The sequence below is a fragment of the Ambystoma mexicanum genome, chromosome 8, assembly GCF_040938575.1.
Source record: "Ambystoma mexicanum isolate Mex_15411 chromosome 8, UKY_AmexF1_1, whole genome shotgun sequence".
Lineage (NCBI taxonomy): Eukaryota > Metazoa > Chordata > Amphibia > Caudata > Ambystomatidae > Ambystoma > Ambystoma mexicanum.
In genome coordinates, this window is record NC_090929.1 from 224216597 (window position 1) to 224288685 (window position 72089).

Sequence of the window (72089 nt, forward strand, 5' to 3'; positions counted from 1 at the left end):
CTGGAAGGTTGTGGAGGCATTAGATACAGAGGTGTATAGGCAGATGATACAGGATTGGCATATGTTTTGGACACAAGCACTTTGTTATATGTATGTTGGGGCATGTATGCCCATGTTTATAATGGATACCATCACCAACCAAATGTGTTCCGGATGTTTTCGGGTCTTTTGAGTATCTTCTATAGCATTTGAGAACGTGCTCTAACAGGGAAGGAATCTCAGAGTCTCAGTGATTAGGGGCCAAATCTGCCTCAAATCTGTTGGGGTGATCTGATCCATGATTACCCACTATGTGGCCCTCTAGATGTGTTGAACTACAACTCCCATGATCTTACTCCACTGGCTACGTGGCTTAGGGCTGACGGGAAGCACAAAACCTCTGGTGGGCCATTTAATGAGTACACAGGCCAAGTTCAAGGAAGACTCTCATTGCCGGTTTAGAAATAGTTTAGAAATAGTGATACCTTTTGCTGAGGAGTTGAGTAAGCAGAAAGTTATGCAGAAGTATAATTTACTACAGGGCAGTAATGGGGTTACGGTATTGAACTTGAAGGGGATGTGTCCTGTACTTCATTAGTAAACCCGATCTTCAATAAGGAACTAAAATATTGCAGATAATCAGAGCCTTTGACATTGAAGGTCACCAATTTCAATGCAAGTAATGGAGCCACGGATTAGCACCGCACCTTCAACTCTATGTCAAGTGTATCCGTCATTGGCATCCCTTTGCATGGTAATCGGTACTGTGGGCTACCTGTTAGGCAGAATCCGGTGCAGTTTCCTTAGGGAGCACTACAGAAGATTAGGACTACAGGTGAGAGCAGTAAATCCCCTTCGGTATCAGTCTGTACCACAAAGATTTAGTTGGTAGCTGTGGCTGAGCAGTCAGACTTATCTCAAGAGGGAGATGAGCAATATTCAGGGTTTACACAATAGGCCTTCAGTACTATGGAACAAGGAAATACCGACCAAAGCTTTTTAGTAAAAAGAATATATATATTTACTTTATACACTTCTAGTTAAACACATCCATCACAGTTCTTAAGCAAGTTAAATTCGGTCAAAGAAAGTATACACAACTCCCTAGTTAAATTGTAGGCAAGTTTGAGCAAGAGTGAAAACTGAGCAAAACGGCACAGTGAAAACCAAACACAAATGGCACTGTAGCAATTTCTCAAAAGGGATGGAAAGCACAAGTTATACATAAATATCTTCTTATACAACCTAGCAACACTTCCCATAAGTTTGTGAACCAGTTTAAGAAAGGCAGCACATCAGTATAGAAAATACTTAAATGAAAACTGAGCAAAACGGCACTTCACAAGGTTTAAAAGTGGGGAGAAAAGGGTGGTTATAAGAAGTAGGTGCACCAACACAGTTCTAGTTGAGAAGCAATCTAGAGAAGGCAGTTCTAACAAATTTAGCCAGAGTCAGTAGGCCTGTGCCAGAGTCAGTGGTACAGGGCAAGGGCCCAGGAGCAAAGTGTTCTTGTAGCTGCAGTCAAGTCTTCGGTTAACGATTTTGAAAAGGTGGATGCAGAAGGTGAAAGACAATGTTAAGAGAGAGGGGCGGCCAACCCAACAGATAGGTAAAGGATTTAAAACACCTTTAGCTCTGCCAAAGGAATAATTGGGTTTTTTGATGCGGAGAAAGTGTTTGATCGAGTTAATTGGAGGTTTTTGGAATGCGCTTTATTAAAAATGGGATTTGCACCAACCTTTATGAAAATGATTAAGTGTATTTATTATGAGGTTAGAGCAAGGGTGACTATAAATGGTTTAACATTGGAGTATTTTTCTTTGTCCAAGGGCACGAGGCAAAGGTGCCCTTTATCGCCTTTTTTGTTTGATTTAGCACTTGAGCCTTTGGTGGCTTATATTAGGCAATGTGGAGAAATTAAAGGTTTGTGTGTTGGAAGTGTGGAAGTTAAGGTACTGTCGTATGCGGATGATATGTTGGTCCTATTGTCTAATCCTGAGCAATGTGGATTGGTTCTGAAACGGATGTTTGAAAAGTGGGTGAGATTTCGGGACATAAGATAAACTGGGATAAGACTGAGATATTCCCGTTGTCTAATGAATGTAGTAGGGATATTTTGAAGGTATGGAAATGCAAATGGTCCCCTCAGTATGTTAAATATCTTGGTGTATATATCATTGGTGATTTGAGGAAAATTATGCAATATAATATTGATAAAGTCGTGGATAAAATTATATATCCAATAAGACGATGGAAAAGACTACATTTATCATTATGGGCAAAGATAAATGCGATAAAGATGATTTTATTACCAAAAGTGTTATATATAATTCAGTCGATTCCGTTATTGATTTCCAAAAAACAGATTTTGCAAATTGAAAAGATTTTTCAATGTTTCTTTTGGGGGTTGGGTAAGAAGCCGCAGATCCCTAGATTTATGTTGATGCAAAGTGTGGATGAAGGAGGTTTTGGATACCCTGACTTGTATAAGTACTGTAAGGCGTTCCTGCTCAAGAAGGGTACTTATTTTTATACGAATGATGATTTTGCAGGTGCTATATGGCTATGCATGGAGAGAGGGGTTTGCAATCTGTATCGTTTAAATAGCCTTTATACCATGTCCAATATGTTGGTTAATAGATTAAAGTTGAAGTCTATAGTGGTAACCAGGCAAACCTTGCAGGAGTGGTTTGGAGAGAATGGCCAGTCGTATGATTTTAGTGAAGATGCTTCTCTTTGGCAGAATGAGGTTTTACAATTAAACGATAGATGTTTGATTTGGCACAATTGGGTTCGGAAGGGGGTTTTGACAATAGGTGATATATTGGATGGTGATGATCTTTTGGCATTTGGGGACATACAGAGGAAGTACGGGTTGCATGAAAGAGACAGATGAAAATATGAAGACCTAACCTCCCTGATTTATTTTAGGAAAAGAATGCTAGGTAATTCATTGGGAATCAAACCCGCACTGTGTCAATTGCTTACAGGACAGGAATATTCTGTGCGTACATGTATGGCCTTTGTGCCATTGGAAGATAAATATGGTGCGGCGTGGGATAAATTGAGAATGGTGTGGTCGGATGATCTGAATATGCATTTTACGGACAGGGAATGGAAGGATATTCTTAAGAAGAGTGCCAATGTGGGTATGGATTTCAACTTGCGTCTGATTAGACAGAAGGTGGTGGGTAAGGTGTACTGGACACCAGTTAAAATGTATAAACTGGGGTTACAATCTGATAATCTATGTTGGGGATGTGGAAATGATGTTGGTACCCGTATGCACCTTCTATGGGATTGCTCTAGAGTTCGGACTTTCTGGACTGATGTGATTGATAGAATTGATTCAATATTGGATGTAGCTTTACAGAGATCGGGTGGGAACATTATCTAATTTCTACATCGAGATAGGTGTATGTGTTCTTTGAAATATAGTGGTTGGATACATAAGGCTTTATTGTTGGCCATAAGACTGATCCTTCGAGTTTGGAAACTAGGAAGAAGCCTACAGTTGAAGATCACCTTATTGAATTTTGAAAAGTTCTCATTTAGAGTGAAAGACAAGGAAGAGGTGTACAATTTGTTTTGGCGTCCATTCAATACCTTGTATGATTGACTTTATAGGCTGTGGATTAGTATAAGAAGTGGATAGAAATGATAAAGTGGAAAAAGGAAGAGGAAAGGAAAAGAGATAGGGAAGGGGAAAAGAGGAAGGGAAAGATATATATATATATATATATATATATATATTTTTTTTTTTCTTTCTCACTATTATACTTTTTGGGGGATTTGGTTTGGTGTATGTGTGTTGTTGGTGTTTGTGTGTATGTTATATGTTAAATGTTTTTATTGACTGTTGTATTTTGCTCTTTTATTGTTTACATAAAAGAACATTTTCTTAGTATGTCAGAGGGATCATTTGATTATGCTGTTTGTTTTGTTGATATGTTCTTTGATTGAATAATTTTGATTTGTGTTCTCTGGTTAACTATTCCTTTCTGTATTTGATTCTTCTGTGATTTCATTTAATGACATACTAATAAAGAGATTTGAAAAAAAAAAATGTAGACAAGTTTGAGCAAGAGTGAAAACTGAGCAAAACGGCACAGTGAAAACCAAACACAAATGGCACTCTAGCAATGTCTCACAAGGGAGGGAAAGCACAAGTTATACATAAATATCTTCTTACACACCCTAGCAACACTTCCCATAAGTTTGTGAACCAGTTTAAGCAAGGCAGTACATCAGTATAGAAAATACTTAAATGAAAACTGAGCAAAACGGCACTTCACAAGGTTTAAAAGTGGGGAGAAAAGGGTGGTTATAAGAAGTAGGTGCACCAACACAGTTCTAGTTGAGAAGCAATCTAGAGAAGGCAGTTCTAACAAATTTAGCCAGAGTCAGTAGGCCTGTGCCAGAATCAGTGGTACAGGGCAAGGGCCCAGGAGCAAAATGTTCTTGTAGCTGAAGTCAAGTCTTTGGTTAACGATTAAAAGGTACGCTCCTTTAAATCGCAGTCCGGGTGGGCTGGTGCCTGGCTATCCGGCCTCCGAGTACAGGGTACTGGTGATTCGACCAAGGCAGGTCCGGGAAGGCGATTGGCAAATTGGTTGGCCCCAGTAGCTCAAGGGAAAAAGCTCTTTCAGATGAAGATCTTCTCTCGTCGTGTGGAGAAAAGTGGTGAGACTCTGCAGCAGGGCTTCACCGGTGGTTCAGTTGTTGCAGATGTCTTTGGCTTCTCTCCTCTTCGGCTTCTTAGTTCCTGTGGCGACATCTTGCTCTTCCAGTCCTCAGGACCCTGCTTTTATGCAAAAAGATCCCCATTCATACAGCCTAGCTGTCACTCACACAGTGGTGTGGTCATCTTGGCGGGAGACCCTCCAGCCTATCAGGATAGAGTGCGATGGGTTGACGAGGCAACCCTGTCCAGGGGTCCTACTCCCCCTCCCACACAATGGACCCACCCCAGACTCAGTGGCGCCGAAAGGAGGGCTTCTTGGCAGAAGCCCGCCAAAAGGACGAACAAAGGATCCCCGACCTGGGTTAGGAGTTTAGAGAAAGACACGAGAAAGAAGTTATATTAAAGTTCTGGCAAATAAAACCTACCAGAAGTTACTATTAAAATACACCGGCGGTATGTTAGAGGCTGTCAGAAAATGTGGTAGCCTCGAACAATGGGAACATCCCATAAGAAAATATTTGCGGTCGAATATTTACGTTATTAACCACTGCCACCAGCCAGAAACTTTTGAGAGAGGGACTGTACGCTACCCTCTCGAAAATGAACATAAGGGAAAATCTATTAACCCTTTCCAGTAACTCCATAGTAAGATGGGTTGTACTGGTTTAGTTCATAAAAATTGACTAGTAAAGTCAATTGGGACTTTACATGCCCTGGGAGACAGTAGTCAGTCCCAGGGTATGGAGTCTATGTTTGGGGGTCGCTACGACACCCCTTTGTCACTGCACGGAGGGTGCTGTGTAACACATGTGAATAAAGATGGTTCCTATGGAGGTGAGAAAAACCCCATAGACATTAAACACAAAAATAGCCTAGAACACAAATAGCAAAAATGCCTAAGAGTGGGAGAAAGCGTCTCACTCTTAGCAGGTGAAAAAAACAAACCCTTCAAATCCAGCAAAGCTGCTGGGGGACTCTATAGGTAAGGGAAATTAGCCATAGAATGAGAATTCTCCCTAACACTCCCCGACGGCCCCTACTTGCTCAACCTTTTATAAGCACTCAACGCTGAATATGCCCCTACAATCATTTCTATGTTACACTATGTAAATCAACTGCTATGCCCCACAATGGCCTTCAACGGCTCATTATGCCCTGAAGATCACAAAGAAATATGTATGGAAAAATAAATACATGATTATCTGCACGCCATGCTATTGCCTTCAATACTCAATTTCAGACAAGAATACATTTTAGAGAATGTGATAGCTCTTAATCTGGGATTGGATCCGCTTGACATGTTTGTTTTGTTTTTGTTTTACTTTTGGTTATTGACAAAGCTGGACCGTAGGTTTGGAAAGCAGTGAAGCCCTGTGCAGGATAGCGAGAAGAGAGAAGAGGTAAGATATGCATACACTGCATTTAGCAAGGAGGACCACTATCCAGGGATTATTGACGAGGATATCTGCGAGGAATGAATTCCAGGAGGGAGGAGGGGCAGGTGGGAGCTCGTGTGCAATGCTCATTGTGTTGTCATATAGGGTCTATGATAGAGTAGTTTCTTCTCATAGTGCTTATGAGGACTCCTGAAGCAGAAGGGTCTTGAGCTTCGTACAGAATTCCGGGATACCGGAAGCAAGACTGATATTGCAACAGATGAAGTTACACTGTGTGCGTGTCAAGAATGAGAATTTTTATCTCCCAGTTATTTCTCTTTTGCAGTTGTGGAGCCCCATCGTGGGAAGTGAGTTGGCTTTTGCATTAACGACTCTACTTTGAATTGCAAACAACTTTGACTGGTGTATTGAGGTTTTAGTCATCACTGCATCATATGCATTGTCGAATATATTGAAAATGAACTGAGCTTACAGCCGAAGCCAATGCAGGTTAATTGGGTCAAGTTGATATAGTTCAATTATTGTTTCCATTGATGGGGTAAGCAATGTCACAGAGGATGTTTACATGTGTACCAGAAATGGCAGTGTGGCACCTATGGGGAGGGCATTACCACCATTTAGGTGGGATAGGAAAAGGGCATGGGCAGTTTAACAAAAGCTCAAATCCACCAGATGTGTTTTTATCTTGTGCAATATAGATAGTTGGTGCTTGGCTGTTTGTGGTTTCTTAAAAATGTTGCATTTTTAGTAAGGTGACTCAAAGATGAATCCATCGTGGGAAATTGCTGACAGCCAAATCTGGATATGATATGACATGGCATTTATAATGTGCCTGTACACAAGTGTTTCTGTGCATGACAAAGTCAGAGACCCAACTACCTACCAAGGCATGGATGGGACTCTGCAGTGAAGTGAAGTGAATTGAAGGGCAGACAAAGAAAAGGGCAATTCCTGTTTTCTCCTGTTAAGGCCTGGAAAGAGAAGGAGCCCCTGCTCATCCAGCAGCATGTGCATGGCACTGCACTAATCCATTCCCATTCCCATCCTTGCATCCAAGCACTCAGCCCCCAACCTTCTTCCATGCACTTCCAGCCCATAGAACCTCATCCATATCCCTCTCTCTGATCAGCACCCACACACCACCCCACTAACACACACACAACCTTATGCTCATCAATGTTCCTTCCACAGTATACATGCAGCAGACATTGCTAACCTCATCATCGCTCACAACCTAGATGCACTCTGTATAACAGAGATATTGTTCACCACAACCTCCGCATACATCGTAGATGTCCTCATCCCCAGAGGCTAAAGCATCCAACACATGGACCACCAAGGGAAGACTGGTGGAGGGCTCACTATTATTCACAAGACCTGAAGGTCATGCATCCTCCAGGCACTTACTACACATGCATCCATGAAACACCTCACTTACCACTTACCACTCACCCACACTGAGACACCTATCTTCCACTTGAATTACCAACCATGCCAAACTAACAAGGCCTTTCTCAATAAATAACAGACCACATCACAAAATCATCCATCAACAACCCAACTAACAGCTTCCTCATATACCTCAACCAGACAAGGTCCCACAAAGACAACTACAGATACTCTAATCAAACCTTTAAACACCATGTACATTTACCAATTTGTCACAGAATAATCCCACAAAAAATACAACACACTGAACCTTGTATTCATCACCTCTCCAGCCATTGTATGCTTTCCTTCTAATTTCTGGACTGGACAGATCAGACAGCCGCAACCATACTAGTCCACCAAACACCTCTTACCCATCAGGTCCAACCCAAACCAAACAGGACATGCCAGCAATCTTTCGCATGGATGTACAACTGGAAGAAAACCTACTTGTACTATAAATCCAAACACTTAGAGAACATCAAAGCCCATCTCAGTGTACTCAACGACACCAAAACTGAGACTACCAACACCCATGCACCTATGACAGTACAATGGAATAAACATAATCCCTCCACACCTTGGTAAAAAAAAGAACTAATTGACAACAAGCATGCCATCTGCAGAAACAGAATGCTCTGGAGAAAATCCGACCAACAATAATAACTCTTGGACCCTTCGATCAGCATGTAGCGCACTCATAACCACCTCCAAAGCAAACTACTACACAACAACCATCAAGGAAGCATCCAACACGAGCAGAGCTATCTTCCAAGCCATGAAGCACTGCATCAATCCACTGCCAGACCCTGCAATACCACAATCCACTAACAAATGCTTGATTTTGATTTAATTTGATTTTTTTTTGTATTTGTAGCGTGCACATGACGAACTTAATCGTATTCCGGCGCAGATGACAGCACCAAGGTAGAAGATATAAGTCGAAATGAGGCTCCCCATAAACAGGGCTATCTACCTAAAGAGAAAGGTTTTCAATGCTCGGCGGAATTGCAGGAGAGAGCTCATGGTCCTAAGTTGCAAAGGTAAAGAGTTCCACAACCTGGGACCAAAGACAGAGAATCTTCTGTCACCCCGAGATGTATAGGCTGAATGAGGAATGATCAGAAGGTGACTATCACTAGAGTGTAATTGTCTTAATGGATGATATGGCTGAATTAGCTCTCTTAGATACAGAGGGGCAATACCATTTATGCATTTAAAAATAATGCAGGCTGTCTTGAATTTGATGCGGTCGGCAATTGAGAGCCAGTGTAGCTCTCGATGGTATGGCGATACATGAGTGAATTTACTTAATTTAAATATCAGTCTGATGGCCGCATTCTGGGCTCTCTGGAGTCGCTGAAGTTGTTTGGAAGGGATGACCAACAGTTGGCTGTTACAGTAGCCAAGGTGGGCACTGGTTAGCGCCCCTACCACAGTGGCATGCGCCTCTTTGGGAATGTAGGGAAGTGCTTGACGTAACATTCTCAGGACAAAATAGACAGCTTTAGTCTTTGTTCCCACCTGTGTTTCACTGGCCAGATGTTCTTGCCACATGCATCCCAGATTTTAAATTTTTGATACGAATTTTAAACTTTTACCCAATAATGTTGGAACAGGCAATTTCTTGGCAGCTGTCAGCAGGTGCTTAGGACCGAATAATATGAGTTTGGTCATAGCAGCGTTAAGCTGTAAGTAGTTCTTTGACATCCAGCTGCTTACCTCTGTCAAGCATTGCTCCAATTTGCTAAATGCTTCCTGAAAATTGGTGATTCGTACAAATATCTGGGTATCATCGGCATATGAATGGAAATCCAACCCATAGCGTTTTAGGATTTCCAGGAGAGGTTGAATATTCAAATTAAACAGCAGTGGGGACAGAGAGGATCCCTGTGGGACTCCACAACTTAAACAAATGAGATTTGACAGGAACTCCCCCAGTATCACACGCTGCTGACGGTTAGCCAGAAAAGACTTAAACCATTTCAATGCTGAGTCCAAGACTCTTCCTACCTCCTGTAGTAGTTCCAGTTCCAGGAGGATTTCATGATTTACTGTATCAAAGGCCGCGGACAGGTCCAGCATCACCAAAAGTGTAAGCTCCCCTTGGTCCGCGGCCTTCAGTAGTTCATCCTGTACTACTAGGAGGGCAGTCTCAGTTCTGAATTTTAGTCGGAATCCTGATTGGAATTTGTCTAATAATAGTTTGTGTTCAACAAACTCCTGGAGCTGATTAGTAACCACCTTCTCAAGAATTTTTGCTGGCCATGGCAGTCTTGTAATAGGACGATAATTTTGCAGAACCTCTGCGTCCAGTGATGGTTTTTTCAATAGGGGTGAGACTATGGATAGCTTTAGGTTCTCCGGAACAGTCCCTGTTAATAGAGACTTATTAACAAAAGTGGTGATAAATGGCGTGAGTTCATGCGCCCATTTTTTGGCTACATAGGCTGGTAGGGGAGAAAGGGAATCAATTGTGAGTTTAAGAGTGGTAATGAGTTGATAGATATCTTCTTCGGCGACTGAGTGAAAGTCAAAACAGATAAAGGAATCTGATTTAGGGGACTGTCAAGTTTAGACACCGCAGAATTTATTATGCATATCGGTGGGCTTACACAGATTGTCTGTCCAATATCTATCCTTATTCGTTCGATCTTATCTATAAATAAAGAGTTGAACAGATTAGCTCGTGCTTCTGTGAAGTCATGCACTGAATTTGAAAAAGTCTGGATTACAAAACTTAGATATGATAGAAAACAATTCTCTCAGTTGATTACTAGAAAATCTTTCTTGGCCGAAAAAATGGCCAGCTTATATCCCAAAAGGGCATTTTTAGCTTTGATTTGATTTTCTAAAGTAGGCTTTTTAAACCAAGTCTGGCTAGACCTACCAACTAGCTTGAGTAATTCTTGCAAATTGACTGAAAACCAAGGTTGAGAGACTTTCTTGGCTTGGCTTTTGGTTTTTGCAGAGCTATTTTATTACATATGGCGCTCAAAACCGAGAATCCCATAATAAAAAACTCTTCACATGAAACTGTAGGATCAATAGAGTCAAGGGACCCAGAGATTTCAATGCCAGCGATTTTATCTAGGTCTCTGGCTTTCCAGGAACAGGAAGCCTGTCTAATCTTGGTGTTAGGTTTGGCCTGATTAGACACATTCAATACAAAATATTTAACAAAATGATCCGACCAATATCCTGGCATAACATCCTTCATAGTCGTGCGTCCATCACGTGTAATGACCATGTCTAGACAGTGGCCCTTTAAATGTGAGGAGTTAATGCCCAAAGGATAAAGGTCATGAGCATTGAGCAGATCCCAGAGTTCTTTAGAGTCTGGTTTTGTTTGATCATCTCGCCACATATTCCAGTCACCCACCAAGAGCAGCCCAATATATTTACTTCCTTCACCACTAAGAAAATGCAACGCCATCAACAGCTCCTCACAGACAAGCTAGACAAGATAAGACAGCACACTGCCAGCCCCAAACACACCACAGATTTCCCACCCATACTGCACACAACATATCCAGATGGACCAAATTCATGGCAGTTACACAATGGCCCTCAAACTGACTAACTACAAAGATGACATTCTCTCCTCTTCCATTATGAAGCTTATCAAAGGTGAAGAACTCACACCACTTCTCAATGTCAAAATGCATCCACCTTCTGAGATGCACTGAAAATTGGACAGACCCTACCCTTGCTGAAAAAATCCACACTCGTCTCAAATGACCAGGCCAACCACTGGCCCATTACGCATACTCTTCCTTGCCAAAGGGATTCACAAAAGGATTACACAGTACAAGCTCCTACAATACTACCAATCCAGTTTCTGACCACAATGCAGCAAAGTGACCACCACCATCCATGTTATCGATGATGCTCTATGCATCCTGCAAAAAAGGGACCCATACTTAATCATCCACCTCTACCACTGTGCTGCCTTTGATACCAAGGATCATGCAACCCTCCTCAACTTCCTCCCCACATGCATGGACTTTGAAGGAACATTCCAAGAGACGTTCATCTGGTACCTCTCCAATAGAGACAAACTCTTCCAGATGTGCCCAAACAGATCTCAGCACTGGCCAGTAACCTGTAAAGTTTCACAAGTCTTCGTCGTTTTCCCAGTAATCTTCAACTTCTACACAGAATATCTTGGGGAACTTCACGCCAAAACACTGACATTAAGGTACACCAATATGCAAATGACACACAGCTTTACCCTAAGGTTGAACTGTATCAATGATATCGATTGACTCAAGGACTGTCTTTCCTCAGCCAAGCCTAGACGTCACGCACCTATATGAAGCTTAATCCTACAAACACCAAATTCTCCTAGGAAACCCCATGACAAATGCCATAGTCCAGAATTGGTTGAATGGCCTTATGCTCATCAAATTCATGCTTCAGTTTCCACCTAGTACATTTCTCATCTTTACTTCCTACTGTGACCTTTCATTCAAAATGCTCATTGCCAATTACGCCCAAGCAACATAGCAGAGACACTAGAGGCTGGATAAGCAAGGAGCATTTACAGTCCTGTACAACCATGGCAGGTTAGTCAAGCTGATGTTACTAAAAATGCTGAGAACCCTAAAGAACTGGTTGTCTGAAAAACATGGGAAACCTGAAGGGGGCTGTCACTGCTTACAAACAGTACAATATCACTTTTGTTGAAAGGGCGCCATATCTTCATTACTAATCTGGGCTCAGTATAACCATTTTAGGTTAGCAGGGCACTTTAACCTTTGGAGGTGGGAGGGGAATTACATTCCTAGAGAGTAAAATGGGTAACTAACTTCCTGGACAGAGTAGAACTAGTGGCCTGGGTGCTTTATCTCTGTGACAGTGAATTGAGCTAAGCAGTGGGTAGGTGTGACGACTCAACTTCCGGGGTTCCCGTGGTCCAGGAGTGAATATTGTTTTCAAAACCATCAATCAGTCCCACACCTCTAGTACAACAGAAGGGATCCAAACAGATTGGAATAACAAGCACATTATAAACCTTCTTGTCCAATGTTGGTAAGTGGATGGAATGACAGGCTTATCTCCAAAAGGTCCTGGATCGTTGATTAGTTGCAACACAAGAAAAATACAATTATTACCCAATGATAAAAGGAACTGTCCAGTCAAGGTTGTATCAAAAATATCTACTTTATTTATATCACAACAGACAGTCTAACAACACTACGAAATACAACCCACTCAGTAAAATAATGCAAAGGACAGACAGTTTCAAAGAAAGAAAAGGGATGCATTAAGGATTCTGATAGGAGGGAAGTCGGTATCTGACGTACAGAGTAACAACAACGGAGCAGCAAGTGCAGCAAAACACCACAGATGTGGCGGTCACGCAAACACAAATGTCAAAGGTGATACAAAAGGTCAAGATCCTCGAACAAAGGGCGGAAGACGCAGAAGTCAGAGCACGAAGGAACAATATTTGCATAGTTGGGCTTCCGGAGGGCGAAGAAGGCAGAGATCCCACCGAATATATTGAAAACATGCTGCTCCAAGAGATTGGAGCAGGAACTCTGTCCCAGGGCTTCACGGTGGAGAGAGCGCACAGAGCACTGACCAAAAGACCTCAGCCAGGCGACCCTCCGAGAGCAATGATCACCAGGATCGTGAATTTCAAGGATAGGGAGAAGATACTATCATTCTCAAGAGAAGGGGAGTGATTACAAGGAACACCTCCAAAATTACCATCTATCCAGATTATACAGTCATGGTCCAAAAACAGAGAGCAAAATTCGGTCTGACGAAAGAGCGCCTCGGGACGGCAGGAGTGCGATACATGCTCCTATACCCCGCCAAACTTAAGGTACTCCATCAAGGGAAATCATGGTTCTTTGACTCAACTGAAGATGTTCATGCATAGATGGACCAGCAGGGCATCCCCCAGCAGAGACAAAGGAACCGGAATAACAACAAGAACAAGCTCCGTTGAGTTGAAACGTCGACTTTAGAAACAAGACGTCAACATAAAGTAAGGCCACTAAGCCAGATGCAGAGCATGAAGGAGCGACCTGCTTCAAACCAGCTGTGATGGCTAAGGAAAACCACAACCCCAAAATGAATGTTTCACAAGTTTGGATGCCAGTTTGGAGACATTACGCTGCGGCGAGCCTGTTCCACTTAGGCGGACAGAGCAAGAGAAGAGGCGAGGCCCGAGCAGGGGGGAGGGTGGCTGGGCGTTAGTTTGGAAGTTTTGGTTTATGTGTTGGTTAGCAATAAGTTTGGCCGGCTGGCACAAGGCACTAACGGTGGAAAGGACAACTTAAGCACTCACAGAACAGCTTGAGTGAGAGGAGACTGGGAAAGCACACTGAAACCAATCGAGGGGAAACACCCCAGACGAAAAGGCAGAGAAGATCAAGAAGAGAGGGGCATGCCCCAAGAACCAGACAAACGGCAGATAAAAGGAGAGGAAACTGGGTGAGAAACAAGAGGAAGGCTATGGGACAGCAGAGCCTGAGTAAACAATACATAGATGGACCCTGATGAGATAACGTTAGCAACCTGGAATGTGCGAGGACTCAGAAAAGCAGGCCAAGGTGGGCAAGAAATTGGGGGGGGGGGCAAGTATACAGCACTACATACTCGAACTACGCAAGGGGGGCGCTAATTTGGATAGCGCCGGGAGTACCGTTCCAATTAATAAAGCAGGAAAGGAAGGAGGGAAGACTAGTGTTGGTACACGGAATGCTGGAAAACAGGGAAATATGTCTGATTAACACCTACAGGGAGGCCACGTTCACCTGGGCAGGAGATTTTAATTGCACCCTGGACCCGCTTCTGGACAGGTCGGATGACAAACATAGGAAGCCAGCAGCCCCCGCTTAGGAACTCCAAAGGACCCTCGCACAACTGTAGCTGGTGGACATCCGGAGGCAGGTACACGGAACTGGGAGAGTGTGTACACATTATAGCGCACCTCACGGCACATTCACACAAATAGATTACCTATTTACGGGGACTGAATCTTTGACAGAATTCACAGGAATTGACATAAAAGCACGCACATTCTCAGACCATGCTCCAATATTGGCAACATGGGCACACACCCATAGGAAAACACCAATGCCAATGTGGCGCCTCCAAGCTGAGGCCCTAGGGGAGGGGGAACTGGAAGAACATCTGCAAGAGGTGATAGAAGATTACTTTGAACATAATGAAGGTAGCGTAGAAAGTAATGCTACGCTCTGGGATGCATTCAAGGTAGTGATTAGAGGGGCGGCAATTGGGAAAACGGAGGGCTAAAAGTAACAATCATGGAAGAACTGGACGAACTAGAAAGGCAGATAAAAATGGAGGAACGGAGGGCAGAGAGTGCGGGAGAGGAACCCATGAACTGCTGGAGTTAAGAACAAGATGCATAGAACTCTGGGATAAACTAGGGAAGCTGAATTATGGGAAATATTTACAGAGACTCCACGCAGAAGGAGATAAACCCAGCACACTTTTAGCATGGCTCACCAAACAGTAAAACAAGAGGGACCCCATAGTCGTACTAAAAGATGAAACAGGGGCAGAGATCAGGAACCAGGAAGATTTAAACAATCTATTCGCCGACTTTTATGAACGGCTCTACGCTCCCAACCCAGAGGTGGAGCCGGAGGACAATGTAGACGCCCTAGCAGAGATAAGACTTCCGAAACTAACAGCTGAACAGGCCCAACTATTAGATGCCCCTATTACTGTAGAAGAAATCGAGACAGTGATCTCTGAGCTCCCCTCGGGCAAATCTCCGGGCTCAGATGGACTTCCAGGGGAGTTTTATAAGACATATAAGAGCACTAGAGCCCCAGAATTGTTAGGAACATACCAGGAGGCATACGAAACAACACAACTACCAAACAGCATGCCGGAAACAATAATTCTACCGATCCTTAAACCAGGGAAATCCCCAGTAGAGTGCGCCTCTTATAGGCCGATCTCCCTCATTAATCAAGACGCTAAGATACTTACTGAGGTCCTGGCTAACTGTCTGAAGGTAGTAATATCCATGCTGATCCACTTAGACCAGACGGGCTATGTTCCAGGACGCAACACTTTGTGGAACCTCCGCAGATTGGCTCATGTCATAGATCAGACGAATCAGAGACGGGGAAAATGCACAGCAGTGTCACTAGACGCTGTTAAAGCCTTCAACTCCTTCAGCTGGAAAAGGTTGCTGAGTGTCCTGACCCACTTTGGTATGGTGTAAGGGCTCCTTAGATGGATTAAGCAGCTGTATAGAGATCCCAGAGCAAGGGTGAAAACGGGAAAACACATTTCAAAACCCTGGAGAATATACAGAGGAACCAAACAGGGCTGCCCACTGTCACCAATGTTATACATATTGGCTCGTGGGCGGTCTTTCTCAGGGCAGAATACGGGGACACAGGGATAGAAATAGATGGAGTGGTACACCTGATCTCGTTGTATGCAGACGACATCCTCCTCTTCGTGGAGAACCCGCAGGCTAACCTACCTTGCCTCCTAGAAGCAGCGGACGCATACACCAGGCTCTCAGGAATAGCCGTTAATGAAGAAAAGTCTGTCCTCCTTCCTCTGACGGACTTAAAGGGGTCCCTCGGGACAAACTTCAAGACATGGGTCTAGCGTGGGCGCTAAGATCCTTCCGGTACTCGGGATAGAGATACACCACAACACTGCAGATTCGCACAACGCAACACACAGGTAGCCCTAGAGAAAACACAAAAAGGCATGCACTTCTGGGGGACACTCCCATTGGTGATGATGGGAAGAGTGGCCATTCTGAAGATGGTAGTACTCCCACAACTGCTATACTACTTTACAAACCTCCCGCACGCCATACCCAGAGCTTTCTTCAAGAAGATGACCACAATAATACGAAGGTTCCTGTGGAGAGGAGGGAGGTGCAGGATCGCAATGACAACCCTACAGATGGAGTATGAAGAAGGAGGCATCAGACTGCCGGATTTTCGAAAAATGCTATTTAGCAGGGCAACTGCAATTTGTGGTCAAATGGCTGGGCGAGGACGAGTCAATAGACAAAACACTCTTCCAGCCAGCACTAACATCATACTACCTACGAGAATTACCATGGATCCACAAATCCCTGCTCAGGACCCTGCCAAACATGCCTAAGCTTGCATTGGATCTGTGGGCAAGGGCGTGGAGACTCCAGGGGGCAAAAGATCCCTGCTCAACTCAGATCCCATTAGCGGGATTACTAGGCACAAACACAAGTACACTCGCAACATACAGATCCCATTGGGAAACCAAAGGAGTAGCGCAAATAGGTGATCTGAGAGTGGACGAACAATGGATGGAGTTCCGAGACTTGGTGGAAGAATACGACATACATGAAGGTCAATTCCTCCTACATAACAGAATAATACTGGCAATTAAGAAGAGGTGGCCGGAATGGCCAGAACAAGAGGATACAGGAGGAGAACTAGATGCCTGGTATGATATATCGGAAGGGGGACACACAACCTCAAGGCTATATGACCAATTGCTACGATCCAATAACTCACAAGAGCTACATATAAGAGGATGCTGGGAAGAAGAACTTGGGAGACCCCTTAGCGATCAGGAATGGACCAGAGCACTGAAGTATCGAGGAACGCAAGGTTCAGACAAGCACAATTATACACCACGCACAGGGCATACCTCACGCCCAAAAGGATGAACAGAATGAACCTGGGAGACCTCCGCACAGGCTCCCGCTGCTCTAACGAAGAAGCGGACATGATACACATATTCTGCACCTGCCCAGTGATACGGGTCTTTTGGGATAAAATCAGACATAAAGTGGCCAGAAGTGTACTTCAAATACAAGTAGAAAATCCTGTTGGGCCTATTCCCAAGAGGAGGCAGACACAGGATGCATCTAGCAAAAATGAAAGATATAATATGCATACTAGCCAAATGACGGATAGCAATGGCGTGGAATACAAAGGAGGGGCCGACAATAGACTCATGGTGGGCAGACCTCAGGAAAAGGGCAACGGGAGAAACGACGGTGTGGATACGAGCGGTGCAGAAAGGAGAAGGGGAAGCAGGACTAAAAATAACAGCATGGAACTCCCTGATGCAGGACCTGTTTGAACACATAGAGGAAAGTGAAGGGGATGACCCTATAGAGGAAGAGGAACAATGATGAAAAGACACTCAAGAAGTCCCCAAGAATAGGTGGACATAAATTGGAAAACCTATAAGACTGCCACGGACACAGAGTTAGCCCACAACAACACGATCGCCCGATCACTCCGAGATGGAAGATAAGAAAAGATACCCATGCAGAGTGCCGAACAGCTGGTTATGTTTTATGTTATCTGTTTTGTTTGTTTTGTTATGTTACTATAAAATCAATAAAGAGTATTAAAAAAAAAGTTAAGATAACAAAATAGTGATCTCGGATTCCTAAGGGGGTTGGAAGCCACCTTATTCCATTGGTCATTTTAACCCTGTGTTACCCCCTCTTCTTTTATTTCTCAGATTCAAGATCTGTCTACACGGATCAACCAATGTTGTGCTTGCTTAGTCTGATGGTGCTCACCCATCGAATCAGTAAACGCTGATGTTTAGGAGGGCCACAATAAGACTGTATGCTAAATAATGTGCATACAAAAATGTCAGTGGAGATTATTTACATATTTATTTGGGTTTTTCACAAAGCTGACTGAGCGTAACTACCACGTGGGCAGATGAGCCCTATCCACGAACATATGGAAGCAACCACATGGCAGCCAGCTCAGGCTTTACATTTGCCATCTTAATTTCTGATACGCTCTTCTTAATGAAGTCTGTTTTATCTGTTTCGCCTGCATGCACATTGAGGCTTCCATCCCAGCAATCTGCACAGGCTCAGCTTGGGCATCACTTTGAGCTAATGTCATTGGCCCTCATTACGACCCAGGCGGTAAGGGGTTTACGCCAGCGTAAACATCGCCGACCCTTACCGCCTGAGTACGAGTTCCCTTTGCGCCATGGTGATTTTAACGCCTGCTTTTTGCAGGCGTTAAAATCCATGGCGCTAAGGGACCTTGATGTTAATTACGCCACCGTAATTTACGGTGGCATAATTAACGCCTTCCCCACTCCCATTATGCCCTATGGGGCAAGAATGGGAATGGGGAAGGGCAAAATGGGGATTGGGGACTTACCGCCCCGCCAAGGTCGGAATGGGGCGGTAAGTCCACCAACCACCATGGCGGAATTGCACCCTTAGCGCCATGTCCCATGGTGCTAATAGCACCATGGTCCTCCGCCAAGGTCGTAATGAGGGCCATTGTGTCTGCGGCACTGTAGAGAGCTTTTCACATTCCATGGGTGGACTCAAACTGCTAGGGCCAGTTGAAGGCCCTATCTAGTGAAGAGCCTGCTCCGACGCCAGTTTGTCTGCAGGCGCTTCCAAGTATCAAGCAGAAACACCCACCATGAATGTGAGGTCTCTAAGCACTGCACTTGCCAGGGCAGAATACTTTCCATTATGAAGGATGACACTTAAATGGTTACATGCATGGAAATGGTTGGACGGTGGAACAGTGGAATATTTGAAAGCAACAGTTTGAAGGCAATTTCCAGCTGACAGTCTATTGTTAAATACTGATATTTTTCTAAACTATGTATTCTTCTTTGATGATGGTGATCTCGCTCTCTCTCTCTCTTTTGCTCTTCCCTTCTCCAAATCCTACTATTTTTCTTTCTGGCTCTTTGGGCTGGGGCTCTGTCTATTCCCTGCTCCGTCTGTCTCTCCCGCTCTATCAGTCCTTTTCCATATCTGTACATTCCCCTTTGTTAAAACTGTCTTATCCAATGAGAAGATTACAATGAGCACATATTCCCATGAACAGAAGGACAGTCCCAATCATCTTTTCCAATACTTTTCTCCCCCTCCCATGTCTCAGGCTGGACACTGGACTGAGTTCTTTCTTCTGTGGATTCAACCATGTCTATCTTTCCAGTCTATCATTGCGACCAGTCACTACTTTTTCCCTCCTCTACTCTCCCTTTTGCTAATGCCCATCCCTCTTCTACTTCTACTTTTTCCTGGTGTGGTCTTGGGTCATTTGTTGCTTTTGCCTTTTTCTCTTCACTACTTACAACCATCCATTCTGTCTCTAAATCCCCCTGACCTTTGGCTCATTCTGTCCTATCCTACATCATCACTCGACATCTTTTTCGCCTTCTCGAAAGTCCCCTAAACCTTTGCTAACCGCCACTATTCTTTCTCTCCATGCCTTACTCAATCGTGCTGAAGGCCCTGGGGAAAAACCCATTTGCCTGTTGACCTCCACTTGCTCTCCGCTGTGCGTACAAAATATGACTCTCCATTACTGGACGCTCACATTTTCAATCTCACTCTCACCTTTCACAAATCCAAGAGGTCTATTTCAACTTTTAAATCACATTTGTGAGCCCTCTACTTCATCTTCTGTCCCTCCTTCTAATTTTGCTCAATATTTCACTTCAAAGATTTCTAATTAACACTTGCCGCCCCCCACACCCTCCTCTGGCTATCGTCCCAACCTTGTTTTTCTACCATGGTTTCTTCCTCTCTCTCCTCTTTCTGAATCCGATTTGACTCCTTCCCTGTCTCGAGCCAATCCCACCACTTACCTTTGTGATCCTTTGCCCTCCACTCTCATTCCTCATATCAGTCCTCAACTCGTCCCTTCAATTACACACCTTTTCAGCGTGTCCCTCTCCACTTCTACTTTCCCTGCACACTCTAATCATTTCATTTTCATTCCTGTTGTAAGAAGGTCCTCCTTAGGCCATCTCTGCATGCTAGTGTGTCCCTAACTTCCTTTTTGGTTTTCTCTCTAAAGTGCTAAAGCAAGTGGCCTATGCTCAAGTAGCAACACTCCTTTCTCCATCGCTACAGTCAGCGTTTCGCCATTTGACTCTACAGAAACGGTGCGTATTTTGGTTGGTGGCTCTCTGCTTTTGGTGCACCACTCTAATCAGCTTTCCATTCTTATCCTTGTTGGGTTCTCTGCGGAATTCAATACTGTTGATCACCCCACACTTCTTTCCACTCTTACTTCTGGTCTCACAATAGGCATGGGCACAATACTATCCATTTCAGCCAAGCCTGGGCTCCATAACAACCTTTACTGCATTTGGCAATCTAGTGTGTTCTGGAGTCTTTAAAGTTTGTTTCAGAACAAGTGCTGACAAATCTGATTTTCTGAAATACTATCCGTGGAATAAAAATAAAAAAAACCTATGTCATGGATTGTGTATTAAAAAAAAAACCTTTATGAACCTGCTTTAGGGATGGAAATGGACGTGGAATAGGAGCAGGTCACAGTGCCGCTGTCGACTGTTGCCCGAACGGGTCAGTGAAGACCCTTCCTACGGCAAAGAGGGCGATGCATACATGCATCACCCTTGTGTGTTGCAAGCCTCTGAGATGCCCCCCTTGTCACTGCACTTGCCAGTCTGTCACCACATGTTTGCTCATTAAATTAAATAGATTCACGAGCGCATCCCTTTGCTTACCAGAAAAAACTTTTGGCTTTTTTTATGGATGTTCAAACATTTTTGCCTCCACCGTTTGCTACAAATACTGGTGTACTTATAATCGGGCAATCAGTAAAAACAGGTGGTTTTTAAATACTGTGTGCTTTTATTGTTACCACCTAATTAATAAAGGGGTCCTTAGTAACAATCCGCCATGAGTCACGACATGTGGGGCTCTACACCTCCCTCATAGTCCCTCACTCTTCCACTTGCTAGGCCATCTAAACTCCTCAAGGCAACTCAGCCTCCACTAGACACTAGACATCCACCAAAATAACCGGTTGTATACGAATTGTTCGAACTACAATTGTTCAAATTACAATTGACCTTTGCACACTTGACCGCCGAATTGTGAAGGGCAATTGTTACATATATGCAGGGGAAATCCCCCCGCAATCCCCCATTATATATATAAATGTATATATATATACATATATATAACCAAACCAATATATATATATATATATATATATATATATATATATATATATATGGGGTCAATTGTGCAAAGGTCAATTCGGACCCTCGACTTTCGGTCAATTAAGTAATTCGAACAATTGTGTTCGAACAATTTGGGTAATACAAAATTACCTATTGATTGCAACCAAAGCCGGCTCCCATGACCTGGCTTCCTTCATCCACCAGTGCAAATCTCACAGCACTCAATCCACTCTGGCTGCTCTGGCTGGACCACCTTAAGAACGACTTTGGAGGCACCAATGTCCCTACTGCTGAAGATAACTGAGAACTCATGTACACTCTCAGGCAATGAAAGCTCGCCAGAGCCCAGGGCATCTCCATCAAAGGCTCATTTTCACTCACAGCACGTTTAAAACCCCACATAAATATAGGTTAAGTCAGTGATTCATAGAGGAAAGCCATCAGTGCAGCGATGATACCAGACACTAGCCACAGAATCAATGGGCACATTCCAAGTCCGAGTCTGCCACCTGACGTACTTATGTAAATTTGACAAGGAAGGCAACACAATCAGGCTATAGAAAATTCAAGACTAGTCCGGAAAAATGTAACATGCCTCAAACACATGTTTCTCACTAATACGTCTGGATACTAGCCATTAATTGACCACACTGATCTCCAAGAAGACTTTCACTACAGATGGCCCAACACATGTGATGGCGTAACATGGCAGCAGAGGTCACAGAAATAAAGCCATAGAAAGGTCAACCCTCAATAGCCAACCATTGTACAGACACACACTTTAATCAAAGACCTTTCCCTGACACGGACAAGTAATACTAGCAAAGTGACAAAGTTAACTACATCACCAAAGTGTGGCAATCCGCCTCAACACATATGACAATGCCAGTTGTCCCTGGCACAGAAGCTGACTGCTGCACACAGATGATCCCTAGATAAAAACGTTGGTCTATCCTCAGACATCAAGATCTCCAGCCACCTGATCTCAATTCACTCATCACCACTATTGCTAACGTCTATGCCAGTAATGGTCACCATAAATCACTTGCATCAAACTAAGCCCATAATCTAACTATGCCAGTGTAGTAACCATAAATAACATGCATTGAGGGTGCAGGCACAATCTATCTATGCCAGTAATTGTACATTATTTACATGAGGTAGCAAACACAACCTATGTATGCAAATAATGTGTACTGTAAATCACTTGTGTGAGCCCTAGGTCCCAACCTATCCATGTCAGTAATGGTCACTGTAAATCACCCGTTTGAGCATGTGGCCACAATCCATATATGCCAATAATGGTCACCATAAGTCACTTTCATGAAGCTGCAGTCACAATCTCTATTTGACAGTATTGGTGAGTATAAATCACATGCATAAAGGTGTGGGCACAACCTCTCTTTGTCACTCTAAATCAAATGCGCAAGTTGCAGACATAATCTACTGATACCAGTAATGGCCACTGTAAATCAATAGCATGAGGCTGAGGCCACAATCTAACTATGACATTGTGGTTACCGTAAATTGCATGCATGAGGGTGCAGGCGCAATATATCTATGCCAGCAATGGTCTTTGCTTGAGGTAGCAACCACAACCCATGTATGCCAATAATGTTTCCTGCAAATCACTTACATGAGCCTTAAATTCCTACTTATCCCTCAGTAATGGCCACTGTATATCACTTTTATGAAGCAGAAGTCACAATCTTGCTTCGCCAGTAATCGCCAGTGCTAATCACATGTATGAAGCTGCCACAACAACCTATTAATGTCATGTATGGTCACTGTAAATCACTTGCATTAAGCTGCAGGCACAACCTTTCTTTGCCACTGTAAATCACATGCATGAGTTGCAGGTTGTGCACAGCCTACGTATGCCAATAATAGTCAATGTAATTCACTAGCATGAGGCTGAGGTCATAAAAGATCTATGCCATTAATAGTAACTGAAAATTACTTGTATGAGTCAGAGACCACAACCTATCAATGCCAGTAATGGTCACTGTAAATCACTTGCAAGAGACTGAGCGTGAGAACACCGTAGAGATCAGCACTGCTCTGTCCCACATCCTCCAAACACATGCACACATTGCATTCATGGTCAAACTCATGACCAGACACCCCCACTCTCATTCAGACACACACGCACCCACACAGACACACACTCTGATGAAACATACACAAACAGACCTGCACACACACAGACTCACTCACTTCAGACACAACAACAAACACACTGTGATGCTATTATACATCTAGCCTTTCATGCACAGAGAGAGAGAGAGACACACAAACGCTGCATGCATTACATTCAAACATGTACACAAGCACACAATAAAAAGACACACTTACCTTTAGGACTTGTCTTCTAGCAAAGGCATCATGCATGAATGAACCCATGCAGCGCTGGAACACCCTGGAAGGACTAAAACATGCAGGCCATGCTGCTGGTGTCTCTGATCCAAATCATTGCTTAGCAATCTGGGAGCAAGTATGCTGTGCCACACATGCCAGAGTGCATGCCATTTTTTAAAATAAAAATCAAAATATGACAAATCAGGGATGGCCCACAGAGTGCTAGCCCTGCGCAGGGCAAGGGGGTTTACAGGATACCTAGGCGGTGACCGAGTGGTTGTCCATCCCAGTTACCCTTCTGGCACTACCACTGCCTACACAATGGCCACTGTATTAGGACATTGATCATGGAAAACCAAAATAGCAACATGGGGACCTGCAACACCTGAATTTCCAAGAATGATACTAGCCCCATTAAACCACCTGTTGGTCACAATTCGCTGCTGATTGGAAATTAGATCACACAGTGCTCACCCCATAAAGGTTGAAGTGGTGTGTTGAGCAACAATCCACACCAACACCTGCAACAATGCCCAAACCACAGCAGATGACAATGCCAACGATATTGGGTCGGAACCACTAGCACTTGAAAGACAACACGGGGAAGCCAAGTCACCTATAACACTATCTCACAAAGAAAATCACCATGTTGAACACCCTATTGCTCTTCTTTTGCTTGCATACTTCTTCTGTTTTTCTTCCTCACTCTACTTCCCAAGGTACTTCATTGCCCTACCACACAATAAAGTGGGTTTGCATGCTATGTGTGATTGTGGTCATCGATTAATATCACCATGTCATAAAAAACATTGAGAATGCTCCAGCCAGCTTTCCCTTACCCTAAGGCTTAGCCATCTGCCTCTGAGTTTGCCTGTACCACAACTCTCCGCTCATTGACCAGACAGTGTATAATGGGGTAACTTGCTCCAGACAGCAGCAATGATTGTGCAATAAAGTTCAAAGTACAAGAATCAAATGAAATTCAGAAGGAGGTTTACCGTAACGCATCCCAGCTTTGTAAAGGCCTCACGCTGTGTTGAAAAAGCCTTATATCAGGCTCCACTGGGATGTTACCTGTGTTTTATGGGAGCCTGCCTTATCAAGCCCTGCAAATTCTGTAGTCCTGTTACAATTGTGTCTTCTTTTGGCCCCCTCTGTATGCCCCCGATTGTAAGGTGCAAAGGTTGACTCTACATCCAAATCATTCTCCTTGACCTCTCAGGGGCATTCAAAACTGTTGACCACCACATCCTCCTCTCCCTCCTCCATGATGGCATTTCTCTGTATCTGTCCTGAATTGGTTTACTTCCTATATCTTGGAAGCACCAGGCCGTCCGTATGAACAAGTTGCACTTTAACTTACTCCCGCAAGGCTCAATCCTCTCACCAATCCATTTTAACCTTTACTTGGAGCCTTGATGATCCCAATATAGTCATCAACCAATTCACAGACAATACTCAGTTGTACAAGAGACCGAAAATCTCAGAGGACATCAGTCATATCTACGATTACCTAGCCATCATCCAGTCCTGGATGTCGACGGCCTACCTCTAACCTATCCCCTCCAAGATCGAATTTGTCCTCGTAGGTCCCCCCACTAAACAACAACTTATCCAACAATGTCTCAGTGATGGGTGCCTAGAAGTGTTTGATGTGCAACTCCCGGATTCAGGACAATCCCTAGTCATCCACAGCAGGACTTCTGGATCATAGTGCATGCTGTTGTGGTCTCGCACATCGATGGGGGAAATGCCCTCTTGACGCAGCTCCCAGCTGCTCTCGCTACTCCCCTAAAAGAAGTCAATCACGCTACAGCATGTCTTCTTACAGGTGCACAGAAATTTAACCGAATCACCCCATCCTTCGCCAACTACACTGGCTTCCTGTGCAGGCCAGGATACTGTTCAAGACTGCATGTATCATCTACAAACAGTCACAAGTAGCACATCAGCATTCCGAGCGGCTAAGCTCCACCTATCTGGTGGCATGTGTTTCTTGCAAAGCAAACTGACCAACCAGCTTGAATCACAACTCTTTCCAAAGAGAGGACCCGCCAACAATGCTTCCCTTGTCATTGTTACAGACAAAAAGGATGCAGCCCCTTTAAGAGGGAGGGACAGCAAAGGGAATAGGGGAGTTAGGGGAGGGGACATGGGAGGAAAAGGGTTAGAACGTGTATGAGGTATAAAGAAGTAAGATGTACTCCGCAGCGGTCCCGTGTCATTATTCATATGCGTGCCGCTGAGCCACAACAACTGGCGACGAGGCGCTGTGACCCATGCCGCCCTCTCGCTGCAGTGCTGAGGAAGAAACTGCACAGACCAGAAAGGGAACCGCTGATGCCAGTGGAGGTGGACAGAGCATCTGAGTAGGCAGCAGGAGTGACCGTAGGAGGAGTCTGAGCGCCCGGGGAGAAGACCGAGGAGGAACCGCTCAATGCTGACACAGAGCGAAAGCCGTGCTACAGCCGGACAAGGCTGTAAGAGGAGGTGAAGCAGGCAAGGTCAACGGAAGGAGCCGGCGCCCGGAGGGCCTCGTGACAGGAGGCCCAGTGGAGTAACAGAAGAGGCTGGGACGAGCCAGAAGGAACACAGCAGGGAGTACCTACTGCGACATGAAGAAGATGTGCCCAACACCACCCACTGCACTGGTAAGGAGGACCAACATGTGAGAGAAGGAGGAGGTGCAAAAAGCAGCAATACGGGGGACAGGAGTTGCACAATGAGGTTGCGTATTCAACACAACATGTGGCCTTGCCCCGACAACACCACACGTGCCAGGAAGTTTCATTATTCAGTGCCACCTAGCCCAAGAGGCCAGGCAGATATCAATTCTCGACCCCACGAGTGCCAGGAACACATCATTAAACTTCACGAGGACTAGGCTAGGAACTTTACCATTTGCTACAATCACAGCTGCATAAATAGTAAACCTCCCGCCACGATGGACATATTAAAACGGAAACGAGGATGCAGCGTAACACACGGACATCGCATGTTACCAGAGGCATGCACGCCAGCCACAAGAACGGTGAGGGGCTAACAAGTACGAAGAAGTGAAGACCTAATTAAAACGGAGAAGGCAGCGAAAGCCCCCAACAGCATGAGGACACACCCACAACCACCACGAGTCTCCCACAACAACGACAGAGAGTATTACAAGAGCAACAGAGCCAAAGAATCAAAGAAACCCATTCACACAAGAGCCCAAACCAAGGAAAGTCACATACAGCAACAAACCAGAACACACTAAAAGATGAGGAACACATGCAGAGACCAGGTGGGGACCGGATATCTCAACTAAATCCACCACAATAGGCAAGTGGAACACAATCCCACATTGAGATGTCGCAAGGTGCAGCAGTAGATGCAGGAGCACAAGTCGCCGCAGGAGTAAACCCCAAAAACCCAGTAACATTCCTACGACACCCCAACCCATTCACGCTAGAACCACAAGAAGACCAGGCTTAAAGATGGCAGGAGTGGATGGAGTAATTTTAAGACTTCATGAGGGTGGTAGGAAACCAAGATGTACTGAACAAGATAGACATTTTTACAAACCTTGTGGGGAAGGGGATCAAAGGGATCATGAAAACCATACCTCCGGAAGAAAAAAACAACTCACCAATGCCTCACAGATGCAATCAACGGAAAACTAGTTGTCCTTCCCAACAGGAACTACGAAAGGTACACTTTCAACCAATGTACGCAAATACCAAATGGGACCCTTGGCCAATTCATACTCTGTCTCCGAAGGAAGATAACCTACTGTGACTTTGCAAACTTCAACGATGACGAAGCCATCAAACTGAGAGTAATAGAAGGATGTATATCCTCGCAATTTAGAAAACACCTGCTAAAGAAACCCCTCCCACTACAGAAGATAGCAGACCTTGCGGGGTGTACGAAAGAGTGGATGTGCAGGCAGCCAACATAGAAAATCCAAAGAAATAGACACACTGGGTTGCCATCGTCACCACCACACAAGAACAAACCAGATATCATGGTACACCGACTCGTCAAGAAACATGAAACACCAATTGACGCCCCCCAACAGAGAAACAATGCTATCGATGCGGCTTCGAGTTTCCCCACAAGGGCCAGTGCCCAGCCATCGGACAAATGTGCATGAGATGTGGCCAAGAGAATAATTTCCAAGCCAGGTGCCGAGAGAAAACGTCATTGCTGCCCACAAACAGACCTCCACCACAGCCAATATCCAACAAGAGATATGATCCACCAAGACCTAACCTGCGACCATACCAAGAAAGGGACAGCGGAAGATTCACCCAGAACAGGAACATGGTGACACATACCACCCACCCACGTTCATAAGAGCCGTAAAATTTATGAACGTCAAACCACTCGAAGACACCCTGAGATATCAGAATACCTTCCTCATGCACAAGTAGATCATGCGGAGGAACAAAGATTTTGATGAGAATACACCATGGGCTACCCATACGGAAACTCCCCAGTTTAACAGGAACTCTCAACAATGTAACCCTACTATGAATACAACAGATATAGAAAAGAATACGTCCAGCTGATATATGATACCTCAGACGATAGTGCTGCACCGAAGGTCACGGTACAGATTGGAGGACTATACGCCCCTTTTCTCATTGATACAGGGGCCACCGGGAATGTCATGAATGAAAGAGCCTACGACATCATTGCAAGCGCCTACCCACTACAGCCCTCTCAAGCTTTCATCTTCCACTGGGGAGCGAAGCTTCCTCTCCAATCCAAAGGAAAGTTCAGCTGTGACCTAGTACACTAAGGACAACATATACCCGTCCAAATCCACATCATACACACCCCCATGACTGGGAGATACCTCCTCAACTACAAGACAGCCACAGCCTTAGCACTAATAAACATCCAATATGACCAATCAGAGACCATACACGGCCTGCCTCCAAGTGTCCAATCCCTAAAGGCACTCTCACAACGAGAGTTGAAAGTGATGTTCCCGGAACTATTCAAAGGAGTAGGAAAGCTAAAAGATACCATCATATCATTCCATATGGACCCCACGGCGAGACCAGTACCACAACACCCTCGAAGTATAGGATTTCACTTACAAGCCCAGGTGACACACGAACTACAACTTCTCCTCGAAAATGACATAATTGAGAGAGTTGATGGACCCACCCCGTGGGTGTCCCCTTTAGTAGTGGTGCCCAAGCCTGACAGCCGCCTATGCCACTGCATAGACATGCGGATTCCCAACACCACAATTCAGAGGGCGAGACATTCTGGGCCAAACATTGAAGATATGCTGGTGAGGCTCAATCAGGCCACCCGGTTCTCCAAGCTCGATCTAAACCAAGGCTATCACCAACTGGTCATCGACCGGGCCTCAAGACCAATCACAACATTTACGACGCACAAAGCATTGTTCCTCTATAAACGTCTCAATTTTGGGATATCATTTGCGGCCGAGATATTTCAGGGGGCAATACGTAGATTGATTGCACCCGTCATGAATGCCTTCAACTACAGTGATGACATTTTGGTGTTTGGCATCACCCAAAATGACGCCCTAAAATCAGTGTGCAACATTCTACATGAAGCCGGCCTCACCCTCAACGGCCCAAAGTGCACCATCAATAAACGCAGCCCATAGTTCTTTAGTCACATCTTCTCCGACAAGATAAGTGCCATTGTAAACCTGGAGGCCTCGAACGACGTAGCAGAACTGCGTTCCTTCTTAGGAATGGCAGGATACTGCGCCTGCTATCTGCCCCAGTATGCAATACTCACCAACCACCTCTGGAAGCACCTGAAAAAGGAATTCCCCTTCGAATGGGATGAACATTGTCAAAAGGCTTTCTCCGCCATCCAGCAAGAACTGCTCAATAACCGCCAGCTAGCATATTTCAACCCTGACTGGGACACCGAAATCACTGTTGATGCCAGTCCGGTGGGCCTAGGTGCTATACTCGCCCAAACAGACCCAAACAATAAAACCGGCACGAGGGTAGTCCTCTATGCCAGCAGAGCACTCTCCACCGTCAAACAAGCGTACTCCCAGGCTGAACGCAAAAGCCTAGTTGCGGTCTGGGCATGAAAGAAATTCCACCATTTTGTCATTGGACAGACGTCCGTCCTCATTATAGACCACCAGGCGCTCCTCTCCCTCTTTGGGAACCCCAAGACCAAGATGACACCACGTATAGAATGGCGGGACATTTGATTAAAGGAGTACAATAACACCATTGTCCACAAGCCCAGGGGCTAGGCCAACCCTGCAGACTATTTGTCACGGCACCCCCAGGGTCCAGCAGAAGACAACATGGAACACAAGGCAGTAGTTTCCAATACCTCGCACCCACATATTGGAACACTCTTCCCCTCCCCATCAAAAATGAGCAAACATTCTCAGGTTTCAAGAAATCCCTGAAAACGTGGCTATTTAACCAAGACTAAAAAATCCCCTTCCATGCTTCAGGAAATATCAGTGTACTGAAACCCTGCATTTAATGTCTTCGTGTATGATTATTTTTGTATTCACTTGCACTGCGCCCGATTGGCAAAGTCCAAGAAATGTTTTAACCAAGCTGTCTGTAACATTGCCGTGGTACCCAAGGGTTTGGGCGAGTAATAAATGCAAATAAATAAATAAAAAAATAAAATAAAGAAGTATACATTGCTCATCTATCCCTCAATGCCTTGCCCGCGCCATCACAAAGGACCTCTTCGGCGATAAGAGTAGGACCGAACCCACCATACAGGTGGCAAGCCAGCTGACAAACAACAACAGATGGTGCCACCTGACGACGGAACACTTTGCGAGAAGGGAGGTGGACAGAAGAGACCTGCAGAGAATGGCTAAGTTACAAAGAGAAATTCCCACGAGAACAGACCAGGGGATATTACTGCGAGGAAACCGCCTAGCAGCCCCCAAGAACCTCAGGAAAGCTCTGGTGATAATTGCACACGAAGGCCACAGCGGAGTCGCCAACACAAAGAAAATTGTGCGAAACTAAGTGTGGTTCCCGTTTATGGACATGATAGTAGAGGACACACTAAAGCACTGCACACCGTGCCAAGTGACAGCAGCAAGCAGCCCCCCGTGCCTGCTGCAAACAGGACCACTACCAGAAGGACCCTGGTGATGGACTTCTATGGACCACTAGAACAAAGAGGCCATTTGCTAGTAACCATAGACGAATACTCATGCATTCCCCTGGTAAAGCATGTCCAATCTACAGCATTCCACCATGTGGCGGGAGTAATAGATGAACTGTTCAGTGAGTGAGGAGTCCCCAACACAGTAAAACCAGACACTGGTCCTCCGTTCCAGGGCCAAGACTTCCGGAGGTTCGCAGGACACCTTGGGTTTCACCACCAAAGGATCACGCCACTGTGGCCAAAAGCCGACGGCATAGTGGAACGCCAGAAAGCTGCAGCAGACATGATGTCAATGCCCCAAGCCATATCACAAATGCTGAGGAGCTACTGGAACATGCCACATGAGACAACTGGACAGACGCCCACAGAACTCATGATAAAATACAAGCCGAGGACTTGACTACCACAGCTTGAAGACTACACCCCAGCAGAAGATGCAGAGATCAGAGAATAAGAGGCCAAGAAAAGGAGGAAGGCCAAAGAATGGACAGATCGGAAGAGAAAGGCAGAAGAACACCAACTCCTGGTGGGCAAAGTAGTGCTCATCAGGCAGAAGCAACAAAAAAGAAAGACAGATGGTAGGTACGGCCCGAGCCTCTTCTGGTAATTGATGTCAAAGTGCTGATGATCATGGCCCTGGGAGAAGACGGAGAAATAACTAGAAAAGCCTCATTCTTCCAAAAGCTTTTCCAAGAGGACTCTGACGGGGATTCACAGATGACCAAAGAAGGAGAAGAAAAAGAGGAAGGACCCAGGATGGAACAAATGGAGGATCCCCCGCCAAGAGCATTGGAAGGGGAGACCCGCGAATCACCTTGCCATCCACAGTGGATCATATGGAGACCCCTCGCCTCATCAAACAGATGTAGGCCTCGAACTTCCTTGATAAGCAAGGAGGGGGTGTTACAGATGAAAAGGACGCAGCTCCTTTAAGAGGGAGGGACTGCAAAGAGAAGAGGGGAGTTGGGGGATGGAAGGGAAGGGGAGTGGACAAGGGAGGAAAAGGGTTAGAACATGTATGAGGAATAAAGAAGTAAGATGTACCCCACAGCTGTCCCATGTCATTATTCATGTGTCTGCCACTGAGCCACAACAGTCATGCACCCACCCTCTGGAACTCAATCCCGGTATTGGCCCAGAATGCCCCCGCAATTATCCAATTTCGCAACACATATCAACATACAGACAACAACTCACAGCGCTGCGCTACTGATGTTAGCCGAAACGCTGGCTACCCATACCCCTTACAGCGCTCTTCTGCTCTCCAGCTAGGTCCATGCTTAAAATAATAAAATCAAATAAAAAATGGATCTTGTTTCTCTATCCCCTGCAATTGAATCCAGGATCCTTCAGACTAGATCACAGTACACAGCTGCTGGGGTGCAGTTTGTCTGGGTACTTTTGTTTTTTTGATCACATTGCCAGCTGATCATGGTTCTGCCTGCTACATCTGCAATAATTAAGGAATGGAACAATAAAAGGAGAATGACGGTCATGCCAGATTATGTATGGAAATCATCTTTACTCTCACTCCACACGACTCAGCACATTTCCTAGGCCCTCACTCCTCTCCCTGCCTAGTATAATCAGCAATCCTTTTTAAAGAGGAAAACACAGGATGAGGGAAGAAAGGGGTGAATTATATGCCCACTAGGGATAATGATAAAATTACAGATATTTTCATGAAAAAACTTACTGGGAAGCTGGAGTGCCTTAAACAACTAAGGAATTTGACGAGTTGTGGGGGTAAGAGTAATGATGATTACATTATATGTAATGATGATCTCCATAACCTCGCCCCCCCCATCTCTCTTCCCTCCTCTCATTTTACCATCCCTCCCGTTCTCTCCGGTCTGCCGATCTCTACCATCTCACAGTACCCCCTGCCCCCTGCGCCGCTTCACGCTTCCGCTCCTTCCGACTCTTGGCTCCCCTCCACTGTAACTCTCTACCTCTCTCCATCCACTCCTCCCCCACCTACTCATCCTTCCGCTCCTCTTTGAAATCCCTTCTTCTCCACTCCCCTCCCTGACTCTCCTCATGCCCCCTCTCCCCCCTCAAATCCCTACCCCCCTCCACCCACCCCCCCCTCCTCCCACTGTCCTCACTGATAGTGCTACCAAGAGACGCAGGAGGCCACCTGGGATACTCCCCCCTCCTGCCTCCATCCTCCCACCCTGCTAACATCAAACCTGACTCTCATACCCCTTAACCTTCCTCACCTCCCCTCTCCCTCCTCCCCCCCTCCCCTTGAGTAAATTGGTCCATATACTGTACTTCTGGTTTGTTTTACGTTTGTATATAAGCTTCTTTAAATGTTGTATCTTGCTGTTACTCTGTAAAGCGCTTTGGCGTAAAGCGCTATATAAATTCAATAAACATATGTAATTGGCAGAATTCCTGGTCATATTCTTCCATTACATAGTCCTTTCTACAGCAGGTTTCCAGCTGATCACAGCAGAGCTCAAGTCGAGAGTACACGCGGGTGGACCCCAGCTAAAATGAGAAACATTGAATGTCCTCTTTGAATGATTGTATTTAAGCCGACTTCAGGGATCAAACCAGAGTCGTCAGGTTTGCAGGCCGGGCACTGCACTATATAACCTGATAAAAAATAAACAACTTAAGGTGAAATGTTCCAGAGTTTAAAACATGCACACGTTTTAACGTTTGCAAAAACACTATTAGAAAGAAAATATCCTCTCTTGGTTTTGTGTCTGTGTTGATTTTATGAAAGGCAAATGCCATTTGTCCTGTGCAATTTGGGTAGTTATGCAAAGCCAATTCAATGAAATGTGCATATTTCAACTTGATATGCTTATTTTCAGTGACGTCACATCCCATGGCGTTTGTTGATGAGTCCCCCCACTTTAATGTGTAGGACTTTACCCCTGGATCACAGGGCTCGTTACAACTGCTGCCAATGTCGAGGCTCTCCCCCATGCTGTTTCCCAAGGGCTCACCAGTGACCAGTTTTTGAAACGAAACAAAATGGATAAAAAAAGGATTTGCAGGTTTTAGCCATTCAAAGACAGGTTTACAGCATATTGCTTGGCATTACATAAGATGCAAATGATTGTTCTGTTCAAGCGCATGTGCAGAGTACTTCTGGGTGCAGTGAACATCTTCCGCAATACACCATGGTAAGCAAATCAAATTGTTCAGAAAATTATCATTCCAATGTCTTTCTGCAAGTCTCTTCTTTACTCTGCCCCTTTCCAGGTTTCTTTCTGTGAATCCTCTTTTCACTGAGAGTCTTTCACGCTCTATCGCTGGTCTCTTTTTTTATTGTAAGTCTCTCTTTGAAGTTCTTTCTCCCTTTTTGATTTCTCAGTCACTCTTTCTTGGGATGTCTTTCACACGTTCTATTTCTGAGTTTCTTTTTCTCTCTACCAGTCACTCTTTCTCCTCCTTTCTTGAAGCTTCTCTATTTTCATACTTCACCTGTGGGTGTGTTGCTCCCTCAAGTTGTCTCTCGTCGTCTCCTCTGTCACCCTCCGGTTTCGTTCAGACTTGACCTTTTTGCCACCCTTTCATCCTTCCTTTATATCACTGTCACACATTTTCAAAAGGTCTCTCTCTCTCTCTCTCTCTCTCTCCGTATTTGTTGAGCGCACAGCAGCCCGAAGGCATTGTGGTGCTTGCCTCCTGCCTCTCTCTCGATCACTCTCCATAGCATGATTCGCTTCTGAAACTCACTCACTTTTAATCTCAGCCAACTCCCCCATCAATCTTTCCTTGTGTCTCACTTATTCTCTCCTGTCTCTCCTTCCCTCTGGCTCTCCTTCTCTCTCCCAGCCCTCCACCCCTATCTATGTTATTGTTCTGGTCTCTACACCCCTTTTTCTTGTAATCTTGTGTTGCCTCCCTCACTTAGCCTCCTTCATTTCACGGGTTATGTGCAATCGTCCTCCTCACAGTATTTGCCTCTTCCCCTTCACCCGCTCTCTGTGCTTTTGTAACCATTAGAGTTTTAGCAATATGTTTTTCTTTCGGAAGTGTGCACTACGATGTCTGTGTTTTGGCTTGCTCTTTTGTCTGACTCGATTGCCGAGGAGTTCTTTTGTCACAGGGTGCTTGTGGATGCTAACACACATACACCCCCCCCCCCACACACACACACACACACTCTCTCTTCTTTTTTTTCTTCTATGTAAAGCAGACGTGGGAACTCCAGGACATCAGGTTTCGGTGATCTTTTAAGACATTGCCACACTGTAAACACCTTGAGGACATCTAATTACTTGGATTTCCCATTTTGGCAACTTTCCAAAAGATCCTCCTTCTTAAGATGGGAAACCGGTTCCTGTGATGCTATCCTCCCACTGTGTTTCACAACGCTGCCACCTTTCTAAACTCTACGGTGCAAAGCACAGTGCTAGTGAATGAGACCCGCTGGGGCTTTTGCAGAAATGTCTTCGTGAACATTCCACACACCCCATGTAACTCTAATCCAAATAGAAAGCTTCCCCGATGATGAGCACCAAATTATTTGATAACATGATGGTCCCACATGAGTAGGGAGACCAGTTATCCCAGTTTTGCCGGGACCGTCCTGGTATTTTGTCCTTGGCCCTGGTGTCCCGAGAGCTTTGGGGTTTTTAAAACCCTGTCCCAGGATTGGAGGGACAGGTGGCTACTTTCCTGGTTTTTGCCGGGAACTGATTAAGAAATTCCAAAATCGGTCCTGGTGCTGCTTTTTCCGCTTGTGTGAATGCTTTTCACTCCCATGTCCTCGCCCTTCCCCTCCCTGGCCGCTCTCCATCAATGAGAGGAGTGTGCCTGTGAACACATCCCTGTAACAGCCCAGCGACATAGAACTAGAACTACAGTTTTAACAGAGACCTGTTTGTGTTCACTGTAGTCCTACGTTTATGTCTATTGCCTGTCTCTAAAGCCTGACGGTCTCCCTTACATGCAAGTGCTTCAGTCTCTAGAAAAAGAGCCTTGGCTTCTACTGAGCAGCGGTTACCAGGGGACTTTAGGGAACCCTGGCAGGGCCCTGTCCCAGACACAATTTTCAGAGACTTCCAAGGCTGTACCACAGCTAGCTCAGGCCCACTTAAAGCCCTGCTAATTATATGCCAGTCTACTTTCCAAACTGTTAAGATGTCTCTCATTTGCAGGGATAGCCACCTTTTATTGTACAGTTGGTGTCAATGAATCAAGTCTAGTGTGCCATTTAAAAAATATATATATATGTTAAGAAAATCAATTCTGCTCTTCAGAATGCGTAGAACTTGTCAGCCTGCTCATGAGTGTTCTTGTCAAGCTGCGATTGCCTCACTTCTGTGATAGAATCAGAAACCTGCTTACTGTTTTAGCATCCCGGGAGAAGCCGCTAGCCGCTCAGGATGTAAGGAACGCGGGCTGAATCGGAGGGTATAATTCTGCGATTCACACTGACCTCTGCAAGTTTCCCCAGAGTCAACCATGATAATGATTTGTTTTTTATATAGCGCTTTCACCAGGGGAGTATCCAGAATTGCAAGAGTGGCAGGGCGAGCCACAAAAAAAGTCCTGCTTCTTTTCACCCCAATGCACGTTGGAAAATTAATGCTAAACTGACACACAAACGATCCTGCCCCCCCCCCAAATGATACAGGTTGGCACGCGCGCTGCAACTAGAATGTTACTTTCTTAGGTTCCTGACCGGATTCACTAGCCTGACTTCAGAAAGTAGCACTTTCTGTGTCCCGCACTGCTCCAGGCTGCAGCTGCTGCAGTGGCCCACAGCGGGGTGAGACATGGACACCTGTTTGCCGTGTGCTCCTGCTCCAATGGCAGAACCCTCATTGGTAGGGTGACCAACTTTACAAAATGGTTTTGCAGGACACTCTGTACGTGTGAGAGCCTCAGAAGCACCCTGCAGTGCGTGCAATTCAATACGGTATCATTCATACCCCCCAATCAACTATTTTGGTAACATTAGTAGCAGATGGCATTTCAACACAAACACATAACAAAAACAAAAATAAAACCGCAGGACCATTAAAGATGCCGGAAACTCATCCATTAGAGCGTGTCCAGGCGATGTGGGGCAGAATACATGCAAGCCTCCTAATTTGCATATGGATTGCACCAATAAAATTGACTTCACAGAAAAGGACATTGCAAGGTGCCCAATCAGTCTTTGATAATTGGAGGCACCATGGGCGTGACTTTTGTATAAGTTGCCATAACTAAGCCAATTGCACTATAATAATATATAAATCATCTCTATAGTCATTAGGCTTTTCTTTTATAATAGCATGATATATTAACATAAGCTATAAAGTGAATCACTTACAGAGCTGCAGATAAGACACACTGCGATTAAATGATTTGCCCAGGATCACACACTTTGGTTAAATGGTGAAAACCGAGATGTGAGTACATACCTGATGATAGGTCAATGGTGTAGCAAGTGCAGGCTAGAACACCACTTCAGGTCAGTCTCCTGTGATGGGAGACCACAAAACGGTGCTTCCCTCGGCACGACCAGAATACGAGTGACCATCAAGGCAGCGTATCAGGCAAATGTCTTCCAACAATACGAGAAAAGCCCATTAACATCTATTAGTTGATCATCGACCCCTGCGACAAGTTTGTCTATGTGATGGCACACACAGTGGACGAAGAAGTAGGCCAGGAGGCCACAGTGGTCAATGGCCAGCCAGTAGTAGTCATTCATTGACACTGGTGGGAAGTCAAACATTATGGATTCTTAAACCTTCTGCAATATGGCAGGGCATGGCAGATTACAGCCATCGATGCCCAAAATCTACCACTTGGGGGCAACCACGCTGTTGAAGTGCATAGGAACATTTTTCTGCAGACGTGGACACAGGAAAGAGAGAAATATATCAATGAAAATGATTGTTCAAGGACCCCCCCTTGAGCATACAGACTGACTGTGAGAAATTAGAGAACCAATCAGATGCAATAACATAGACATAATTAGAGTGGGGCAACACTGTGAGGATGATGGAGACACAAAGCTATTTATTTGTCAAAGAATTATTGTGTGAAATCCTGAATTTAAATGATGACATAAATGACCACAGCGTCAGCATACAGAGAGCACACGGAGGTACATACCGGTGCCCCCAAACAAGGAAAAAGTATGTTCAATACTTATACGTTCCTTACAACATACTCTTACATAAAAATCAATGAACTATCTTAAGAGCAAAAAGGGCGAAGGTGAAAAAAAAACGATAGGACTTTACTGGAGCCAGGTGTTTGTCAAATTACTGAAGCTGGAATACAGGAACACAGGAAGCTTACATTCATATGGTTGGAAATAACGTGTGTACAATATACCTTCCAAACTGAAGATAATGAGTGTTAACATTGTGCAATATGGTTCCAGTGTTAAATAAATAACCCTTGGTTATGTTAAATTACTTGAAAAGAAAGAGATGCAGGCATACTAAAGTAATATTCAGGGAAGACCAATAATTAGAGCTTTAAAGGGGGTGACCGTTGTGCTTGATCCTTGCAACTGCCTGTCTTTTGGGGTATAAAAACATTGCTTGGACGCGGATGCAGCACTTCCTTGACTGTGATTCCTGCAGTTGCCCTACACAGAGTTCCCTGGTTATTCTTACCTGATTGTTGAAGCCGGACTACGTTTTCCAGTTCCCCGTGGCGGTGACAGTTGGACTTGATCCTGGAGCCGTTTTTTTTTGTTTGGGGTATAACAACATCACTAGAAGGCTGAAGCGGCACTTCAGCGACGTGACAGTGCAGTGTACACCACATGCAAAGTGTGTGGCCATCGCTCAGTCATCGGGTGGTGCATCAGTGTCAGTGATTGGAGACTTATTGCCTTCTTTGCTGAACATGGAGCTATGAGTGAAGGCCGACACTGTTGGTAGTAGCCTTTCTAGAGGTAAGACATCGGCCTCTCTGATGGCTCTACTCATTTCTTTAGCTTACAGCAGCTTCAAACGTGTCTCGCTAATGCTATTAAAGCTCCTTCACATCTGTTGGCTTAATCTTTGAGTAAAATGACTAAATTATTTCCGGCACGTACCTTGAGTGAATGCGATTCCAGTGGTACCGGATTCTCAGCTTTTGACATCTCTGAGCTGTCTTGGGTCAAAAATGGTTGAAGAAAAGGACTTCAAGATCATAGACTGGGTCCTCAGCTGTCCCCATAGGGCCATTGAGAATATGGTGATTCCGATCCGTGCCCCGTTCCCCGGCTTTTTTCCTGCTGTCAGTTTTCCCTTGTTAGAGTTGTTTGGGGGTTTAAACAGTGGGCACTTATTCTGTTCCTTAAGTGACCCATTCACCTTACGTTGGACAGTTGCTCCACCAGGCACTATTACCTCAAAACATTCAACCTCCAAAAGAATTGCTGTTGCACAATTTGACAAATGTGGGACTTTGCTTGATCTTGTGCATTTCTTCATTGCTATTTTACCATACACAGGATAAATAACTGTAGGGGTGCTAGGTCTGTGGAATCTGTGGGATTTTTTCCTTTGGTGCCTTGTTTATTTTGCTTTTTTTGTCTGACATGTTCTCGTACACGACGGCCTGTCTAGTAACCCTCTTTCTTTTCCATTGATACCAGGAAGTGGAGTCTAGTAGACTAACCGCTGCGGCGACTGATCTAATTGCACCAACTTTGGGCAAGTCGCTCTCTTTGGCACCAGCTGTTGTGACCATACCACAGGGAGTATTTAAAAGAAGGTACCCACTGAGAAAACCCTATCAATGCATCCCCAAAGAGATGACAATCTGAGGGAGGAATTCCCTGAAGGAATATGAAAAGGAGTTAAAAGAGGAGCTGGTAGCGTCACGAAAGATGAGCGTGACGTCCTGAGGATACTGGCTGAAGAGAATGCATGGATCTTACGGAAACTGATGACGAAGTCAAGAATTGAGTAAACTTTCATATGCAAAAAGAAGATTGCATATGTGCGAACCACTGCAGAAAATGCAAGCTGTTCAATAACTGTACAGATGCTGTAACTCAAGTAGATGAAGTAATCTTAGAAGCTGGCTATAGGGAGTGAATAGACTGCAGGCAAAGCCGCCATTGTATAGAAACTGGACATCAGTGTCATGAATGAAAGTAAGCGAGGACCCATGGAGAGAAAAGGCAAGAACTGTGTTGCAGCTAAAATAAGCTCAGATTGTGGAAATGAATGGTGAGGTTGTTTAGCCTGGTATCAAAGCTGAAGTAGCCATGATCGGTTATCTATTCTTGAAGGCAGTGAATGTGTTACGCTGAATCATCCCTTGTTAAGGTGCAAAGAAAGAACACCAAGTGTGCCAATTCTTATTCATTTAAGACATTCAAATGCTGCAAAACGGACCAAATCATGGTCTCCTGTCACGTGAGCCAAGGATGGAAATAGAGTTGAGCGTGGAGTCCTAGAACAACGATGAAAGCCTGTACTCCCTTATATTAGTCCACCTCTTGGCTCCTGGGTCTGGGATTACGTGCTGCTAAGTGAACTGAATGTTCCAGACATGGCACAGCATGCCGACCAATTATAGAGGGCCATATAATGAAGCATCTTATAGTTTGAAGACCAATGATATACTGTGTACTTAACAGTGTTGAAGATTACATGTTTTAGAGGTAGGCATAAGTTGTCCACGTGACAGTAGAAAGACAATCACAATCTCAGCCCTTATAGAAAGTATACTTAGATGTTCCCCTTGAACGTATCACAATTCATTGTAGTTTTTTCTTATTTGTCACCTAGTACGACATCACGTCTGACGTGTGTTTTTGCATGTAAGGATGTTTTTATGAGAAATGCACTGAGAGCTCGAGCGAACGGCCGTTGATGTCCTTTGTAACTCCCTGCTTTAGATCATTGTTAATAAAACAGCAACATTTGCCATCTTCCTGAGTTGGTTCAATGATTTGGTGTCGGAGTTATTCTGCATCCCCATCCACTGCACGCACGGATACCCAAAGGGCCATTTGCTCAAATGCTTTTCACTCCACAGTTGCTTTTACCAAATACATATGTTTCCGGATGGACTAAAGATCAAATGTTGTCTTAACATGTTGTCTCTCTGTTCTCTCATGACAGTTTCTGTAAATCAATGATTGCTGGAACTGTGAAACATCAGCACATTAGCTCTGACAGTCCATGTTGCAGGTAGCAGCTCTAATAGTGCAAAGACTAAGAAACAGTTAAGCTTTTCTGTAAGTGGAATGCAGCCAAACAGACTTAGCACAATAATTCCAATAAGCATGGAGGAATATAACACCTGTATTGTACTACTTCATTAGCCAGTTTACTTAAGCATAATCCCCATGTGCCCTTGCTTTGTCTCTCAATACTATATACGATGAGCACTGATAGGTTTTGGATCTTCCAATCGTATCTCGCTATATTTGCTTTGAACCCACCGGTTTTGTATGAGTGGGCTTTAAAATTAAACAAAGCAAGAAAACCCCTAACACAGGGCCAGAATCAGGGCAAACAACCTCTCTGGTCCGTCAACCTCTTCGTACATTCATCGATCTGGCAATTTACCATGATTTCCTCACTCCTAGGTTTGGCGTTCAACAATACTAATAAAGACGCCTTGAAAAGCATCAACTTATAAGAAATTATTATCGTGCATATATAAATACTTTAAAATGTTAATTACAAAAGTGCATGATTGTAGCACAATTTCCCGCATCTTGAAAGGGGGCCTTACAAATACCACAATGCAATTCAGTGGAATGCTAAAAAGAAATAACCTGTGCAGTTTTGAAAATGTACCTCGAAGACTCAAGGTAATGTGTGAAAAGGTAATCTGGTTGTTTTTCCTGGTTTGACAAAGGCATGCTTCTTATGCAAGGAAAACGTGTCACTGTACCCTTTTTGTTGTGTCAATTAATACCTACACTTCTCCATCCATTAATAACACCTTTAAATAATATGAGAGAATATTTTGTAAAAATGTTGCGGTGAAGATCACATGGCGCGCATCTTTACAATAAATCTCTAACAATCAATTGTACAAGGCTAAAAAAACAAATAAACAAAAACGCCAACTATTGGCTTTGTCAATGCTTGTTTGACTTGTAGTTACTCTACGGACTAAAATGTTTCCTTAAAAAGCTACTCTTTAAGCAATATAACCTGAGCGGGGGGGCATTGGCCCTGGGCCCAGATTTACCGTTAGCCTGGAGCATTGCCTGGCCCAGTAATGTCCCCCCCCCCCCCTGCGAGGGTGATTTTGCTATTAGTATCCGTCATGATGTACCAGATACTAATCTTATCTTTTTAAGTTGAGAAAGGATGCAGTCGTTTCTCAACTTAAAAAAAAGATGGCCACCAGGGATCCGGAGAACGCCGGGAGCACTACTGTTCCCGGTGCAGTGCAGGACAAGAAAGGAGAAGGTAATTGGGTTGGGAGTGGGAATGGGAGGGAGTGAAATCTGTGGGAAAGGGGAGTGGGAGACGCGGGGCAGAACTTACCTCGGTCGCCTGTGGCAGAGATGGCAGCCTCCAGCAGTGAGGCGGCTCGGAGTAGTGGGATTACCATATGGTACTGCCCCTGCTCTGAGCCTCCTCATTGGTTAGGATGACTAGGCCACGTCCACACCGGGTACTTATAATGATTAGATGTTTCCAAGAAGACCCTTCGTTAATCTCAAATTCATATCAATTTGCCTCTTTCCATCCTTTATGAAACAGCTCCAAAGAACCATACAGTAGACCACGACAGAGCAGGAGAGGATGGAAGAGTGAGAGACGAGCTCTCAGTGAGGACGTTGAAAGAGGAGCTTTGTTGCACCCCCACATGCTGTGTGTCTCTTCCGCAGCAGCCCTCTTTCCTTGGCCCAGTGCATTCCAGGGTTTCTTTTCCCAGAGACAAGTGGTGCATGGAGGAGTGAAAGCAGGACCCGCCGAAGACCATGCTATGCGGCTGTTTGGACTGAACGAGGCACGGTGTGGTGACCTGGCCCCCTTAGTGACATTGCAGGAGATCAGTAGCATCCTGCCTGCCTCGCTGCAGTCGTCGTAGGGAGGCAGTGGAAGGGCTGTTCAGGGTAAACTCAGGAGCGACAGCGAGACCCGGCAGAGACCATGTACTGTTGCTGAATGGGTTGGAAGAGACCCGGTGTGGACCTGGTGAGGTGAACCGGCCCTCTAATGACACCACGGGAGATCAGTGGTAGCCTGCTTGCGTCCCTGTAGATCAAGGGGCTGTTTAGGGCTAGGTTGGGTTCCTGCCCTTGGAGAGTAGCAGCAGGAGGAGTATGGTGTACCTAAAAGAGAGTAGCCACATTGGGGGATGGTAGTCTCTCCAGGCTAGAATGTGGAGATGGAAGCCTCCTGGCTGTTGGTAGAGAGAATAGCATAGCAGGTGTGATCTGGAGGGGGCTTCCCAGCTTAGTTCCTCCTGCCCACAGAGGAAGCCCTCTGCATAGGGGACTGGCTCAGAGACACAAACCCTATTTTGCTATCTTTGCTGGAAGGACACCCCTGCTCTCCCCTTTGTTGATTTTATGAATGGAGTTTGTGTGGGGCAGTTTGATGGCCACTAAAGGGGTGCACAAGTCAGGACTTGCCGTGGAAGACAAGATCTGAGGAGCTTGGGTCCGAGCTGAGGTGCAAGATTTTGACCACTGTGTGGGAACATTTTCCAACCGCTGGAGTTGTTTGGCAGCTTCTGTCTCCAGAAGCCCCCCTCATCCCTCCCCCCTCCGAGCAGAGTGATAACTCCTTGTGGGCAACCTTTGGGATGTTGTAAGGACCCAGTTGTCCGTCTCATACTGGTGCATAATCTCACGGTATGGCAGGGCCACAGCAGGGCGGGGGCCTGGAGGCCCTGCTGTTTGATAATCACAGTGTTCTCTCTAAGATAAAAGCTCTTCTGGCTGATATTGCCATACTCTGCAGTGTTCAAAGAAAGACTGGAGAAGGTGGAGGACAGAGTCATGGCCTTAGAGAGCAACCAACGCTCCACAGAAGACCTCGAGACTCACATGGGCATGCAGATTAGGGAATTGGGGCTTAGAGGGAAAGAGGTCCGAAACAAGATTGATGATGTGAACATAGCGAAGGAACGGTTGCCAGACATTTCGTTGAAAAAAATTTGTCGACAGGACATTTGGTCGAAACCATTTGGTCGAAAACCAAAGAGTCGAATTTTTTTGGGGGGTCCCCCCCAACCCCCTTTTTTTCTAAAAAACCCTTTTTCCCCCTAAACTACAACCTAAAAAATAAAATAAAAAAATTCGACCATTTGGTTTTCGACCAAATTATGTCGACCAAATGTCTTTCGACCAAATGTCTTTCGACCAAATGTCCGGACAGCCGAAGGAACAACATCAGACTTCAGGGTCTCCCACAGGCTGATGGCGAACCAACAAAAGGCCTGGAGAGAAGAGTGGGGGCCATGTTTAGCGACGTGCTGGATGCTGAGGACTCGAGAATTGTTTGACAGAGTACATTGGGATGCAGGTGCTGGGGAAGTGCCAAGGTCGGTTGTGGTCAAATGCCATTATTTTACGGATAAAGAGGAGGAACTGTGCAAGGCACTGGGACTGCCATCCTTTTACTAGGAAGATGGCTCCATCCAATATAGCAGGACACGTCAACTTATACTATTAATCAAAAGTGCAAATGCAAACCACTAATGTCCTGGTTGCAGTCAGAAGGGATTAGGTATCACTGGAGGTATCTCTTTGCATGGTCTTTTGAAGTGAGGGGGAAGAGTTTGATAGCAGTGATAGAGATCTGTCAGAAGAACTTTTACAAGAACTGCTGGAGTCTCTGCGGAAACCTGTTAATGAAGTACAACTACAGATGCAGGAGAGGTCCATAAAGGCCTTTGCAAAGCCCTGAAGGCAAAAGAAAAGGGCTGGTCCCAGAAATTCAGGAAGACAAACCTTTCATCGCCAAAGTTAATGGGGTGACCCTCCTAAAAGAGGTGGATAGTACGTTATGATGGTAAAATTCCGAAGACGGCCTGCTGAGGGAGACCTGTATATGGCTGTGGAAGCGAGTGTGGGGTTGTGATGGAGTTTATGTGCTTTTATAATTGGAAGGGTCCTGGGTTCAAAGTCTTCAACTTCATAATGGACCGGTTCAGTTGGAGTTGGGTGTGTGGGGGGTTCTCATTCTAGGCTTGAGTGATCTGTGGAATGATTTTTGAGTGAAGGGATGCACTTGGCAAACTTGGTGGAGCTTGACTATTTTATATCATGGATGAGATTAGGGTTGCATCGCTGAATGTAAAGGGATTGAATTCATCTCATAAGCATTTGATGCTCCTCAGAGAAATTAAGAGGCAGCGTCTCTCAGTGTTATTTGTACAAGAGACACATTTCAGACGGGGAGAGGAATCTTGATTGCTTGGAAGAACTGTTGGTCCCCTTTCTGGGCCTCCGAGTGGGTAAAAAAGGGTGGAAGTCAGAATACTCCTTGCTAACACCTTTGGGCTTCGTGAGGTTCAAACTAAAAAGGGGCACAATGGCAGGTTGTTGTTTATTGAGGGACTGATAGGGGAGGATCATGTTACCTTGGCCATTTTTTATGCCCCCAACAAAGGTCAGTTGCCCTTTTTCGAGTCAGGGTGGGTGATGGTGGAACAGTGGTCAGAGGGCCTTACCATACTAGGTGGAGATTTCAGTATGATTCAGGGCCCAGCTTGGATTGGAAAACGGAGAAGAAGGGGGTCCGAAAGATGCAAAATAGTAATAGTGTGTGGTCCTTTCGGAACTTATTGAAGAGCACTGTTGAGTGAATATCTGGAGGGATCAGCACAGTATCCCTCGCCCCCACATGTCTCCTATACTAGGATTGATATGCTTTTTCCAGGAAATGTCTTGCGTCTGTGATGGCCATTCTGATGGAAACAATAGCATGGTCTCGGAGAGTGCTAAGAGTTATTACCTGGCGCGATAAACGTAAGGTTCACTTTCGATGGCATTGTAATTAATCCTTGCTTAAAGATTAAAGGAATTTATGGAAAAATAGATTGAGTGTTTCTTTGCATTAAATGACACAGGTGAAGTCCATAAGAGGCATGTACGGAAAGCGGCTAAGTCTACATTTCGGGGTCTCATTATTTCTAGACCGGCTGGGAAGAATAGAGAAAGGAGTTTGGTGGAATGTAAGTTGAAAAACGATATTGAGGGTCTTAGAGACAGATTCCCATGAATGGGGGGGATACAGGTGAGATTTTGATTCCATAAGGGAGAAAAGACAGGAACTGCACTCCCTCATATTAGGGGGGATGTATAGGCGCATGAAATACACCAAGCAGAGAAAGGGGACAGGGTTGGCACAATGCTGATGAACAGGATGCGGACAGTGAGGAAAGACAGACATGTGGATCGGATTGTTGATGGGGGGAAATATAATTGGGCTATCTTATGGGATTCTCTGGCGCTTTGCAGCATTCTACAAAAACCTATATAGTCTGTGCAACCATGTGCCAGAGGCTGAAGGTGAAGACTATCTGAAGTGCCTGATACTCCCTTCCTTGAGCCTTGTCAATCGGGAAACCCTGGAGGTCAAGATCTCGATGGGGGAGGTTAAGAAAGCATTCCTACATATGAAATATAAGTTATTTGTGGATCTTCTCACTCCAATCTTGGCTAAGGCCTTTAATGTTATTAGGGATGGAAGGGCTGTTCCCCCTCATTACAGTCATTCCAAAAGAAGGGAAAGATTTGACACACTGCTCAGAATATAGATGCATCTCGCTTTTGAATGTGAATGCAAAGATGTTCAGGCGGGTCAAGACTGGATGTTGTTCTCTTCAAGTTGGTCCACCCTGACCAAGCTGGTTTCCTTCATAATAGGCAAGGTTCTGATAATCTGTGGAAAACCATCAATCTCCTTGCCTCCCAAGAGGTTTGTTTGGAAGGGGCCCTAGTATTAACTCTCGATGCCAAAAAGGATTTTGACCAGGGTTGACTGGTCATTCTTGAAGACAGTACTAAGCAAGATTGATCTGGGTGATAAGTGGATGGGTTTCGTGAAAGCTTTATATTTGACCCCCCTCCACCTCCTCCACAAAGGTGCTGGTTAATGGTGAGGAATGAAGGCGAGAGGCACCAGGCAGGAATGTCCTCTGTCACCGCTGCTGTATTGCTTGTTGATGGAACCATGGGCTGCTGGTTTACAGGGCGATGGTTCCAGTAAGGGGGTTAAGATCCAGGGGAAGTCATACAAATTGAGTTTGTTCACAGATGGCACATTGTTATATGTGACTGACCTGAGGCACTAATTCCTGACTCTATTACAGGGATTGTGGACCTACAACAGACTATCAGGGTTCAAGATACATTTGGATAAATCAGCATCTTCCCAGACTGAGCCGTTGAGTGTGGCTGACTTAGACTATATTGGAGGCCTGCCTTTTGTGGTGGAAGTGGTGGGATTTCGAAATCTAGTGGTGTGTGTATCCTGAAACAGTTGGATGATAGATTCAAAGTCAGGTACTTGCCCCTATGGGACACGATCCATAAGGACATGGACAGATGGAGGAAAATGCCGCTGTCGTGGATGGCTAGACTTAATTGTATTAAGATGCTTCTTTCCAAAAGTGTGTTACTATTCCAGGTGATAAGTCTTCAAAGAGCTATCTTGCAGTTTTTTTTAAGTGGTCGAGGCCCAGGATCACATATGATACAATTACTCTAGCAGAATTGTCCCTGGACCTAGTATGATAGCAACCTCGTCTGTAACCTCCTCCCTAGCCTTACTGGGTTTTTCCTCCCCACCCCACTCCAGCTCTATCTGAAATGTCGTCAGGCCTAATATGATAGTTGCTTGTTTTGTTCCTCCCCTACCTTTCTGCACCCCTCTCCCTCACCTCTTGTTTTTTTACGGCTCTACCAGAAATGCTGTCAGGCCTAGTACGGTAGTCGCCTGTCTGTTTCCATTTCCTTCCCACGCTCCCCCTCCAGTCCTTCCTTATCTATGTCTTAGCTCTTGCACTATCTGAAATGTCGTCAGGCCGAGTACAATAGTTAATTTGACATCCTTACAGTTCATGGCTTGTAAGAATGTCATTGGTTTTTCCCTTGTTCCCTCCCTTGCCTTGAAGCGCTTTGAAACACATTGTGTATAGGCGCTATATAAATAAACTATCATATCATATCATATCATAAACCACCTAGTGAAGCATGGGAGTGGGGTCCCCTGATTTGAGGAGGTGTTATATGGCAAGTCAACTTTGGGAAGTTATTTACCATCTGGACCCTCATACTCCCAAACAATGAGTTGATATTGAAAATGCTCTTTTGGGCCCAGTATCTTTGGGAGAGTGGTTATGGGTTCCGCAGACAAAGATCCCAAAATGTGTTATAGAGCATCCAGTTTTGGCTGTGTTGCAGAGTCTGTGGAAGGGAGTCAAATGCGATGTCTCACAAAATGGACTTCGCCATTGAGCTGTATTTTGGCCCCACCATTATGGGATGTCATCAATGAGCCCTTGGGATTGCAAGCGTGGTATGAGGCAGGTCTGGGTTGGCTAGGACAGATATGGGCTAAAGGGTCATTCTTATCTTTGTAACAGTAGTGCCTTAATATTGGTAACATCTCTGTGTTTTGCTATTTTTATCCTTTTATCTCGGTGTTCTGCTATTTACACTTGAAAAGCATGCTCACAGACACAAAGTGGGGGTTATAATGAGCAGAGGGGGCTGACTCACTTTTAGAAGCTCCTGATTGAGAAGAAAGGATCTAAGGGTTTGGTGGCCAGCCTGTTTAAAGATTTTTTGCTGACTGAACAGCCTTGTAAGAGTAGGGCAAGGACAAGTTGGGGAAAAGATCTCGGTAGGGATGTTAAAGGCAAACTGTGGTCCGTTATGTGCAGGACAGTGTCCACGCTACTTTGTTTCTGCAATATAGGTGGCAGGCCACTAAATTATTACAAAGATCGCATTGCCTTCTGACTAAATCTGCAAGGTTGTACCCCAGAGTTGATTGGGTAAAGCAGACTATTGACATATGTGCTGGGGTTGTATGGATATACACAAAGCCATTAAATCGATTGTGAAATAATAACACCTACTATCACAGCACTGAGATGCTGGAGGAATCTAGCATGACCCACTACGCGAAAAAGAGAAATTACGATTTCCATTATTATTAACATCATTAATATTGTTAATATCAAATTATAGCAAGCTGGAAAAGCTAGTTAAACTCAAATAATTCTGGGTCTTCAATTGCTTTTTAAAGGCTACTAAATTGTGGATCCTGAACTCAGAAGTTTCAAGGCTGAAGCTCTGTTCCTGCACGTCAGCTAACATAGTGACACACATCCTTTTGCCCATAATAAACCATGTGTATTCTGAGCTCAATTGCATGAAGGTCCAAAGCAAGACTCTTGGGCATTGTGATAGATTTTAATAAGTAATTTGATGTCTAACTTGGTGCAACCACTCAGCTTCAGTCATTATCTTCTTAATCTTCTTTGCCAGCTCTTCCTCAGGACCTCTGAAGAGGATTGTATTCTTGTTCGTGGTGCTATAATAATCTCCCTCCTCGTTTTCAAAAAAGCCTCCTTACTAAGGATTATGCAAGTATGGATAACAGAATTTAGGTGCCACAAAGTAGTATGCAGCCAGGTTGGCAAATGACCAAAGACTTCTTTTTACTTGCTAAGCTATGGTGGCTGCCAGTCGATGCATGCAGGCCTTTTAAGACCTTAATCCTTCTCCTAATAATCTCTTTTAAGTGAAGCCTCAAGCTATTTGCGTGACAAAGAGAAATATGTCCCGGAGCAAACTGAGTTCTTTCAAAGGCAGTCATGTGGCAGACATGTGTGTTTTTGCTGCGATGGAGCGGCTAATTTCTTGTTGTGAGGACATATCATTTAAAGGTTGTCATAGCAGTTGTAAGGTCAGCTAGTAATTACTTGACTTTTAACAATAGGTCTCAGGGTGTTTCTAGATCCAGAAAAGATTCAGGGCTACGCTAATGTCTGGACAGTCAGGACTCAGGGCTAGCTAGCCTTTTGGTTGAAGCCCCTGAGCTTCTATCCAGGACTACAACCAAAGGTTCTGGGGCTTCAGCCTCCTCACACCCCCCTCCCAGTAATGCCTCTGGACTTGCCTTCATCCATGCTATCCAAAAAAGCGCTGAGAAGTACAGTTGTTTACTGTGTTTATGGTGGCACGCATTCACTTGTACATTGCTAACTGCATCCGTTAATTGCTTGCTGCAGCTTTTGGCAGATTCCAGTAGTTATTCCCCCCAGATATCTTATTGGAACAGACGGGTCTTGATTTTTGTCCGGAAAGTCATCGGGTATGTATGAGTCTTTTTCTTATGGGAGACTATTCCAGAAGCAGTGAGTTATTGCAAGGACTGGTGCACGCCATCCTTTCATTTTATACCTAGTTTTTGGGATATCCTAGAGCCCGTTGGGTTAATATCGGTACAGTGTGTGCAATATAAAAAGACACATACTCAGCCCTTAATACATGCAACAGTTCCTAGTGATTTTTAGTCACGGCACAAGCATGGCACAGGCACTAATAATTTGTGTCCGTGTTTGGAGAATTGCACTTCTCTGGAGGCATTCAGATTGCACTGCAGGGAAGGGGGTTCATGTGGGTTGTGGAAAAAAAGATAATTGCGTATGGAGATACCCGGTGCACCTTCCACAATCTGTGCAAGGTTCCACACGGGGTGCAGATCAGATATTTTTCATAGATTGCTTATCATTTTTTAAGTCATATGAAATAATGTCTGCAACTAGCAAAGGTCATTGCAGACAATCTAGACATCCAGTCGCCCCAGTAATTCTCAGAAATCAAGCGGAAAGACTAGCCCAGCAACTCCCAGAGAGCTCCAGTGCAAAGGGGTTTCCATGTGGCCAGAAATCTCCTGAAGACTTAGAGCCATGTTGCAGCCTTTTGCACTGACATAGATCATACGGTTAGCCTTTGCTCCAGTTCATGCAGATCTGGTGAAAAACTGGGTACAAATGCATTGCCTTCATTCCCTGCCAGTTCTGAATAGTTTCCCCTTCCTGGAATAGCATATGGCAAAGCTGCTCAATGCCCAGCATCATTCCAGAAGATTTGGATATCAATGCAGATTTTGCCAGCATTTCTGAGGTCATGCATTAAGGAGGTGGAAAAAGGGGTTAGAATGGAGGTGGCCACGATAGACCTCCTTGGTGTGCATGCATGGATTGCAGAGGAGACCAACCGATTGGATTTGGTATCAGACAGACCTTTCCTAAGGGCCATAGCAGAGAACTCAGAAAGAGCCCCGTGTGTACCACTGAAGAAAGAATACGATACATCTGAAATGTAAAGTCAAGGCCCTACACATTCCTCCTGAACTGTACATAATTCTACATCTGTGGCGTGTACTTTGACTAAACTTTTCACGAGTAAAGACTCTTCCCAGCGTGTCTTAAGTTTGGAGAAAGTCACTAATGACTTTGCAGCTGTTGATGAAAGTAGTGCCATCCATGTGTCCGCTCAGAGTGGCTTAACCAATACCCGCTATTGCTTCAGCCTACCCTCCAGAACAGCCTTTGGCTCTCCATATGTTTTGGACTACAAATCCCATCAGCCCTAGCCAGTAGAGTCAATGGTGCATAATCAAGGGAGGGATGTACTAGTTTCAAACAAGGTCACTTTGCTGGTTTACACATTACTCGTTCATTTGTCCCCGTAGTTGTTTTGGTCGATTTTTTATTTTTTTTTAATCGGGGATTCCTTTCCAACCTGCCACCTAACATACCCCCAACACCTCTCCCTGAGCCAATCCCCCGGCCAATCGCCTACCCCCAAACACACAACATATATAAACGCACAACATATATAATTATATATGAATAGAAAAAGATTTGACCAAAATCACCACTGTGAAAAATGCACATTTAATGTGCAAACGAGGAAACAGACCTTATGTAAAACACTTCCAAAATCTAAGGGGTAAAACACCCATACGCATGGGAGACATAGTGCTAAAGATCTGGAAAGCCACATGTTGCTGACCTCTGTAGCCATAGGATGGTAAGGGTAAGGATGGCTCTTCAGGCTTCAGTTACAGGGTACAAAGAACGAGAACAAGTGCTGTAAAAATCGCCGAACTTTGTGATTAAGGATAATTTGCGTAAAGTGATGTAGTTTTGTTTTTAACTCAAAATTGGCATTTCATACTTTTACAACTTGAAATGAACCCTTACACACTCAAGAAAAAGGTTGGCTATTAGCTTCAGTTCAGTTACTTGAAACGTGTTTTTATCCCCAGAGTCTCGAGACGCACTGCAATTCATCTTTTTGACAACCAGCACTTGAAATTGGGTTATAATATAGATTTTCTCAGCATTTCTGATAGAACTGTCTGATTAAATAAGGCACAAATGCGGCAATTAAATACATTTCACCTTCATTACTGATTGCATAGCCGCCAAAAACTGTATCAGAAAACAAAGCCTAGACTCACAATTTTTTAGTATTTGTAAGCAAACCAATCACGTCAGCTGACATTACAGCAGGTGAACATTTCCTTCTAACCAACATTAGTCGATGAACCTTTTCTAAACTGCGATCAGGTGCAGAATATTTACTTATGAGGCTCCATCATTTCCAGAGGATGGAGCACTAGCAAAAAAGTACTGCAGGAAGCAATTTCTCTCCTGTGGGAGTGGTAAAAAAAGGTCATGGAATTAATTGGCACTGTGAAGTTATTTGGCCTCATTACAACCCTGCCGGCCCGGTAACAACGGTGCCGTTAGGCTTACCGGCACCGTTATTACCAGACCGGCAGAGTTCAAGTTTGCGGGCTGGGTGGCTTTCCACCGGCCAGGTCTGACCTGGCGGGCGGAAAGTCACCCGCTTGACGACTTTGACGGTAGCACTGGCACCATTATGAATAGTGCCGGTGCTACCATCTTTCCCATTCCCATTGAGTCCTATGGGACTCATATGGAAATGGGGAGGTTTTTTTTCTGACGCCTGGCTTTAGGGACCGCCGGGGCTGTAATGTCCTGGTGATTCCCCATTGCCAGGCGCCGGATAAAATACACAAATCCGGCGGCAGCCAGCTGTTTTTACCGGCACAGCTACCACCGGAGTTGTAATGAGGCCCATTGTGTTGGAGGTCAGAGTTTTATAAAGCTCCAATAAATAAACACTTTTTTTATGTTATGTTAATGGGCTTTTATACTGCACCAAATCACCACCGTAAGTACCTAGGCTTGGCTGTGGAGTGACACAATGGGCCTCATTCCGAGTAGGGCGGTAAGGGATACCGGGCACCGGTAAGGAGACTGGTGCCGGTACTCCCTTACCGTCCTACTACGAGGTCCCTTAGCGGGTCCCTTCCTTAACGCCTGGTCTGACCTGGTGTTATGGATGGGACCCGTTAAGGGACCAGGGCGCAAATAACGGGCTTGACATACGCCAGCCCGTTATTTACTCCCTCCCCATTCCCATTGAGCCCTATGGGGGCACAAATGGGAATGCGGAATGGTTTGGTGAATGGGGACTTACCGGTCCCGCCAAGGTCTGACTAGACCGGTAAGTCCCCATTGCACCAAACTGGACACGGCACCGTTATTGGTGGCAGCCATGGTGCAAATAGCGTCATGACTACCACCAAACTCGGAATGAGGGCCAATGTGTCTCTGCCAGGGGTACCATGACCTTAATCTGCTGGAGGAAAAAAAAGATTGTAAAGCAGGATACAGATGCATTATGGGAATATTTATACAAACCCCCAGGGAGTGCCTTGTGGACACCCAGGTAACGCTGTCACTTGCGTCCCTTAAACAAATACAGAATACTGCTCAATAACAGGTTAACAGCCACAACACACATAAAAGAACATGACGTTTGGTCATGCATTTCTGGATGGCAGTGTTGGCAAGCGGAGTCGCCAAATTGAACGAGGCATGCCACTTCCCAATGAGCAATAACAGTGTCATGTCTATTGCTATAGGGCAGGAGCCCTAGAGACCTGCACTCCCAGCCACTGATTCCTCCTCACAGTATGGGCAGTATGGGCTCTGCGGCAGCCCTTTCATAAAGTTTCCCATGAAGGCTACTTCAATCAAACTTCAGGAAAGTCCTTCATGAGATGTCAAATGGATGACTGTTCCTTCTATCTCAAATGCTGCTTTCCGCTCTATTCATGAATGATGGTGGAAGCTCTGCAATGGAAAGGAAGGACTGCATGACTCAGTCCAACACTTCAACACAATCTAGGCACCCTATAGGGAATCAAATGGAGTCTCTATTTCAGGCTGCGTGCATCTTCAAGTCAGAAGCTGATTAGTCACAGAAAATGGGGTGATTACGCACAACAGGATGACAACACGGTGTTCAACCTTTAGACCTCAAAGTCGAATGCTATTATATTCACTTTAAAGTTGATAGAGTGTTTGCATTACTTTTAGCATGAGGCAGTTTCAATTGCTTTCCTTTTTCAGGGGGGTGGATACTGTGAGGAATTATCATCTGGCAATGGTGTAGAAGCCTTGGATATTTTTATTTTATTATTTTATAAAATTATGCAGGTAATTCCCTCGCTGAAAAGGTAATCTGCTGATCACATTGCCCTTTCACAAGCTCCATGCCAAAAGCACAATATACACTTGCGCCCTGTTGCATCAGTAACTTGATCTGCAGTGCATGCTCTCCCGTGGCACAGAGCCGGTTCAGAGGTCACAGGTGCCAATTTGGCAGCTGCAGTGACAGCCAGTTCTATGCAGTGGATGAGCAGCATTTCCAAAAACAGCATAACTTTGAGTTTTCTGTCCTGGTGGCACATAATACTTTAAATATACACCATATATGAGTTTAAGGAATGGTGGCCAGCATCTCCCATAGTAATTCAAGCCAGATCTTTTTGATATTGCACATGCTGTCAGCCCTGTCCTCCCAGTTCAAATGTGGAAGGGTTTTGTGTATTATCCCCCCAGACAGGCGGTCTTTGCTGCTGTAAGCAAGACTGTAGCCTTGGGGGTTGCCTCTCTTTGTTCCTTTATGGGGACAGATAACCTCCTCCCCAGAACAATAGCCACTCCACAGGAAGCTGCCCTGCAAACAAGGATCAAAGGGTACACTGAATATATGATAACAGATGTGCACAATCTTGTGCAACTCTCCCGTCCCCTGCACACCCAATTGGTATTGTGCAAACAATCAAATTTGTAAGTTAGCAGTTAACTGAATTAAATTGAATTAAATAATGCTATTTTTTTATTTTTTTATTTTTTTTTATTTGATTTAATTGTACAAACAATTTTTTCAAAGGTAAAAATAAAAAAAAGTCCATTGTTTCCATAAGTTCCAAAGAGATCCCCTTCAGCATTAAGTGATCCTAAAGAAAGCACGAAAAGAAAGTCCCTTCCATGTCCTCCATTTTGACCCTTATCGTTGATACCACTGCCTGACCTGTTGGATTCCTTACGTAAATCTAGTTGTTCTCAAGATCTTTAACCAGTTTCTGTTGTCAGACTTCCTTCCATTATTTATTTGTTTAATCCCTTAAATCTCTTCATGTACTCAGACATTTTCACATATGAAGTCTTCTCCTTCGATGGAATTTTTTTTTTGGACACATTACGCCACAAAGAAGTTCCTCCTATTACTTTTACTTAGTTGTTAGTTTAATAATTTCAAAGAAGGATGCCACTGCAATCACATTTTTAGTATTTTCTCCTTCGTTAAAGGCCTGCCATCAGTTATTCTCTGTCAGTGTGGAAAACGATTGCGTTATTTTCCCTAGATAGGCTGCTCTCGATGTACGGATACCTTCACATTCGAGTAAAAGATGTCGACTAGTTTCTACTGTCTCCTCTGATTTGCAGTATCTACATTTATTATCTGATGACAATTTCCTTATGAATTGGATTTCGTTTGTAGTTGGTTTAATCGAAATCTCAAGTATGTTCTGGCCAGCCTTTTGTCCGGGAACTTTTTCAGATAACCTCTTGTGTCGTATAGTTTTTTCGGGGCCGTTGGGAAGTCTTTCCTCAGTTTATATGATCGCGCTATGTCCTCTGTCCTGATCCAATCTGCTTCAAATAGTTTTTTTGATATTTTGGCTGGGTTTGTTTCAAGTGTCTCTTCCGAGACATCTAGATCTTTCAATAACATCATATTTCTCAGCTTCCAATCTTTTAATGCATGGATCTTGTCCATTGTCATCTCATTCTTCACCAGCTCCAAAGGTTTTGGTTTATTCTCCAGTTGGAGTTTTCGATATAGCATTAGCATGTTTCTCTCCTGGATCGCTTTTAGTGACACGAGACATAGCTCTCTCCTTAACAGTGGCATTGGTGTAGATTGTGCCAAATTAAGCACTTTCTTCCAGAAATAGCTCTCTAACTTAATCCACAGTACTTCAGGTATTAGGAACATTGCATCCGCTCTATAAAGGATTGCAGGGACCACCTTTGCTTTATAAAAGTTGATTACTGCCAATAATGATTTGCATTGTTATTTCGGACTCATTGATTGACATCGTGACTCCCAGATACTTGAAGTCTTTTTACTTTTTCCAATTTTAGCCCCTCCGCGAACCAGTTCTGTTTGCTTTGTTTCTTCTTTTTCTTGCCTTCCCAAGCCATTATTTTGGTTTTTTCTGGATTCAGCTTTAGGTTATTCTGCTTCAAATATGTGATCAAGTTCGTCAACTGTCTTTGCAGACCTATTGGCGTGTTATCCAACAGGATAATATCATCTGCATATAACAAGCGCAATATTTTTTCACCACCAATAGCTGGAGGGAAGCATCTTATTTCCTTCTCATACTCAGCATAATCAGCGATATATGCGTTATATAATGCAGTGGCCAGGGGGCAGCCTTGTTTCACCCCCCTGAAGGTCGGAATTTCCCTCGACAGTAGTCCATCTTGCCCAAGCCTTACTTTAATAGATGTATCCTGGTACAATGTTTGAATCGGGCCCATAATAGCTGGAGGGCATTTCATAGTGTCCAGCTTTTCCCATAGTGTGTCCCTGTTGACCTGGTCAAACGCTTGTACCAGGTCAACAAATGCCATATATACGGGTTGACCGGTCTGCATAGCCTTGGCCTTGATTGTTGTTAACATCAATATATTGATCGATGTTCCTGTGTTTTTTACAAATCCTGTCTGGAATTGATCTCCCCCGTTTTCAGCTTTGAGCCAGGCTTGAAATGCTTCCAAGGCGAGCCCGCCGTATATTTTCCCAATGACATCCAACAAGGATATTGGGCGATAGTGGCATGGATCTTCTCGAGTTCCTCGTTTAAAGATTGGGACCACTATCGCTTTTCTCCATGAAGCTGGTATATTTTGCTCCTGGTTGCAGGTTTTAAAGATGTTACTAATCAAGGGAGCCCATATTTCTTGATGTTGTTTTAGGTCACTATTTGTGATCCCATCAGGCCCCGGGGCCCTTGAGTTGTTAAGTTTTTTGATTTTTGCCAGGATATCTTCTTCCTTTGTTGTGATCTCCCACGGGGACTCAGTCCCCTTTTTCCTTTTTCGCAAGCAGGCGCTCTCCATGGCGGGCAGTGGTGCATATAGGTTGGTAAAGTGGGAGATCCACCTCCCTTCTCCCACGCTATTTTGTAATGCGGTGGTACAAGACATCATAGTGCCCTTTATAAGGGTCCAAAAGTCTCTTGATTTTTTCCCGCATAATGTTTTTAACATTAGCTCCGAGTCTGCCTGGTAAAAGGAATGCCTTTTTTGTATTATCCAGGATTTATAGTTCCTATTGGCGCTCTTCCAACTTTCATGCGCCACTTGTGTACCGGATCTGATCGCCATCCGTTTTAGTTTTCGTAGATTTCTTCTTCTTGTTACTAATTCCTGGTTATAGGCATGAAGATGGTTCATTGGGGTCTCTTTGATTTTATTTGTCGTCTTCATGTATTTTTTTAACAGAAGTGTATAATCCATCATCTTCTCTGACTTTTTTTTTGTATTAACTTCCCCATCTATTATCATGGAGTATTTTTCAGAAATCTGCTTAATTGCATTCTCCGTCAGTTTTAACCTGGATCCCTTGATGTTCACATCTATATCTTGGTTAAAGAGCTGTTGGGGTTTCTGTAGGTTCGCCCATCTTATATGCTGTAAATTATGATCACTGTTTAAAGTCCTTACCATCACAAAACTGACCGTCATTCCCAGCAGCTCCTTGGACACAAATGTATGGTCTAATGTCCCTGATTGTTCCATTCTTTGCCTAGAAGGGATCTCCAGATTTTTATCTGATCGTACCCAATGCAGGTTATGCAGGTCTCTTGATCTCAATATTCTTTCGAGGTGCTCACCTCTTTTCAAGATTGGCGCAGAATGCTATTCATACCCAGATTTCTGTTAAAACAAATCAAATATTTTTATTTCATTGTTTGGTGGTATCTGGACCATTCAATTTTAGTACACAGTCTGTGTTTTGTTATTAGTTCAAACAAATAATTTCACACAAATAATTTCACAAAAATAGATAGAAAATTTCATACAATCTCACATATGACTAGACCAAACAAGTCAATATTCTTCAAGAGTTGTCTACTCGATTCCTTTTACTTTATTCACATCTATAATGTATAATTAATCTATTGATTAATTATACATTATAGATGTGAATAAAGAAAAAGGAATCGAGTAGACAACTCCTGAAGGAGGGGAATGTTACACCCTGAAATGCATAGAGAATCATACAAACATTGATTACACCACAGAAATGGGCCCAATGGGGAATGGGGACTTACCGTTCCGCCAAACCTGTGATCTGGCGCTAATAGCGCCGGGGGATTTGGCGGTAGGGCTAATAGCCCCGGCGGTAATACCGCTGGGGTTAGCGCCCAACTCGTGATGAGGCTTAGTACTGACCAAATATGATCCAACGTTGCTGTCACAGCCCGGGAAGGATACTGCATATTCTATTAAACTTCACACTGTTTCCAGATGTCCCAATGATAGTTTCCTTTCTGCTCAGCATTAGTCTTCATAATGTAACCATCCTGCAACAGTGCCAGCATTCCCAAACAGTTCTTTTTCCCATGTTCCTTAGTGGGAGGCAGCACCGCTTGAATTTCTCAGGTCTATGCTTAGCCACTTAAAGAAGATTTACCTGCATTCTTTGAGCATTGAGTCTCATTTTGATCATCACATTCATTTGTTATCATTGTTTTTATTGCTATGTTCATGAAAAGGAGGATCTTTAATTTGTTAAATGATAAATCCCTTTGTTGCAGCCTGGAGGATTCTCTCTAGTCCTCAAGTGTGACACTCTGAAGATGAGGGTGATTTCCAACTTATGTCTCCTTTTCCTAGCTACCCATTGACATTCATGTGTAAAAGATATCAAATGTATTTATTTATCAAATTCTGTACCAGTGGGGAGATCGATTTATATATCCGGCCCAGCACCACTAATACTTGGTCCTTAATTAAGCAATATGACCCGAGCCGGTAAACCAGATAAGGTGGTAATGGCCCCGGGCCCAAGTTAGAGGCCTGAGCACAGTGAGGGCCTAAACGATGGGCCCCAGGGCTCTTACACCCGATCCGGCCCTGCCAGTTAAGGTCTCATTGCTATAAGCACCCAATTTTTTAAATCCGGAAACCCGGGGTACTGACATTTTGTTTGAATGAACCGGACGCACTCAAGGCATTCCGTTCATACAAACTAAATATTTACACAAGATGTCCACCATGGGATGGAAGGCGGGGCTCCAAGTGGTGCCTGTATTCCATGTCCATGGCGGCCGAGGGGGGCTCAGAGCGGAGGTGGAATGGGTTTTGGGGCGAGGAGGGTTGGGAACGGTAACCAGAGAAAAAGGGGAGAGGGTGGAGGGAATAACGTGATGCAAGAAAGCAGCCTTCAGTTATATAGGCCACAATCCAAGCAACCTGGTTGGCTGGCTCCCATGCCCCAGGTGCTAATATAAGATAGGGGCCTTCATGTAGAATGATCTGCAAATCTCATCTTGCACTTTGATCCAGCTGGTGTTCACAGCTCTCCAGTTCTTCCTGTTTCAACAGTATTTCCACATCCCTCTTCATCTGCATGCATTTAGCCTCCTAAATAGATGTCCCTTTATAAAGCCAAAACACCTCTGTCAATCTGAGATTGTAGAAGTATAATATTATTAGTATTATATATTTTCGTAGCGCAAACTTACCTCAGGAGCAATGAAGCTCTGCACGGGTCTTGGAGTAAAGCATTGATAGTCATCAAGTAAACATAAGGAATAATTATCAGCGTACACTTTACGGATGGGGGAGTGCACAGACAGCCAGAATCTAGGTTACACCAAGGTGTAGTTGGGAGAACTAAGACTTCAGTTCTGTCCTAAACTGAAGGAGAATTGGAGCAGTCTGTATTTCCACTGGAATGGACTTCCAGAGACTTGGAGAATCTTGATATCGTAAGTTATATTCACCCAGAAGCATCGCTAACTCCTCTCAATGTGTTCTACTCTCAGCACCTGCAAATCCCACAGGAGTCTTGATAGGACCCAGATCGAAGTTTCATGCCACTGCAGAGAACCACACAGCACACTCCTTCATCTATCACCATTCCTTGATAAGCTAACTGAATTTGCTCAATGCTGCAATAACGTCCATTACTGTGTGAAAGGTCACATTTGTATTCTGCATCAGCATATTGTGTGGCTGTCCATGAGTCAAAGGTCCATAAGGATGAGTTCCATGGGTACGTGGCCAAATCAAGAAAGCTTTTCACGCCCACACAGCTGTGGCAGTAAGAAGGAGTAGAACATAGCACTTTAATTGCCTGGTTAATATAGAATATTTATTTGTTCACAAAGGAAATTTCGCCCACTCCCCAATATTGACCGATGGGTGATTCATAGGGATCTACACAGCATATTCTTTATTGGCTGAAAACCAGTGTAATATATGCAGTCATGGTGAAATATGGTCTAGAAGGGAAGTATGCATCTTTTTGCTGGTGGTTGAATTTTGTAGAAGCCTCAGTCAACGTAAGGGTTGGAAGGTCAGAGAAGTAGCATTGACATAATGCAGTCTGGACTAAACCAGGGCGATCACAGTCAGCAGTCTATGTTTTAAATCAAGGGGGCAAACGATAGTTCAGGAACTTTAGGTGAAAGAACCTTGTTTGCGTGATGTGCGTGATCTGTGCTTCCATAGAATTTGAGTGGTCAAACATATGCATAGATTGTGGGGCAAAGATTTGTGCAGGGGAAAACATATTTATGCTTGATGGTTGGGACAGCATGCCATCTATGACTCTTTGTTGGGTGCAGGGGGTCTTATTGGCTTCCCTCGCTGGCCACCAGCACTATATCTATCCCCCTGATTGGGACCTCTTGGTATCATTTGCTGAAAAATGCTCAAAGGTCTGGGCGTTATTTCAGGATATTAGAAGCATCCCCACAGTTCGGAAGGGCTTTCACTGTGTACCCTAAACCAGAACTACCCAAGAACTACTTGCCAGTGCTTACAGCCCTAGAAAGAATTGGGCTGTCATTAGGTACCCTTAACCGGAACTACTCAAAACCTACTTGCCAGTGTTTACAACCCTAGAAGGAACTGGGCTGTCACTGAGTACCCTAAACCAGAACTTCCCAAACACTAGTTGCCAGTGTTTACAACCCTAGAAGGAACTGGGCTGTCACTGGGTACCCTAAACCAGAACTTCCCAAATACTACTTACCAGTGCTTACAGCCATAGAAGGAAATGGGCTGTCATTGGGTACCCTTAACCAGAACTACTCAAAACCTACTTTCCAGTGTTTACAACCCTAGAAGGAACTGGGCTGTCATTAGGTACCCTTAACCAGAACTACTCAAAACCTACTTGCCAGTGTTTACAACCCTAGAAGGAACTGGGCTGTCACTGAGTACCCTAAACCAGAACTTCCCAAACACTAGTTGCCAGTGTTTACAACCCTAGAAGGAACTGGGCTGTCACTGGGTAACCTAAACCAGAACTTCCCAAACACTAGTTGCCAGTGTTTACAACCCTAGAAGGAATTGGGCTGTCACTGGGTACCCTGAACCAGAACTTCCCAAACACTACTTGCCAGTGTTTACAACCCTAGAAGGAACTGGGCTGTCACTGGGTACCCTAAACCAGAACTACCCAAGAACTACTTGCCAGTGCTTACAGCCCTAGAAAGAATTGGGCTGTCATTAGGTACCCTTAACCGGAACTACTCAAAACCTACTTGCCAGTGTTTACAACCCTAGTAGGAACTGGGCTGTCACTGAGTACCCTAAACCCGAACTTCCCAAACACTAGTTGCCAGTGTTTACAACCCTAGAAAGAATTGGGCTGTCATTAGGTACCCTAAACCAGAACTACTCAAAACCTACTTGCCAGTGTTTACAACCCTAGAAGGAACTGGGCTGTCACTAGGTACCCTAAACCCGAACTTCCCAAACACTACTTACCAGTGCTTACAGCCATAGAAGGAAATGGGCTGTCATTGGGTACCCTAAACCGCAACTAACCAAAACCTACTTGCCAGTGCTTACAGCCCTAGCTTTTTAGCAGAAATCAGAGGCAGGAGTACAGTTTATTTCCCCAGTAAGACAGGAGCTCTGGGTTAAACACTCTACCAATTTGTACTATCTAGACAAGTCCCACTCTGTAGAGATGTCGCGAGAGCCCCGCTCTCGCGAGAGCTCGCTCGCGCCCTCGGCTCCGCCCCCGCGCGCTACACGCGCATTACGGGACGAGCTGAGGACACGGACAGCTGCGTCCTCCCGGCTCCTCCGAGCACGGGACTAATTTAACATTAGAGCTGCACCGTTTCTTCTACTGCAGCCCAGCCCCAGTTGGCCACGTTGGCCTTTGTAATTCTGGACGGTATTTATGCAAGATCAGTTCCAGCGTTATCAGGAAAATAAAGCCCTGGTGAAATCCCTGCCTGGCTCCTGTCTTCCTTCAAGTATTGATTTACTACATAAATTGGCGACGAGGATCACCATGAGAAACCGCGCAGAAACATGCAGGGAGCCACGCCGCCGCCACCCTTTCTGCAAACGCCAGGTAGGCCTGCCATTCCTTGGCCACAACGGCAGCCCCTGTTCACGACGTACGTGGAGGCTATGGGTGGATCAGGATTTTCAGCGGTGAGACGCAGGGCCATGCTACTCAATGCCTTAGGGGTGGAAGGGCAAAGAATATTCGAGGGCCTTACCCCGATGCTAGTAGATGACGACAATGATGATGTGTTTAAGGAGGCCGTTAGAAGAATCATTAAGAGGTTCGCCAGCAAAGAGAACACAGTACTCCATAGAATAAGATTTTACACTCGAAAACAAGAACAGTCTGAACCTGTCGATGACTACGTCACGAAATTAAGGGAACTAGCAGCCCTGTGTAACTTCGGCACCAATGCGGAAAACCGCATATGCGACATGCTAGTCGTCCACACCAACAGTCGGAAAGTCCAAGATAAGTTCATCGTCGAAAAAGAGCTACAGTTAGAAAAAGCCGTCGAAATTGCCAGAGCAGTTGAGGAAACAGCGGGAAGAAGGAAAGAGCTTACAGGGGCCCAAGTTCCCACCGAAATACAAGCGGTGGGATTCCGTCCAAGAAAGGAAAAGTTTGCACCAGACACGAGAGAAGCAAGAAACAGCAAGAAAGAACCCCTCAAGTGTCATAGGTGCACCAGCACCAAACACCTGGCATTTGACAGAGAGTGCCCAGCCAGAGACAAGGAGTGCTCCGTCTGCAAACGCATAGGACACTTCTCGATAGTGTGTCGATGGAGGAACAAGAAAGTCACAAGCCTCACCACAGAACACACAAGGGAAAGGGAATTCTCTTCAGATGAGGAGGGTAGACCCACAGTCATAATGGTGAACAGCACACGAGCCAGGAGAGAGAAGCCCCACTGCGTGATCAAAATCGATGGAAAAGAGACAAGGGTCATGGCAGATTCCGGGACGGACCTCACCATCTTACCCCTTCAGACATACAAAGACATGCTGGGTAAAGAGAAAGTGGAAGTACTCACCACACGACACAAGCCCACAGTGTTTGGTGGGGCTTCAGTCGAACTGCTAGGGTATATCAACGGCAAAGTCGAATTCAAAGGAAGAGAAACCATCACCAGAGTCTACTTCAGCCATGAAGGGCCTGCTGTTTTGGGCTGGGATGATCAAGACAAACTAAAAATCAGACTGGATCCCAGCACAGAAGATCAAGTTCTATCAGTCCATACGAGGAGCGAATCCGTTGTCAAGAGCGATTACCCAACACTTTTCTCGGAGGAGCCGGGGCACATTAAAAGTTTTATTCACAAATTTGTGCTCAAAAGAAATGCCGTCCCTGTCAAGCACCGGGTGAGACCAGTACCGGCCACAACAAGGGACACCCTTAGACAACAGCTAGACAAAATGAAGAAGGAAGGAGTGATAGAGGAAATTGAAGCGTCCGAATGGTTGAGCCCAGTCGTCCTGATAAAGAAACCCCAATCACAGGAATTAAGGGTATGCATAGACCTGCGCAGCCTCAACTTAGAAGTCATCACGGACAATTACCCGCTCCCAAGCATAAACGAACTCATATTATTAATGAAAGAGGCCAAAATATTCTCAAAACTTGACATGAGAAATGCATATCATCAGATACAGCTCCACGAAGAATCGAAACCCCTTACGGCATTTATCACGCCATTTGGCACGTTTCAATTCACCAAAATGCCTTTCGGTTTGTCATCAGCTGCATCGGCCTTTCAGCGCATGATGGACGTCCTACTAAGGAAAGTCAAAAATGTGGTATATTTTCAGGATGACATATTGGTTTATGCAAGGGACAAGCAGACGCACGATACCACCCTCAAAGTGCTTCTCAACAAACTACAAGAAGCAGGAGTGCGTTTACGTCACAAGAAATGTTCATTTGGAGTAAAAGAAGTTGAATATCTGGGGTACAAGATTTCGGAAAAGGGCATCAGCCCAAAACAAAATCTAATGCAAGCCATCACCAAAGCTCCTGAACCCACCACCAAAGAAGAGGTGAGGTCTTTTCTGGGATTGGCTGAGTACTATGCGAAATTCATACCAAAGTTTTCAGAAACCACTTCACCCCTACGCGATCTACTCAAAAAAGGGACAGAATTTTTGTGGAGAGAACCCCAGAAGAGGGCGATGGACACCATAAAGCAACACATCATGAAAGCTCCATGTCTTCAACCCTTTAACCCAGAGTGGGATACGGTCATTACCACTGACGCCAGTGCGTACGGACTAGGAGCAGTGCTAACGCAGAGGAGAGGTGACACCGAACATGTGGTGGCCTTTGCGTCGAAGGCACTATCAGAGGCGGAACAGAACTATTCCACCATTGAAAAAGAAATGCTAGCATGCGCATGGGCAGTCGAACATTTCAGAACATATGTGTGGGGCACAAAGTTCAAGCTGGTGACAGATCACAAGCCGCTCATCCACATGCTTAGTCCGGGATGGCACCAAAACATCCACTCCCAGACTAGCTCGCATTGCAGCGAAACTACAGGAATACACATTTGAAATCCATCACATCTCCGGATGGAAAAACTCGCAAGCCGACTGCATGTCGAGACTGCCAGAAAACAAGGAAAGGGCTACCACATTCCTACACGGAGAATGCATTGTCGCATCCATCTCAGACATAAGGGCCCCAGACTACCTGGAACTCAGTGAGAGACACTGGGAAGAAGAAGACGTGAATGACCCAACCATGGCCAAGATTCGCAAATGGATCAAAGAAGGTTGGCCAAATGAGAAAATGCTGCCGGAAGGCATGAGACCATATTGGAAGGTGCAAGATGAGTTGTCGGAAACGGAGGGGATAATCATGAAAATTGATCAAATCATCCCCCCCACAGGAATGAGGCGCACCATTCTCTGCAGAGCCCATGCGGGACACCTCGGGAACACGATGACCCGCCGCAGGGTGAGAGAAGCTTACTGGTGGCCGTCTATGGACCAAGAAATTCGCGCCATGATAGAGCGCTGCCATGAATGCCTAAACAGTGACAAAAGACTGAAGGTTCGACAAGCACCTCTCATACCCACGGAGATACCAGAAGCAGTATGGTCCAAAGTGGGCATAGACTTCATAGGGCCCCTGGAGGCGATGGAAACGGAACACAAATACGGCATAGTGCTGGTCGACTATCTATCCAAGTGGGTGGAAGCCGAGTTCGTCCCAAACATAACCACAGAGACGGTCATACAGGTGCTCACTGAAATATTCCAAAGGGAAGGCCTCCCCAAAGAAGTCGTCACAGACAATGGAGTGCAACTAGTTTCCAAAGACATGGAAGCATTTTTAAGAAAGAACCACATCAAACAAAAGAAGGCGGCTTTGTATCACCCCCAAGCAAATGGACTTGTGGAGAGGGCGAACAGGTTCATAAAAGGGGCCATCCAACTGGCAACAGCGTCGGGAATGGACCCCCTCAAAACCACCAAAGAGGCCATAGCGGCCCACAGGCTCACGCCAAATGGAATTACTCAAATATCCCCGTTCAAAATGTTGAGAGGGAGGAGTGTGGCATCCACCCTCATTCCACCTTGGCTGGCGAAAGTAAGGGAAGATGAAGCTGTTAACATGACAGAAGTGGTATGGCGCATGGAGAGAAACAAGACACGCATGAAATCGTGGAGTGATGAAAGAAGAAGGACGAAGCAAGCGCCCAACATAGAAGAAGGAGACTGGGTCAAAATCAAACTGCCAAGAAAGGACCTAGCCACGGGATCCCGGTATAGTCGGCCCATAAAGGTAACTCACAAAGGAACAAATCATGTCCGCACAGAAGACGGGCGCACGTGGAACTTTGAAAGGGTAGCATTATACCAGCGAAGGCAAGAAGAAGCGAGAACCCCAGAGACACCCCACTTAGAGACTGAAAGAGAGGACCGGAGAAACGAGGAACGAGAACCAAAAGGAAGCGATGGAGAAAGAGATGAAACCGAAACAGAACGTGAAGAACCCAATGTGAGTCCAGAACCGGATCAGCAGAGACCATGCCCTGCAACCAGTGAGAGGCCCCGAAGGGAGCACAGAAGACCGGTGAGATACAATGACTATGTGTTACAGTGAACCCGTTCCGCATTGGAAAAGGGGAGGTGTGTAGAGATGTCGCGAGAGCCCCGCTCTCGCGAGATCTCGCTCGCGCCCTCGGCTCCGCCCCCGTGCGCTACGCGCGCATTACGGGATGAGCTGAGGACACGGACAGCTGCGTCCTCCCGGCTCCTCCGAGCACGGGACTAATTTAACATTAGAGCTGCACCGTTTCTTCTACTGCAGCCCAGCCCCAGTTGGCCACGTTGGCCTTTGTAATTCTGGACGGTGTTTATGCAAGATCAGTTCCAGCGTTATCAGGAAAATAAAGCCCTGGTGAAATCCCTGCCTGGCTCCTGTCTTCCTTCAAGTATTGATTTACTACACACTCCCACCCCCATTTTACAATCTATAAAGTGAAACACAAATAGCTGTCCCTTGTACGTGTTTCACTTCAACACGTTTTAATTTTGCAACCAGCCCATCAACCAATTCGAAATTTGTTTGAGGAAATCTTGATAGATTTGCAAATACTGAATCAAGATCCAAAAAAGAACACTGCACAGGGCAATGCCATAAAGATCATGGGGAGGCGTTGCAGACATGATTTGCCCTGGTGCAATCAGTGCCAAAAAAATAGTTCACCAGTCACTCTAACCGAGGAAGGTTGGGTTCCAATTCAGACCAAACAATGACTAATATGCGGGTATTTGGTCTCAATGAAGTTATGCATTTCCCATGAGGGGACTAGGTTGATATGATGTATTAAATACTATATTGGTGCAATAAAAAGACCTGCGGTTGGGGTTAGTGCATATTCAGTGACACATATTTGATCAACATTGCAGGTTGCACTCCCTTACTAGTGATTTCGAAGGTGGTCACACAAGAAAAGACATCATGTACCTAAGCATCCTACAGCAGTCCTGTTTTAGCTCGCCCTTGTGTGATTCAAGGATGAGGTGCAATGATCCATTAATAGAAAAAGAAAGACATTAAGATACATGGAAAGGAGGAACATAACCGCACATATATGCTTGTATGTTCACTGCATGGCGTGCTGGCAAACTAGCTAAGATATGATATGATAAGATATGATATGGCATTTATAACGCGCCTATACACAAGTGTTTCAAGGCGCGAGAGTGTGACAAGTGAGAAACCAATCAAGGCTAGTGAACTGTGAACCAACATAAAAAATATCCAATGAAGAGCCTTCCTTATCCAAATGATACATTTGATGTAAGCCTAATAGTCCATTTGGTATATGTTGGAACATGGTTGGTGCATCAATAAGGAAGTGCAAGCAGCTGCCTAGAGCCCACTAACAGTGGAACTCTAATTGGCAGCAGTTTTACTCTAAAGACATCCAATTTGGCCTCATTGCAAGAGAGGAGTGATGCCAAAATGATACTTTAGGTGCGGTAGCATAACCCCACGTGCCAGTCTTGCATAGGATTAACTTCTGATACGGAAGTAGCAGGGCTTAATTTAAGGGGTTGGTAGCCAAGGCTCAGCCCCAGGACTTATTTCCAGACACCAGCACGTGTCTCAGACTCAACTCAATTATGGTGTGCAACTTTAAAAGTTAAGTTGTCCATCAGTCACTCTTGGTCACACAACAAGCAATAACAGTTGGAGTCAAGCTTGTGATGTTGTGTTAACTATCCAGTTTCATCAATTAAAGAAAATCAGCTGGAAAGTTACAGCCGTAGGTGCTCCGGCAGGTCATGCCAGCACACTGCTCTACATGACCCAGGTGAGGCTCGACCTCTTTAATAACTGGCAGCACTGCTATTGTGGGTGGCTGACTCGAATGTGTGGTGCAGACAGCAACCAGGCATGTAAGGTGACAGTTGCTGTGCACTAGTTCAGCACGCAGGCGGGCATCAACATGTATTTGTGAAAGTATATTGCTGGCCTTTTTAGCACCTCTGCCGACGGTAGTACTTAGCGGGCACACACACGGCCTTGTTAAGCTGGCATTTCCCCTTGTTCTGGTATGCAGCCAGCATGGAGTGCACTAACCCGCAGGCAGGTGCCAGTCCGCCAACTCACTGAGTTTTAAACACAAAATGGGACATAACTGTGATCAATGCCATACAATCACCAGTGGCATTAGTGGGGAAAAGGGGCACCCGGCACAGAGTGGGCACCAAAAGAACAGTCACCAGACAACTGCGCCATTAGAGGGGCAAAGCCATGGAAAAGGCCACTACCAAAGAGGAGAGCCTGTGCCAAGTGCCGACCTTCCCCACAAATAGTCTCGGTATGGTGTTCGACAGCAACGTTCACCAGTTCACAGTGGCCCTCATTCCAACCCAGGCGTTAAGGGTTTAACGGCGCCGTCGGCGCTGTTAACCCTTAACGCCTGATTTCCACCTTAACGCCTGCTTTTAGCAGGCGTTAAGTACCAAGGCGCTAAGCGTCCTTGGCGCTAATTACGGCACCGTAATTTACGGTGCCGTAATTAGCGCCTTCCCCACTCCCATTATGCCCTATGGGGCAAAAATGGGAATGGAGAAGGGTAAATGGGGATTGGGGATTTACCACCCCACTCACCTTGGAATGGGGCGGTAAATCCGCCATCCACCATGGTGTAAACAGAGTTTACACCATGGTGGTAAAGTAGGGAACTTACCACTGGGTTGGAATGAGGGCCATCTGTAATTATCCATGGCTCAAGTCGAGGTGAAACGCGGCGGGGCGGGGGTGGGGGTGTTTAAAGAGGGAAGGAGTCCACCCACTTTATTCAGGGCGTGGACTCAGTCTCCCCAGCTAAAATGAGGAACATTTGAATGTCCTCTTTGAATTCATGAATTAAAGCCGACCTTGTGCATTAAACCGCAGTCAGCAGGTTTGTAGGCCGGACACTTCACCACTGCTCTACACAACCTAATGAATAATATCAAACTATAGGTGAAATGTTCTATTTCGGTACTTCAAGTCCCAGGAAAAACATTTGTATTGGAGTTTAAAACATGCGCACATTTTAAAGTTTTCAAAAACACTATTAGAAGAACATACCCTCTCTTAGTTTTGTGTGTGTTGCTTTTATGAAAGGCAAATGCCATTCGTCCTGTGAAATTTAGGTGGTTTTGCAAAGCCAATTTAATGAAATGTGCATATTTAACCTTGGTATGCACATTTCTGCAGACGTCGCCTCCCATTGCGTTTGTTGATGAGTCCCCCCACTTTAATTTTGAGGACTTCACCCCTGTACTTATCCATCAATTTACTATACAAAGAAAACATCTCTGCTCTGTTTGCTGTGGCAACACACTTAACACATCCACCTGTCACCTACTGAATCGGAGGGACGTGATCATGAGGTTGATATGTTTATAGAAGCTGTTTGGTGTCTCATTTCAAGAAACTACTAAATTATGTTATTTTGAATGGTATTTGTAAATCACACTTCACCTCAAATGTGCCAGTGGGTGTTGCAACTGGAACCCCCAAATATGTTGACGCTATACGGGGTTACAGTGGGTGGGGGCAGAATGAGTAGCAGTATTTTGCAACTGGCAATAGAGGGGTTTTTCTCATGTATGATGGAAGTGTGAAGCAGATCCGAGATGTCTTGAGCAGAAGTGGTGTTGTCTACAGATAGGGGCATTACTATCCATCACCTCGCATGTTGGAGGCATCATTGTCCTACAAGAGAATGTGCTGCGCCTTCGCAGCTGTGCCTGATATGTTCGGCTGAGGCCATAGTGAATGCAATGTCCTGCTGAGAGGACTCTACAACCTCCCAAACGATGGTTAATGTTTATTGTTGTTGTTTGATACAGTTAAATACCTAATTTAAAGAAGATCAGAGTCTGTAAGCCATCCTTGGCACTACAACTGGAAGATCACTGACGCTTCATGGTGTGATTCTTTGAGTGTCTGAAAAAGTGAAGATGCTGTCATGAATTAGACATCTCACATGCTCAAGCACACACAACCACAGACAAGTCTTCCGTGTGTTTGCCTGGAGCTTGGATTCAACGCTTCACCTTCACCTGTGTCTTTATTTTATGTTATTGTTAATTTATAACATATTAAGCAGTGGTTTCTAAGCATGGGATTGTGATTCGAACCTGTGTTGCTCTGTGTTATCTTGATTCCAAGACAAACGCGTTGCCTTTGAGCTATACTTCCTTCCAACACTAGGGAAACTTTCAGTTTTCATCTGCACATTTCCCAACTACTTCCTTATCCACCTGGCACTTTCTCTATGTCTATAAGCCCTCTCCTGCATACTACATACCTATGATGGCCCTGCGTGTGTCATGCCCTTTCCCATCCCCCGGCCGCTGCTCAAGCTTCCAACACTCGCCTTGGGTGTGCGGTGCCTTGGGAAGTTCATGATCTAGTGGAGGGGAGCAGTGCAGTTTAACTCTTTTCTTGCTGAAATCAGACTTCCAATTCTCCAAAGGCTCACTTCCTATCCCCATCTCTGGCTGCTTCTCTGCCATACTACATGAAATGGACTGGAGCTGACAAATGCACAATCCAGCCAAACCCAAACTAGTCCATAGCACCAAAAACAATGTCCTAGACACTCTTGTTCGCCTCAGGCATTACATCTGAGAGCCGGCTGTCTCTTTTCTCCTTTAATCTCTACGACGGACAGAGTAACCAGCCTGAGCATCCTCACCATCTACAGGGTCTGCTTCATCTATATCCCCATTCAGAACAAAAGGCTCCTCAGATCTACTTCTCTTTACCAAAATTGACTAATTCTGTAGTCTCCTTGTCTGTCTTCACTAAGCATCACCAGGTAGGATTGCACTTGCAGAATAACAATACCCTTTTCGGGATTCCAGACCCTGCTATAGCCCCCATTTTCCAGCCCTGAACCAAGTAAGAGTGTACACCTCCTTAACCCCAGTGACCGTCCCCATGGGAACCCCACCCTCCACAACCAGTAGGCCAGCTGGATGGGGATCGCTGCACTTGTAAATTAGAATTTCTGTTAAGAGGACATGGGTTACACCATAAATTATTAGCCAACTAAATGGACACAGACACCAGAAAACCCCCACTAGCCTATCTACTACTTTACACCTACTTAACATTCCTCTAACACATTTCCCAACTCTACACCCCTCCTCTTAACATTTTAATATTTATACATATACTTAACATATATTACATAAATGTATACATTAATATTATAAACACATGAAATTTCTAAATTAAAGCATTG